The 72,089-nt window shown below is 39.6% G+C and overlaps 1 protein-coding gene across 2 annotated transcripts; it reads right to left on the bottom strand.

Moving 5' to 3' along the window:
• Window positions 1-25,541: 25,541 nt before the first annotated feature.
• IL12RB1 (interleukin 12 receptor subunit beta 1) lies at window positions 25,542-46,541 on the bottom strand. Of its 2 annotated transcripts, XM_051972371.1 has the most exons (13): window positions 45,984-46,541; window positions 44,956-45,095; window positions 43,120-43,153; window positions 42,024-42,143; window positions 41,684-41,766; window positions 40,772-40,994; window positions 39,275-39,451; window positions 33,181-33,318; window positions 31,800-31,952; window positions 30,860-30,994; window positions 29,535-29,634; window positions 29,368-29,449; window positions 25,542-26,410 (listed from the first exon to the last, which is right to left on the bottom strand). In XM_051972371.1, the coding sequence occupies exons 1-13, from the start codon at window positions 46,018-46,020 to the stop codon at window positions 25,976-25,978; spliced, it is 1,857 nt and encodes a 618-aa protein (XP_051828331.1). In that variant the 5' UTR covers window positions 46,021-46,541; the 3' UTR covers window positions 25,542-25,975. The 2 variants fall into 2 exon arrangements, with proteins under 2 accessions (XP_051828331.1, XP_051828332.1); XM_051972372.1 differs by lacking the exon at window positions 45,984-46,541 and having other exon boundaries at window positions 43,009-43,153; window positions 44,956-44,988.
• Window positions 46,542-72,089: the final 25,548 nt, after the last annotated feature.

Here is a 72,089-nt window from a genome sequence, read left to right as displayed (position 1 = left end):
TCAACTTTCCAACTGTAGGATCCTAGGCAAATCCCTTAATGGCATTCAGCCTCATTTTTCCCATCTGTAAAATGGAGATAATAATAACATCTCCCTCCCAAAATTCGATGAGATCAAATAAGATAATAAATAAATGTGAGCTATTATTAGTTGTTTCCATTTGACTTTGGCTAAGTCCCTTTCCTTGCCTGGGTCTCAATTTCCTTTACTGTAACAAGGGGATAATAGTCCCTGCCCTTCCTCTCTCGTAGGTCTGCAGTAAGATACAGTGAGATAAGGGAAATGAAAGCACTTGTAAAATTTTCAATACCGGCTAAACAAATATGAAGGGACATTATGATATAACCTCTGCTCGGCTCAGTTATTTTTTTCCTCAGCATTTTCCTGCCCTCACTAGGAGCCAGAGAAAAGCAGGAAGTGTGGACCCAACCTGGTTGGGGGTGGGGAAATAGCCATGTAGGTAAAAAAAGTTGTCTTGGGTCATTGGGATGGTGTAATAGGAGGGCACTGGAGGACAGTCCCTGGGCTTCACAGAAAAGATCCCTGGAGCCGGAGAGAGGCGGATGCATGAGAAACAGTCTGGTGGCCACAGATACTAAGATAGCTCCTGACCACAGATCCCTCTAGGGAATGGCCTGTGAGGAATCCAGAGAGGATTTAGTCTGACCCGTAGCTGGAAAGATCCTGAAGACCTGAAGGGTACAACTAGTGGGTATTAGAGGTTCCTTGAGACGGTAGAAACAGGACACAGACAGCTAAGATGAAGACCACCTTTTAGCTACATGATCTTGAGCAGCTCTTATAACTTCTCTGCCTCAGTTTCCTCATCTGTAAAATGAAGGGGTTAGACTCAATGACTTGTGAAGTCCCTGCCACCTTTTTTAAGTTCAAAATATTTGAGAGATGATAAACTCCCAAACTCCAGCTTCTGGGGTAAGAAGTCCCTATTCGACAAAAATTGTTGGGAAAAGTAGGAAATAATGTCAGAAACTTGGCATAGACCTACATCTCATACCCCATACCCACATAAAGTCAGAATGGGTATAAGATTTGGGCATAAAGGGTGGGCTGGGCAAAATTATTTACAGTCAGTGTCCTTGTTAAAGATCTCATTTCTAAAATATATCAAGAGCAGTGACGATCAGCAGGATGATTTCAGAGAGGCCTGAAGAGACTTACATGAACTGATGCTGAGTGAAGTGAGTAGAACTAGGAGATCATTGTACGCGGCAACAAGAAGATTACGTGATGATCAACTGATGGACGTGGCTCTTTTCAACAATGAGGTGATTCAAACCAATTCCAATAGTCTTGTGATGGAAAGAGCCATCCACATCCAGAGAGAGGATTGTAGGAACTGAGTGTGGATCACAACAGTGTATTTTCACTTTTTTTGTTGTTTGCTTACTTTTTGTTTTCTTTCTCATTTTTTTTTCTTTTTTGATCTTCCTTATGCAGCATGATAAATGTGGAAATGTGCATAGAGGAATTGTACATGTTTAACATATATTGGATTATTTGCCTCTGGGAGAGGGGATGGGAGAAAGGGAAGGAAAAAATTTTGGAACACAAGGATGATCCACTAGGAAAGGCTTGGTTCTTCTCAATGATTAGTGATCCATGGCAATCCCAATAGACTTTGGATAGAAAATTCCATCTGCATCCAAAGAGAACTACGGAGATTGAATGTAAATCAGCACATGCTATATTCACTTCTTTTTTCTGTTTTTTTTTTAAATCCCTCCCATGGTTTTCCCCTTTTGTTCTGATTTTTCTTTCCCTACATGCTTCATAAAGCAATATGTATTAAAAATAAACAGATAAATAAATTTTTAAATGTCTGAGGGGCAGTTCCCTATTCATGTCTTTAAAGATACCTCCTCAGATTGGGAAAGAAAGGGAGAATTGAGATTTCATGTCTTACTAGGAGGGGCAAAGGGGAGTTGCTGACCACTTAAGAGTTTCAAAACAAATGTTAGTTTTCCTTGTAGTAAAGATTACATTTAATCCACATGAGAATAAGTAATTCTTTCAGGTCATGGGAAATTGGAAAAGAGATTAGCTAAGAGTTTCAATGGAAAGAAGGCAAACACAAGTCAAATAAATTATGAACCATTGTTGGGGTCATATTCATTCCCATAGAACAAGTCATTTAGCATTTGTTGAGCACCTACTATGTGCTCAGCACTGTGTTAAGTGCTGGAGATACAAAAAAAAGCAAAAAAAATTAAAAAGTCAATCCTTTTTTATTTAACAATCTATTTTTTAATTACATCTTTTTAATTTTATTTTTAAAATAATATTGTAATGTTCTTCTCTAAAATATAATGTTCTCCGGGAGCAGGTTTCATAAGGAGCTTCTGGGAGCAGCCTTAGTTTCAGTTCAATGTAATAATCACCTCAAATGCAGCCAGGGATTAAAGTCCAGATCCTTTATTTTCTCCTTCAAAATAGCCTGGTTAGCTTTCTTTGAGACCTATCTCTCTCCTTGGTTTTGAGAGCTCTTGCCGCTAGTCCTTTGTCTCTGCCAGCTTCAGCTTCTAGCTCTCTCTGAATCCAAAGCCTCCAGCCAGTACAAAGGTGATATATGGAATGAATCTGTCTTGCCTCTTCTAGTAGGCTTGTCCTTCTGACTTGTGAATCTCCTGGACTGAATTCTGACTTGTGAATCTCCCAGAGTGCCTATCAATTCCAGTGACTTAGCACCTTGTAAGAATCATAACATCTCCCCCTTTCTTTTGATTTTGAATATAGGTGGTCATGATCTTCTCAAGGAGGTGAGAACCCCAAGAAAGAAGATGATCACTCCTTCCCTGACTGTTCAAAAAAGGAGTGAAAACACCATAAAAAGAAGGTGGTCACACCATCCCTGACTTCTCAGGAAGGGAGCTGAAAACACCAAAAGAAATGGGAAATCAAATCAGATTAGCGGGTTTCTGAAAGGGGCTCACTTGAAACAGGTATACATAAATCCATCAATATGGGAGGTATTACACATAATTACATAAATTACACAAGCACATAGCAATATAACACAGGCTAGAAGTAATGTAACAAATAACATGAATCAACATGAGGAATTATACATGTCCATAAGTCCTAGAAATAGTCCAAAAGAAATCTATTGTCCATTAGTTCATGTGCCAGGAATCCAATAATTCCTGCAATTTTTAAGTCCTGCAATAGTCTCATCTTGTGTTAGGGAATCCAGTGATTCCTGCTGGTTTTCAAGTCCTGCAACAGTCTTTATCAACAATTTTTCATCTTAAGGAATCCAATGATTCCTGCTAGTTTTCAAGTCCTGCAACAGTCTTATCTTGTGTTAGGAAATCCAATGATTCCTGCTGGTTTTCAAGTCCTGCAACAGTTTTATCTTGTGTTAGGAAATCCAATGATTCCTGCTGGTTTTCAAGTCCTGAAACAGTCTTTATCAACAATTTTTCATCTCAAGGAATCCAATGATTCCTGCTGGTTTCCAAGTCCTGCAACACTCTCATTATCAGCCATGTTCTATCAGTGTCAGATCTTCTCCTTTGTTTTGAAGTTTCTCTCTTTTTCTGTCTTTCTCCAGGTGCTTGTTGCCACCCATCTGTTTCCTTCTCCATCTGTAGGAATTCAAGCAAACCCTTTCTCCTAAACAGTTAACCTATCTGGTCCCTTCCATTCACCACTTTCTAGATCTCTCCTCATCATTTGGCAATTACATTGGAGCTGTTTGCACTGGACACTGCCCTGTTAGTTTAAAAAGCCTGTATTCTTCCCAATGGTAATCCTTTTCTGCCATTTGATTACTTTCAGGCTGATTGATCACATCAGAGTCCTGACTTTCTAAAGACTCTCTGGGTGTGAACTCAGCTGCCATCATTCCCCATCTGTCTTTTATATGATATCTGAAACCCAGTGGAAGCCCTTGTGGCATTTTGGACATGGGGTTTTAGGTCTTCTCTCACTCTGTCTTCTTACTCTATCTCCATATTTACACTGAGCTCTAAGATGTCCTGTTTTTGACACTGAAAACATTGATGATTTTTTTCTAGAAGTCCCTTGCCAAGAGGGACCCTGTCTTCCCATGTTCCTCATAGTCTGGGTATAATAAACATTTGTGCCCACTATGGCACAGCATCTTATGATCTCCTCTAAAGAAGTATCTTTGTCTACTCCCCATATAATTATTTTGCAAATCTCATTAGCATTTTCCGTAGCCAGATGTCTGGTCATTATTTCTGTAGCTGCATTTTCTCCAATGGTTCTTGTGACAGCTGTTTGCAAACATCCCACAAAATCTGCAAAAGGTTCATTGGGACCTTGCTCTATTTTTTGTGAAGGCTTCCCCTCGATCTTTTTGTCCGGGGAGGGAACCCCAAGCTTTTATTGCAGCCTTACAAATTTGCTTATACACTGTTGTGGGATAATTAATCTGTTCTGAATTCTCTCCATACTGATCTTAACCTGCTAGTTGGTCAAAAGTGACTTGTACATTAACTCCTGTTTGCCTATTGCATCTGGCTTGAATCCTACATAATTCATGATACCTTGAAAGCCACAAGTTTTGTCCAGGTTCTAAACATGTCCTTGCTATGGATTTCCAGTCACTTGGGGTTAGGATTTCATAAGACAAATTATCTAGTAACATCTTAACATAAGATGATGTAGCCCCATAAAGAGTGCAACCCTTTTTAAAATCTTTAATTTTTCCAAATCAAAAGGAGTATATCTTCTCCTTTTTTGACCTGAAGAGTCAAGCTCTTCAATCATAGGGTATGCATGTATTAAATCAGATACATCCTGTCCTTCATTTTTTGCCTTTAACCAGTGCTTTTTGTAATCTTGTCATAGGCTGCTTAATAGGTGGTTGTGTTTGTGTTTCTGCCTCTCCCCCTCCTCCTTCTCCCTCTACCCATGAAGGGTTAATTGAGAGAAGTAGGTCAGGGGATTGGGAATGATCTAATTTCTCCTGCTGTGAATTCTTATCTGATTCTTCACCCTTTTCACTTAGTTTAGTTGGCACTTCCCCTTCCTGCTCTTTCTTCTTTTTCCTTATTCTAACACTTACGTAATTTCTTAAAGCCAGTTATATTAAATTGTATGTATAAAGTATATTTTTGGAAATTGAGTTTGGATTGAAATTGTAGTGTTCACCTATTTGCTTTCCTACTAATTTCCACTCATCTGGATTCAATTCTTTTTCCTTAGAGAACCAAGGAGATATGTACTGTGCAGTTTCTAAAAGTTCAGTGATCTGCTCCCAAATTATAATCAAACCTTGGCTTTCCATAACCTTGACAATGCTCTCTATACATTTTTCTTGAAGAGAATCAGAAGGCTGTTTTCTAAACATCTGTCCCATTTTAGCTGAAATTCTACTTTAGCTCTTTAACAGTTTCCTTGTTGTACTCACCCTAATTTCTGGGTCGAGGAGACTTTTCCACTGAAATCAGGATCAGAGGCTTTTCACCTGAGTTCAGGATCATGTCTGTCCCTGTAGTATTCTCTTTTCTAAAATATGATGTTCTCTGGGAGCAAGTTTCTTGGAGAGCAGCCTTAGTTTCAGTTCAATGTAATAACCATCTCAAACGCAGCCAGGGATTAAAGTCCAGATCCTTTATTTTCTCTTTCAAAATAGCCTGGTTAGCTTTCTTCAAGGCCTATCTCTCTCCTTGGCTCTGAGAGCTCTTGCCACTAGTCCTTTGTCTCTGCCAGCTTCAGCCTCTAGCTCCCTCTGAATCCAAAGCCTCCAGCCAGTACAAAGGTGATATATGGAATGAATCTGTCTTGCCTTTTCTAGCGGGCTCCTCCTCTTGTGGGCTTGTCTTTCTGACTTGTGAATCTCCTGGACTGAATCCTGACTTGTGAATCTCCCGGGGTGCCTATCAAATTCCATTGACTTAGCACCTTGTAAGAATCATAACATAATATTTTATTTTTTCTTCCAGCTTTATATAAAGGCAATTTTTAACATCCTTTAAAAAAAATTCAAGTTCCAAATTTTTTCTTTTTCTCCCTCAAACTCCTCCTTCCCTGAAACAGTAAAAAGAGAGTCCATCTTTCCACAGGTCCTTAGGCTAATGGAGGAGACATCGGCAAACAACTCTGTAGGAACAAGATACAAATAGGGTAAATTAGAGATAATCAAGAGACCAAACTCAGGCTAAATCATCCATAGTGAAGACAGGACTTGACAACATATGCACAGAAGTCCTGAGACTAGAAAATTAGATTTAGCTGTCCAAAAATTTCTAGGTGGAAGAGTTCAAAGTCAGAGTTCATCCAGAGATTTTGTCCTGATTTTATTCCAGCCCCATCTGTTCCTATGAGTGGCAATGGCGATCTGGAGTCTGGGAGCACCTGAACCTTCACAAAGGAGGTTACTCTGAATGTGCTAGAGGGAGAGCTGAACCTTGTACCACATTCAGATGTTGTAATGGGAAGAAAAGGTCTCTTCATTCTCCCATCTCCCTATACTGCCTCCTATAGTTGCATATACATAAAATAGCAAAGTGGTGGCTGCCAATCAGAGAATGAGTAGATCATAGAGCCCAGACATTTGAACATAATGAATCAACTTGACAAATGTTTATTTTAAATACTGATTCCATACTAAGTACTGCGCAGGGGATTTTAAGATAAAATAAATGAAAGATATCAAGGACTTTATATTGTATCAGGAAGGACATGTCCATTGGGCAGCTAGGTGGATGCCATATTGCATAAAGCTCAGGGCCTGTGATCTGAATTCAAATTCAGCCTCAGACACTTACCAGCTCTGTGAACTTTAGCAAGTCACTTTACCCTGTCGGCTTCACTTTCCTCACGAACAGTCAGACATGACTGAAAAAAAAAAAAGACCAGACCCATTTATATATAATATGAAATAGTTGCAGAGTAAATAAATACAACATAATTTTAGTGATGAGTGAGACACGCAGCTGGAGGGATGAGGAAAAAGTTTCAATAGGAAGTGGTGCTTACCTGGAGAGAGTTAAGGATTTCAAGAAAAGATAAAGTCAGTACTGGGAAAGTCCTTAGAACAGACAGTGTTAGAATGGGGAAGGACCTTAGAACACAGAATGTCCTTAGAATCAATCAGGGTCCTTAGAACCCAGGATGTCAGAGCTGAGAGGGTTCTTAGAACCCAGGATGTCAGAGCTGAGAGGGTTCTTAGAACCCAGGAGGTCAGGGCTGGGAGGGCCCTTAGAAACCAGGATGTCAGAGCTGGGAGGGCCCTTAGAATCCAGGATGGCAGGACTGGGAGGGCCCTTAGAACCCAGGATGGCAGGACTGAGAGGGCCCTTAGAACCTGGGATGTCAGGGCTAGAAACCACTTTAATACATGGAATATGAAAGCAGGAGGGCCCTTTCTTAATTACAACAGTTGTACATCTGTCCCTTCCTGCTTTGTGAAATTATCCAGTTTCTGTATGAGACTGCCTGCCATCTAGGGGAGGAGGTGGAGGGAGGGAAGGGAAAAGTTGGAACAAAAGTGAGTACAAGGGATAATGTTGTAAAAAATTACACAGGCATATGTTCTGTCAATAAAAAGTTATAATAATAATAAAAAGAAATTATCCATGTTTCCCTTCTCAGGTTCTTCCTTCTGGTTTGACTTGGGGCCCAGGAAGGGCCATCTTCCTTAAGCCTCCCACTATGTGGGAGGATGCTTAATTAAAGTAACAGCCTAGGCCAGATCTTCATTATCCCAGACCCTTGGGGTGGGGTCCTTGTCTCACCCATTTCAGCCAAGCTCCCTTCTACCTAATGGTCTGTCTGAGAGTTCCTAAAGCCTGGGATACTGAGGGCAAGGACAAGGGCTGGGGGCTTTGGGGAAAGTCAGCTGTCAAGTCCGAAAGCCTATTAAAGGGTCAGTGAGGAGGAGGAGGCAGATGCTGGGTCCCTGTTCAGTCCTCTTCTTGCCAGTGACCCAGCTTCACCTTCTCTGTCCTCAGCCTTACCCTGTACTAACTAGAGGGATTAGCAGGACCTAGCTTTGTCCTCTGGGCTTGAGAAATCACATCTCTTCAGCAATGGCTTGGCAAGAGCGCGCTGTCTGCCTCCCATTTACCTCAGCCAGGGTAACATACTGTACAGTTCCGAAAGTCATGTTTTCTAGGCCCAGGTCCAACCACTCAGAATACTACTTGGTTGGATGCAGATGCTAAATCTTCATCACCTACCATGGGGGAGGCGGTGGGGGGATCTAGGAGAAACTGCCACCTAAGAGTTATATGACCTTGGGAAAAAAAATTTCTCTCTCAGAGCCTATCACCTCCTCTATAAAGTGGGAAAAATAACCTCAGCTGCTTCCTTTGCAGGATTTTTGTGAGTGTTATAGGAACTAATGGAAAGAAGAATGCTTTGTGAATAATTTTTTAAAAAGCATTGGGTGACTAGGTGGTGCAGTGAATAGAGCTGAGCCTGGAATGAGGAAGATCTGAATTCAAATTCAGCCTCAGACACTTATTAGTTGTATTATTCCTAAAAAAAAAAAAAAGTCACTTTATTTGCCTCAGTTGCCTCATCTGTAAAATGAGCTGGAAAAAGAAATAACTCCTCAAATATCTTTGCCAAGAAAATCCCCAATGGGGAAACAGCAAGTCAACAACAACAACAAATTTTGTAAACTACTTTTTAAATATCACTGTTACTGTCATAGTGAAGTAGTGAGGGCTTCCCTGAGAGCGAGGCAGGGGGTACTGGACAAATCAGGACACCTCTATCACCTTAACTGCCAACTTCCTTCAAATGCTGATGGAAACAGTTCAGGACCCTGAGCCCAAGAACCGCAGGAATAGCACTGACCAATAGTAGATCTCCAGACCTGCTTCCAGCCCAGCTCCTGCAGCCATCACTGGGGAGAAAATCATTGTAGAAGAGACTCACCTTTCTCAGTACCACTAGATACAATGATTGACCAAGCTCTACTACCAGCAGATAAGCACAGGAGGTCTAGGAGCTCTCCACCTGGCTCTTCCTGCTTCCAGCCAAACCACATCATATGGAGAAGGGGCCAGCTATCCCCAGTTGACCATTACAGAATAGACAAGCTGAAGTAATGAGGCCCCCTGAAGGACAGACAGGTGGCAGTCAGTGCCAGGTAGGTCAAACCACCACCCCCTTGGACCCTCGGCTGTCCTGCAGGAAGCAGCCCCTGTGGAGACACAGCCTGACTCTGCTCCTCCCGGGGCTGCAGCCACAGCTACCCAAGACCAGAAAGAGAGCGCTTATCAACAGTCATTGGCCTTTTCAGGTAGTTCAACATCAGAAACTGATGTTATTTTATCAGAGGAAAAGACATTATAGATGTGGCGCCCCTATCTACTTTGCTGCTGTAGTCTAAGGACCAAGGGACCTTTCCCTCAGACTTGCTGCTGAAAGCCCGCATGAATGTGAGCTCCTTGTGATGAATGGGGAATATGTTTAGAAGAATTGCACGTGTTTAACCTCTTGGATTGCTTGGGGAGAAGGAAGAAAGAGGGAAGGAGAAAAATTTGGAACACAAGGTTTTGCAGGGATGAATGTTGAAAATTATCTTTGCATGTGTTTGAAAAATAAAATACTGTTTAAAAAAAATAGAATGTGAGCTCCTTGAGGAAAAAGACCAGCTAACATTCTGATTTTTATTCTGGGTGCTTTGCACATAGCAAGCCCTTAATAGTGGACAGGCAAATAAATAAATCATTCCTTCATTTCATTCATTTGTAACAGAAACTCTATTTGCAATTTACAAATGGGTTCGTCTCTCTAAGATCCCAAGCAAGGATGTAGGTGCCTCATTTCTAGCTCTGCTTTTGACTTCCTTATACTATGACTTCCCTAAATCTCGGTTGTACTTTTAAGGAGTCCTCCCTTGGGATCAGCCCAGTAACTCTTTAAATCCCCACTCTGTTACTGTCTGAAGGATCTCGGACAAGTCTCTTCCCCACTAGGAATTTTACTCCTACAACTCCTGAGGGTGTTGAACCAAAAAATCTCTAAGGTCCTTTTCAGTTCTAATGGCTATGTTCTATAACCTCCAATTTCTGACAAGTTATGTTCTGAAGGCCCTGCAAGCTCTGATGGTTTATTGTTCTAAGTTCTTTCCCAGGTCTAAAGTTAATTTATTGTAAGAAGATACCCTGTGTTCTAAGGGCCCTTCAAGTTTTAACATTCTCTCTTCTGAAGCCCTTCCAGTTCTGACATTCCCTGTTTTAAGGGCCCTCCCAGCTCTGACATCCTGTGTTCTAAAGGCCCTCCCAGTTCTCACATTCCCTGTTCTCCCAGCTCCAATATTCTGTTGTGTGAGGACTCTCTCTTACTCCTGACATTTGTGATCCATGGACCTCTCCCAGCTATGACATCTCTCTTCTAAAATTCCTCCTAGCTTTGACCTTCTGTGTTTTAAGGGCCCTCTTATTCTTCATCCTAAGACTGAGGTGTTTAACCCGGGATCCACAGACTCCCCGGGGTTTGTAAGTAGATTTCACAGAACCTGTGAACATGGGTAGAAAAAAGTTATATCTTTATTTCAGTGTATTGTAAATTAGTTTCTTTTATAACTCTTGTCTTTTAAAACATTCTTCTGGGAAGAGCTCCACAGGCTTCATCAAAGTGACTGTCAAATGGGTCCAGGACACAGAGAAGGCCTAGAATCTCTGCTCTGGGGGCCCTCCTAACTCTGTCTGACATCCTACTTTCTAAATATGATAGTCCATCTCTTTAGTTCTGCCATTTAAGTTCTAAAGTCTCTCCCAGATTTGATTCTCTGTCCTAAGGTCTCTGTCAGCCCTTACATGCTATGCTAGAAAAGTCCCTTTTGGTTCTAACATTCTAACAAGCTCTGTTAAGCGTTCCCCCCAAGGAAAACAGAAAAACCTGGAAAGACTTATATAAACTGATGCTGAGTGAAATGAGCAGAACCAGGAGAACATTGTACATAATAACAGCAAGATTGTGCAAATGATCAATGTTGATAAGACTTTGCTCTTCTCAGCAATACAGTGATCTACAACAATTCCGAAAGACTCATGATGGAAAATGCTATTCACAACCAGAGAAAGAACTCTGAGTCTGAATGCAGATAGAAGCAAACTATTTTCACCTTTTTTCTTTCTCAGGGTTCTTCCCTTTTGTTCTGATTTTTCTTTTATAACATGACTAAGGTGGAAATTTTTAATATAATTGTACATATTTAATCTATATCAGATTGATTGCCATCTTGTGAACGAGTAAGGGGAGGGAAAGAAAAAAATAGAAATCCAAATCTTATAAAAGTAATGTTAAAAATTAACAAATACATTTTTTTAAAAGGAAATATAAATAAAAGGTCCCTCCAAGTCTCTGGAATATCAGACTTCAAAGAGACCCTGAGATTATCAGGGTCAGCCTTCTTATTTTCTGAAACTGAGACCTAGAAAAGGAGGATCTCCCCCAAAATCATAGAGAGTGTTGGCAGGGACTGTGATAAAGGGTGAGGGAAGGGGGGAGGTTATGAGGGAGAAAAAAAGCCTGTCTCCTGGCATGCCTTGGAGACCTTAAGAATTGGGGAGCTCAAGAACTCAACTTTACTAAAATTTCAAATATCACCCAGAAGCACAATAATGTTGGGGGGAGGGGGGCGCAAAACCGCAGCTTTGTAAAGCCACACCTGGACTCAGGTGGTCCCTGCAATGCTGGCCAACCTTGATTTCTTGGGCTTTTCCAAATTATTTTTCAGATTTGGCTGCATGCTCTCTCCCCAGCTCAGCCGATACTACGTCAGTAGAGGGAAAGAAAGAGTTTGCAGCTTTTCACTCAACATTTGAACCCTGGCTCAGCCCAGGTCACTCAAGCCGTCTGTCCAGATCACTTTACAATTCCCAGACTTGGTCCAAGAAGAGAACCGGTTCTGGCTCCCCACCTGAGCTGTGTTTGAGTGCCCTCTGCTGGCAGAACATCCTCAGAACCAGAAAGGTGACCAGGTGAGGAAAGGCGAAGGCTGGGCTGGCTAGGTCCAGAGGCTTCCCGCTTTGTAGATGCACTCCCGAGAAAACACGATAGGTGGGTGGTTTCTGGCAAATCCCTGGGACTTTGGAGCCTGGAAGGGCCTGCATTTTATACATGAGAAGGTAAGATTCAGAGTGGAGAAGGGATTTCTGCATGATGCTCCTTTGTGTACTTTAGGGTTCAACCAAAACATCCTTCTTATGGTTTCATACCTAAGAGTCCTTCTCTTACCTCCAGGCCTGGAATGCTCTCACTCCTTTCTGGGCTCCTGGAATCTGGGGTTGACTTCAAAACTCAGCTTCTTTATGAAGCCTTTCTTTTAAAAAATATTGCTTTATTCAACCAGCAGGATGATTTCAGAGAGACCTGGAGAGACTGACGTGAAGTGATGCTGAGTGAAATGAACAGAACCAAGAGAACATGGTACACGGCAACAAGATTATGTGATAATCAATTCTGATAGAGGAGGTGATTCAGACTAGTTCCAATGGTCTTGTGATGGAGAGAGCCATCTGCACCCAGAGAGAGGGTTGTGGGAACTGAGAGTGGATCACAACACAGCATTTTCACTTTTGTTGTTGTTTGTTTGAATTTGTCTTCTTTCTCATTTTTCTTCCTTTTTGATCTGATTTTTTGTTGTGCAGCAGGATAATTGTGCAAATACATATAAAAAATTGCACATGTAATAAGAATTGCCATCTATAATCTATGCATATGTTTTGAAAATAAAAAGCTTTAAAAATAGAAAAAATTAATTTTGTTTTATTTTTTCTAGTTATACATGTACTTTATATATATACATATATATATATTTATATATACATTTCCTTGTGAATCATGTTGGGAGAGAAAAAATCAGAACAAAAGGGAAAAACCATGAGAGAAAAAGAAAACAGAAGAAAAAGAAAAAAAGTTAACATAGCATGTGTTGAATGTGTTACATTCAGTATCCATAGTTCTCTCTCTGGATGTAGACAGCATTTTCTATCCAAAATTTATTGGGATTATCTTGAATCATTGAACTACTGAGAAGAACTAAGTCTTTCATAGTTGATCATCACAAATCTTACTGTTATTGTGTACACTGTGTTCTTGGTTCTGCTTGTTTCACTCATCATTAGTTCATGTAAATCTCTCCAGGCCTTTCTAAAACCATCTTGTTCATCATTTTGTATAGAACAATAATATTCCATTACCTTCATATTCCACAACTTGTTCAGCCATTCCCTAATTGAGGGGCATCTACTCATTTTTCAATTCTTTGCTACCACAAAAAGAGCTGCTACAAACATTTTTCACGTGTGGGTCCTTTTCCCTCCTTTATGATTTTCTTGGGAAACAGACTCAGAATGGTACTGCTGGGTCAAGGGGTATGTAAAGTTTTATAGCCCTTTGGGCATAGTTCCAGGTTGCTCTCCAGGTCTCAAATTTAAAATGCACAAGTTGTGAAGCAGATGTTTAGGATACATATGTGACAAAATCAGCTTATAACTCCTGATACTGAGGAGCTGGGAATTTCTCTTTTTCCTTGTAGAGTTCTCATTGCAGAGTTTCCAGGTTCTGCTCCTTTCACAGCCTTTAAAGAATCATACTCCTTGAATATAAGTCCTTCCTTGGATAATTGTCTCTTTGTATCTATGTCTGCCCATAGTATGTCTCTGTTTCTTTTCTGCCCCCGCCTTTTTTTTTTTTAATTTATGCTTATTTTATTGTCATGGAAGCATACATCAGGTCTTTTTCGGTATCTGGGTTGCTTAACCATATCACAAGGATCTGGGTCATCAGCTAAAAAGAAAAAAAAAACTTGTTAAGGAACATGAAAGTATTCTTTTAAAGAAACAGAAATGTGATTTATCAGAAACATTATAGAAGTAATTTTTTTAAAGAAAATAATCACCAAAGATCAATTTTTGTGCGTACAAAATTTGGAGTTCAATTGGTCCTATCACCAATCATGTATTAAAAATCTATGATTCCAAGACTTTGATTATATGCTGGTGGTAGGGTTTCTTATAGGGCTCTGGGATTTTTAAAAATTTAATTTAATTTTTTATTTATCTTTAACAAACATTGCTCTATGAATCATGTTGGGAGAGAAAAATCAAAACAAAAGGGAAAAACCTTGGGAGAAATTAAAAAAAAAAACAGAAAAAAGTGAATATAGCATGTGTTGATTTACATTCAATCTCCATGGTTCTTTTCCTGGTTGCAGATGGTATTTACTGTCCAAAGTCTATCAGGATTGCTTTGAATCACTGAACCACTAAGAACCAAGACTTTCATAGTTGTTCATCGCACATGCTTGCTGTTATTGGGTATCATGTACTTTTGGTTCTGCTTGTTTCATTCAGTTTCAATTCCTATAAATTTTTCCAGGTCTTTCTAAAATCAGCTTATTTATCACTTTTTACAAAACAATAATATTCTGTAACCTTCATATACCACAATTTGTTCAGTCATTTCCCAATTGATGGGCATCTACTCATTTTCCAATTCTTTGTTACCACAAAAATAGTTTCTGCTTCCCTTTAACTGCAGTTTCTCTTATTGATTGGAAACTCATTTGTAACTTACACTCTTAGAGGAACATGTACAACTAGGGAATTTGCCCTCTTCAGTAGTTACCCTTCAAAGTTACATGGCCAGTGAGGGAGAGGAAAGAGAAATTTATTTCACCCTTTTCTAGTAAGTGCTCTACAAGCAGGTCCTGGCTCACAAGTCTCAGAACTCTTCAAATACTTCTCCAGAAGGATGGGATATGTTCCTCTGAAAAAACCAGTGCTACTTATTATGATCATTGGAGGGGGGAGAAAGACACAAATTTCCTCCTCTTCCCCTGAAGGGGTCTCATTCTACCATAGATTCAAGTCTCTTATTACCTTGAACTCCTCTGGGTTTTGCTGTATAAAGAAGTCCAAGGGCACTTCATTCCCTTTTTGATTGAACCAGAGAGATGCTCCTACGTTATAAAGGAATCTATGTAAAAGTTTTACTTGTTCCACTTTAACACCTCACCAAGTGTTACTATATCAATTGAATTGATAGAGGAGGAGTGTGGGATGGAAAAAAATTATGTTTCCCCTTCTCAAATAAGAAATAAAGTAAATTTTCTGACCTTAACCAGAGGTATGCTCTTTGAGTGTTTAATAACGAGGGAAATGTGCACATAACACACTTAAGTGTGAACTGCATTGTGACCCTTCTCTCCATTACTTTATTAAGTTTAGACAATCAACAAAACAACGGATCAAATTCTGAATTGTAGTCTTTGTCTTTTTGCAATGTGTGACTGACTACACTAAAAAAAAGCTAATAGAAAGGTGGCTTCCTTCACCCATTCCCCTCCCCATCAATTTTTTTTTTTAATTTAATTCAGACAAGCATTAGACTGAAAGAATTCATTTGGTTAGTGATCTACTAGTCACGAGGGCTTGGTGAACATTGTAATGTGGGAGTGCTAGAGGCTGAATCCTCCAATCTTGTTCCATCTGATGGGATCAGAATAGCAATTCCTAGTTCAAAACACAAGGCCATAAAGCACGTGTGATGAATTCTCAAGGGTTTCTCCTTGCTTAAACGGTGCTCTTTATTTAAGAGAAGAGGTTGCAAACAAAATGAAAAAGGTAAAGTAGGCACTAGGAGTGGCAATATGTAATAGATTCAGGAGAGTAATAGATAAAAAGAGCATACTTGTAAAGAATATTTTTAAAAATAACACAATAGTGATTTGGTTATAAATCAATCAAGCTGAAGAAATCAAGGGGTGCCTTTTTATTTATCATAACTTTTTATTGATAAAACCCATGCCTGGGTAATTTTTTACAACATTATCCCTTAACTCACTTCCATTCCGATTTTTTCCTTCCCTCCCTCCACCCCCTGCCCTAGATGGCAGACAATCCTGTACATGTTAAATATGTCACAGTATATCCTAGATACAATATAGGTGTGCACAACCAAACAGTTCTCTTGTGCACAGGAAGAAAAATAACCTGGGAAGAAAAACAAAAATGCAAGTAGCCCACACTCATTTCCCAGTGTTTCTTCTGGGGGTGTAGCTGCTTCTGTCCATCATTGATCAATTGGAACTGAATTAAATTTTCTCTTTGTCGAAAATATCCACTTCCATCAGAATACATCCTCATATAGTATTGTTGTTGAAGTATATAATGATCTCCTGGTTCTGCTCATTTCACTTAGCATCAGTTCATGCAAGTCTCTCCAAGCCTCTCTGTATTCATCCTGCTGGTCTTTTCTTTTCTTTCTTTTCTTTTTTAAAATTTTAATAGCCTTTTATTTACAAGTTAAATGCATGGGTAATTTTTCAGCATTGACAATTGCCAAACCTCTTGTTCCAATTTTCCTCTCCTTCCCCCCACCCCCTCCCCAAGATGGCAGGATGACCAGTAGATGTTAAATATATTAAAGTATAAATTAGATACACAATAAGTAAACATGACCATATAGTTATTTTGCTGTGCAAAAGAATTGGATTTTGAAATAGTGTACAATTAGCCTGTGAAGGAAATCAAAAATACAGGCGGATAAAAATAGAGGGATTGGGAATTCTATGTAGTGGTTCTTAGTCATCTCCCAGAGTTCTTTCCCTGGGTGCAGCTGGTTCACTTCATTACTGCTCTATTGGAACTGATTTGGTTCATCTCATTGATGAAGAGGGCCACGTCCATCAGAATTGATCATCATATAGTATTGTTGTTGAAGTATATAATGATCTCCTGGCCCTGCTTGTTTCACTCAGCATCAGTTCATGTAAGTCTCTCCAGGCCTTTCTGAAATCATCCTGTTGGTTATTTCTTATAGAACAATAACATTACATAATATTCACATACCACAATTTATTCAGCCATTCTCCAATTGATGGGCATTTACTCAGTTTCCACTCCCTTGCCACTACAAACATTTTGGCACAGACAGATCCCTTTCCTTCTTCAGTATCTCTTTGGGATATAAGCCCAGTAATAACACTGCTGGATCAAAGGGTATACACAGCTTGATAACTCTTTTGCCCTTTTATTTTCGTGAAAATGGTTTCACGGACTCAAGTAATTACAACACAGTCGAGAATGAATGAGCAGTTTGCATTTCAGGGTGCACTGCTTTTAAGGTTTCAGAGAAGCAGAGGCAGGATCTGTGCAGGAACCAGGGAGGAGATTGGTGGCTTAGAGGGTGGGATCAAGGAGAAGCCAGGTGAAATCCACCTGACGGACCAGGTCCCAGACAAGTCTAAAGGTATGCTCATCAAGATCTCTAAGGAGGCTGGAGGCATGGATTGTAGGCTAATAAAGAGTTCCATCCTAACATCTCTCTATGCAAGATAGTCAAGACTTGGTTATGATTGATAATAGCCTGATGGGCTTCTTCCTGATAAGGAAGATTTTTTCAAAATCTTTTTTCAAAATCTACATCACATCACTTAGAAGAGGAGCCCATAGGGCAGCTGGGTAGTACAGTGGATAGAGCACCAGCCCTGAAGTCAGGAGGAGCTGAGTTCAAATCTGATCTCAGACACTTAACACTTCCTAGCTGTGTGACCCTGGGCAAGTCACTTAACCCCAATTGCCTCAGCTTAAAAAAAAAATAAGAGGAATCCATTCAAAATAAAAAAAATCCAAACTGAAATACCTAAACTAGATGATTGGAGTTTGTAATTTACAAGATAAACAGCTAAAATGTCTTTTCAGAGTTGGGTTTCTAGCAATTTACAAAGCAGTTCAACAAAGAAACTTCAATTTATTTTATTATTTTTAAATTGTTTTAGAAACTTCAATTTTTAGCCATCTCCATCACACACCAATATTCTCCTCTTCTGAACCCAGATCTATTAGGCCATTTCCTATCACTAACTCCAAGCATCACTTCCTCAGACTCCCCTGGCCATCACTCCCAAACATTCCTTTGTCTTCCCTTATTAGAATATAAAATAACTCCTTGAAAGTAAAGAATATCTTGAAGTTTCTTCTATTTGTATTCCCAGTGTTTACCACAGTACCTAATGCATATTAAGTGCTTGATAATTTTTTTTTTTATCATTCATTCATTTATTTATTCATCACAGCTGAAGACCAGCAGGTGGTAGCAGAGTAGCTACCTGGAGCAGCCGCTTACCAGTTTTCTTTCAGCAGAGAATATTTCTGCAAAAATGCTCAGCAGAGAATGACATGATGAGAATAACTTATCTGCAACAAACTGTCTCCAGTACATTTATTTCCTGCCTACATGTATGTCCCTATGTGTGTATGCGTTTGCTGAACATGCATGTTCCCTGAGTATGATCCCTCCCATTAATCTTGTTGGCTCTTTGTTCTCAGAGAGGACCATGAAATCAAGGAGATGGTGCAATGACTGGCAAGTGAATCGGATTTAAGTGAGGGAGGACTGTGCAAGGTCACTCGTCTCACTTTTTCCTCCAGAGAATCAAGGCAGTTGGTAGGAGAGCGAGTGGTCTGAACAGTGAGATGAGCATGGGGTGAAGTGGCTAACAGGATCATGGAGTTTTTTATTGATAGAGACTTGAGGGAGGGACATTTTAATAAATCCAACCAATAACCCAAAGGACATGGTTAAGTATATCCAGCATTTTTCTTACTCCAAGGTGGAGAAATCTGCCACCTCCCAAGGAAGCCCTTGGACTGAAGGAGATATCTGCAGCCCTCACACTGTTTGTGAGGAGTCTCCCAGCTCTGACACTGTGAACTCTGTTCCCAGTACCTCAGATTCTTCCAAATCAAAGAGCTCTAAACACAAGGGGCAGAACAAAACATGCCTTCTCTCCGCATCTTCCCCACCCCAAATGGGTGTAGGAGATGGATGGTTTCCTTCTGACCCATTTCAAAAATAGAAAAACCACAATTTCAGGCAGATTGATGAATCACACTCCCCCTCCCAGCTCCCCAGGAAAGGCTGTGTCGAAGGGGAATCCCCAGCCATTTCTCTGAAATGGGTTCAGATCAGCTGGGCCCCACGGGGTCATTCTGAAGAAATTTTTGCTGAACTTGTGGAAAATCTGTACTGGTTTGGTATAGATCTTGCCTAGAATACTGTTCTTTTGAAAGGGAGTAGATGTTAGGATTTGATAAACTGAAGTTTTTACCCTGGGAGTGAACATGGCTTCTGTTTTAAAGCATCTGGAAAGGGCCTCCGAACCAGAGCTGTAACTAGGATGGGACAAATAGGGCTCCCAGGGTACTGGATATATGATGGACTATTTCTTCCCCGTAGGAATCTGGAGACCCCCATTACTGTGACTATTAGTACTTCTTGTACTTTGTGTAACCATCATCTCTGTTCTCCAGGTCCTAGCTGTTTGGCACTCTTTCCCTGGGATCTACTTTCTCCTCTCGAATCCCTATGGAGATTCTTTGTAAGCTACCCCCAGACAATGAAGTGATGCAGTGGGATGGAGCACTGGGCCTTGAATAGGACCATGTCCCCGGTGGCAGCCCAATGTGAGAGCAGGCCCAGTGAGACGCAAGCTGATCCTGTAGAATGATCTTGTAGAGACAGGGGTATCCTGTACGGATGCCCACTGCCGTGTCCTGGAGCTTAAGGCTCCATCCAGGCTATTTTGACAACCTCAACCACCAGCTGACTTACTGATGTTCCCAACTGACACAGCACACTGGCTTTGGGTCCTTTCCCGTAGAAGGTCCCACCTTCCCATCTTCCCCCTTGTTAATGGTAAGTTCATGAGGCATTTTCCCCACTTGTTAAGCATTACAGTACAGCTTTTCTCCTTGACCCAGATGATTTGAGTCAGTGAATTCATTCCGGTTTACTCCCCACTTCGTGATTTATTGTACCCTGGAACTGAACACAGTGTTCCAGATGTGGCTGACCAGGGAAGTGCACGAGAGGTGCTGGTTGTTAAAAAGTCTTTTTCAGTCATGTGCAACCACCCCTCTGAGGGTTTTCTTGGCAAAGATACTGGAATGGTTGGCCATTTCCTTCTTCAGCTCCTTTTGCAGACGAGGAAACTGAAGTGACTTCTGAGCTTCCGAGACACCCAGGCAGAAAGTGTCTGAGGCTGGATTTTGAATTCAGGAAGATGAGTGTTCCTGACCCCAAAGACCAGAACTCTATCCATTGCACCACATAACTGCCCTTAAGAGAACAGTTGTCTTATTTCTGGAAATTAAACATCTCAGATCAGTTCAAGGTTATGTGAACTCTTTTGGCCAATACATCACAATGCTGACTCACTGAATTACTGTCTGTAAAAACCCCGTGATCTTCTGGGGGGAAAATTGTTATCCAAACACTGTTCTTACTTTTGAAGTTGATTTTTTGAACCTAATTATAAGACTTCTCTTCAATTTTATCTAATTAGAATCATCCCTAACCTGCAAGATTTCTTTGGTTTTTGACTGTCATCCAGTATGTTCCTGATGGGTGCCAGCTTTGTCTCATCTGCAAATTTGATAAAGGGCTTATTTATGTATCCCAGTCCCATGGCACCTCTGATAGATAGCCATGATGGACACGATTATTTTCATTTTATCCTGGAGAATCCGAATGACCTCTTCATTGTTACACAGCTTTAAAACAACAGAATTGGTAGGATCAGAGAACATGGATCATTAGGACTTAAAGAGAGCTTAAAACATTGGATTTCAAAACTAGGAAGGCCCTTAGAACCCAGGATGTCAAAGCTGTGAGGGCCCTTAGAGCATAGGATGTCAGGGATGGGAGGGCCCTTAGAACCCAGGATGTCAGAGCTGGGAAAACCCTTAGAACCCAGGATGTCGGAGCTGGGAAAATGCTTAGAACCCAGGATGTTGGAGCTGGGAGGGCCCTTAGAACACAAATGTCAGAGCTGGGAGGGCTCTTAGAACATAGGATATTCAGGAGTGAGAGGACCCCTAGAACTCAGAACATCAAGGTTGGACGGGCTTTCAGAATACAAAATGTTGGAGATGAAAGATATCTTAGGAACATAGACCTGCACTCCAATCCCACCTCGGATAATTACCACTTGTGTCAATATGGACACATCATCTAACCTCCTTCCTCAGGCCTCAAATTCCTATAATCTGAAGCACCTTTCCCCCTCTGCCTATGGTATTGAAGGGAAAAAAAGTGATATTTACTCTGCAATGTGGGTACAAATCTAACAAAAACAATTTTATTAATTGTTTTTATATAGATCCAAGAATTTTTCTAGAAGTGTCCTTCTCCTGCTCTCAGGTACCCGCCAAACCCAAGGGTTCTTAATGCTTTTTGTGTCCTGGATGTCTCCGCCAGTCAAGTTGTCTATGGGACCCCTTCTCAGAGTAGTTTTTAAATACCGAAAATAAAATACAGATTACAATGGAAACCAATTATAATAAAATGCAATTATCACAATGTTCCAAGTTCCAAGTTTATGAATTCCAGGTCTAACGCAAGACAATAGGAAATAATACAAATCAGGGTTAAAATAAAACTTAGCACTTTACTCAACAGTCCAAACAATGGTCATCTCATCTTAGAGACTCATTTTCCTAGCACCCTTCAATCTCTTTAAGGTCTTTTTTCTAGGAGGACATTTCTTCCAGACCTTCCTCCCCCACCTTGCTTTCTCACTCCCATCCCATTCCCCCTTTCTCCTTCCTCTCCTCAGGCTGCTTCCTTCTCCTCCCCCGACACCCTCCACAGTCACAGGTGACCAGTGGGACCTCCTCCTTCTGATCAATACCCTAATCCCCTCAGGGAGGAGGTTTCTACTCTCTGATTGATCAGTTGGAGTCTACTTTCCCTTGTCTAGTGATTTCTCTAGTTGGAGGAAAACTCCAGTCCTTTCTGGGTTGATCAGAAAAAGGGCGGCAGGATGCTGTTTCAGAGCAGAAGGGGAAAAAAAAATCTTTGTTTTTCAGGGTTTCTCTTGCAGATTAATCCAATGACTTCAGTAACTAGGATATATTTTTAAAGCTTTCTTAATCCTTCTTAAATCAGGATGGGTGGAACTGACTGGGGATTTAATGCTGCCATCCCTATAATGGCATTAGAAGTGAAAGGACCCGTGAAATCCAAATCATTATAATCACAGGGGCCCTGAGGGAAAGGATATCAGAGGAAAAGGGCACCATAAGCTAGATAATGTCAAAATTCGGAGGGCCTCCAAACAAAGGGCTGGAAGAGCCCTTTGCTGTTGTTGTCAGCAGTTTCAGCCTATCATACTCCTAGTGATCACACTTGGGATTTTCCTGGCAAAGATACCGGAGTCATTTGCCATCTCCTTCCCCAGCTCATTTTACAAGTGGGGAAACTGAGGCAATAACTTGTCTAGGATCACACAACCAGTTAGTGTCTGAAGCTAAATTTGAACTTAGGTCTTTTAACTTCAGACTTAGCTCTCTAAATAACCTGCAGTGGGCCCAGAAGAGCCCTGAGAACACAGAAAATGGAATATTAGAGCTAGAAAAGATCTGGGAATACGGAACTGGGAATGTTTGAGCAATCCCAGGCCAGGGTTTTCCCCTAGCTCACCCCTAAACTATAGGAAAGAAACACTTCCTGTTTAATTTGCCAAAATGTGTTCTCTGCCCTCCACTCCCAAGAGGGATCCCTTTGAGGGATATAAGGGGAATAAATAATTCAAGTCTCTTTTCAAGTGTGTCAGTCCTGGGAGCACATAAAGGAACTTAAAGAAGGTAAAACTAGAGCCAAGAATGTCCTTGTGGTTTACTCTAGGTTTTCCTCTGCTTATAAATGCCCAGGAGAGGGGATGCTTTTTTGGCTTAACTGCCTCCTGGCTGTCCTCCCAAATGCACATCTGGTTTGCAAAATCAACACCTGGCAGAGGGTCAAACCCAAGTGCCCAACAGTTCAACATCTGTGTGGGACTAGTAGAGCAAAGGGAGACGTAAAATAAGAGAAACATGGGATGGGAGGAACTTGACCATCTTCCGTTCTGTTTATTTGACTTTGCCCTCCTAAAGCACAAGGCCTTTTAAGAAAAAGCATCCTTGCTGGTTACCCTTCAGATTATAAGCATACACAGAGTCTGGATCAGCTACAGAGTGCCAGGACTGGAGTCAGGAGTCATCTTTTTATAATATGGAAATATGCACATATGTAATCTATAGGAATATGTTTGCCTATAGAGAGAAAGGAAGAAGTGAAAGAATGTTAAAAATTGTTTTTAGATGTAATTGAAAAAATATTTATATAGGTACCAGACACTGTGCTAAACACTTTATAATTATTATCTCATTTGATCCTCCCCCAAACCCACTTTACAGATGAGGAAACTGAGGAAAACAGAGATTAAAAGATTTACTCATAGCTAGTAAGTATCTGAAGTCAGATTTGAATTCAGGTCTTCCTGACTCCAGATCCCGCATTGTAGTCGGCTTTCCTGGTAATTACAACTGAGAGTAGGAATTGGAAAAGGAGGAGACCTCAATAGTCCTCCTCTGCTAAGTACCAAAGAGAGCATTTATTCTCTTGGCAAGAGTGATCACTTAAGAGGTACTGAGCTAGATCCAAGTTGAAATACAAAAAGATCACTTAATTCCTTTCAGAGGAGGTAGGTGATGCAGTAGCTTAGAGTCGGGAACATGTGAGTTCAAATACTGCCTCAGATACTTACTAGCTTTGTGGACTTGGGCAAGTTACTTTAACTCTTTCTGTCTCAGTTTCCTCATCTGTAAAATGAACTGGAGAAGGAAATAGCAAACCATTCTCCCTGTCTTTATCAAAAAATCTCCAAATAGGTCCCAAAGAATTGGATTTGGCTGAAATAACTAAAAAATAACAATTCTTTTCATCACTTCCTGGTGGCAAGTAGAGTTTAACTGCTAAAGTTACTGGGTAGAAGTATGTCAAACTACATTCCTCCCATAATCTCCATTCATGAGCGTCATCACTGTTTTTTCTGCTTACTCTTTTCTGATGCTAGGTAATGATAATGTGAAAATAATAATAACAATAATTAACATTTATATAGCATTTACTATGTGCCAGACACTGTGCTAAATGCTGTATAATTATTATCTCACTTGATCCCAGCTGAATACCCAGTCAATTGAGAGATCTACTAGAAGTCCCACCAGCAATCAGAGCTGACTGCAGGGCTGCCAGAGCCATTGTGGCCAACAATAAATGGAAGTGAAAAGACAGTTCCTTAAGAATAGCAGGAACTCCAGGGATCATGATGTCTTTTGTGGGATAGGGATTGAATGCTAGCTATGAATTCTAACCAAACCCCTCACATCCAAAACCTACAAGCAAGGGGAAACTCCATGAGGACTTCATAAAGGGAAAAAAAGGATATCCATTGCAGGAGCCATAAGGCAACCATAGATCTCTGATGTTCTTTATATATACATACATATATATATATATTTATATTTATATATCTATCTATATACATGCCAGCTTAATTTCGACTTTTAAGTTTGAACCTACTCTCCCCCATTGTGTTCCTAATTTGAGAAACACTGTTTTTTATAACTACTGTTCTTGTTACATCTTCTCAGTAAACACCTTTTCTAAAAGTTGATAGACTTCTGTTGCTTTATTGATATTAGGGACATACTGAATTGGGGTTCACCACTGACAGTACTAAACTGTACCCCAAACCCTCAGGGTTACTCTGATAAGAGAAAAGCAGCCAACCACCTTCCAAGTGGGATTTGGGGAAATAATCCCTAGAGGGTACTATATTTTATTACCTTAATTCAATAACTTTTGAGGATAGTCCAATCTGGTTATTTACAATACCTTTGCCATTCTGCACTCCCCATCCCTCATTTCCATCCCTATACATTTGAAATTCCAGTACTATACAGTGAAAGTATTCTAATCTAAAAAACTAGTGTCCTTTTGTGTCTTGAAAATCAGGAGAGAGGTAAGACTGTTAATAGGAAATAAGGGCAAACAAGGCAATTTTGATAAATTTATAAAATATATTGCTAAGATAATGACTTTTCATTTTAAATCTTTGTTGACTGAACTAAAATTGAAACTTGGGCCAAAAGTATGAAAAAGCAGGGATCCAGGTGGATCCCTGGAGGTACCTGTATATAATATATATATGATATAAATTATATAAATATATATTATAATTACACCTGTGTATAATAATAACCAGTCTTTTCTCTTTAAATGCTCTCAGAGGAAGGAAATATATCAATATAGATTGATATATAACTTTATACCTACCTTCAGCTTAACAACTCCCCACCTCTACCACCCTTACACAAAAAAGGAACCCACCTCTCTGCATTTAGAGGAAAAACATAGTTTGCCTCTGAGTCTATTCAGTGATACTGGTCATAATTAAGCATGTTCTTGGGTAGTTAGATGATGGATACAGTGCTGGACTGGAAGAGAGAAAAACTCATCTTCTTGGGTTCAAATTTGGCCTCAGACACTTACTAGTTGTTTGGCTCTGGGCAAGTCACTTAACCCCATTTGCCTCAGTTTCCTCATCTGTAAAATGAGCTGGAGAAGGAAATGAAAAATCACTCAGTATCTCTGCCAAGAAAACCCCAAATGGGATCACAAAGAGTTGTGGACATGACTGAAAAGACTGAACAACAATAGTCATGCTCCTATTGATAAAAAAAGTTAGACCGAAGTTTATTTTATTACACCATCTCTCATCTTTTATTTTGGTTTATACATCATCATTCATTTTTTTAATCCCATCAATTTTTTTTACCCCAAGGAAGAACAATTTGAGTAATCATAGAATTTCAGATATTATGGAATTATATATAATGGAACATAGCTATTATAGAAAAATCTTGGAATTTTAGATACATTAAGTGATTCCACAAATTTTACATTTTCTCTTCTATGCACCCTTTTAACTCAAATATTCTGTGGCCTAAGGACCCGCCCAATCTTGACATTTTGGGTTCTAAAGACCCTCCCGGCTCTGACACCATCATCTAAGTTCCCTCCAGATCTGATACTCTCTGTTTTAGGCTCCCTCCCAACCCTGACACTCTATGTACTATGGGCCTTTCTAAGTCTGGCATCCTAAGAAGTCATTGCCATTTTCTCAGGTTCATTCCTCATGTAACTTAAGATTCAAGTTTCCTGAAGCTTCAGATGGTCTTAGAACTGAAAGAAGAGAAAGTGTTAATGTCCTTGCAGGGACCTCTGCCTCTGGAGAGATGAAAGATGGTGCCTTTTTTTTTCTATCATCATCATCTTGACCACACAGCTGCCTAGTATCTTGTGGGACGTCCTCCCCAACGGTTTCCACATGATTCTGTCTTCTGTAGCCAGAAGGGAGCTCCAACTCCAGGGGGGGATCATTTTCTCCACCCATTTGTCGCTCTTTGATGTCTGGGATTCCCTTGGGGTCCTCAAGGTTCAGTAGTTTGACCTCAGAGCCCACTTCAGGCTCCACTTTGGGAGAGCTGACCTCAATAATCAATAATTGCTCCCTTAGGCCAACATCTTCCACTGTGTTTGAAGATCCTGTCCATGGCCTGACCTATGAAAAGAACAGGGAAAATAATAGGGAAGGTCATAAACTCAACCTTTGGTCTCTTCACCCAAGACACAAGTAAGCCAATCAAGAAAGACCAGCTCCAATCTTTTCACTTTTCTCCATCTGTCTCTAGAAACATTCTCTTTCAGAGAACTTTCTTGGATACAGGTGAGAGTTGGTATTAGGCTTGGTTAGCTCTAGAGTTCTCTAAGACAAAGCTTCTTAAATTTTTTCCACTCTCAATTCCTTTTCACCTGAGAAGTTTTTACATGACTCCAGATTATATAGATATATAAAATAGGCATACAAATCAAATATTTACTGATAATAAACTATAATTTCATGACTCCCCTAATTCAATGATGAAATCCCATATGGGGTTGTGAACCACAATTTAAGAAGCTTTATTCTAGATAATCTGGGAATCTCACTGATTGTCATTCTCCAGAATCAGAGGAGGAATTCAGATAATTATCATATGGATATGGAAGGATAGAAGAATTAACTATTGTTTGATATTAAACAAATTCCTTTCTATTTCTCCCAATTTGTAAATGGGGATTAAAAAATCTTTTTAAGATGTTTAATATTTTTATTTTCCCATTTACATGTTTTTATAATATTTGTTTTTAAAACTTTGAGTTTCAGATTTTCTCTCTTTCTCCCCAACCCCACCCCATTAAGAAAATACATGTGAAATTAAGCAAAATATTTCCATAAAAGTCATTGCAAAGGAAAACATAGATCCCCCCTACATAAAAAGAAAACCCCCAAATTTTTTTTGTTCTTTCTGTCTTTCTTTCTTTCTTTCTTTCTTTCTTTCTTTCTTTCTTTCTTTCTGTCTTCTCTTTCTTTCTTTCTTTCTTTCTTTCTTTCTTTCTTTCTTTCCTTCCTTCCTTCCTTCCTTCCTTCCTTCCTTCCTTCTTCCTTCCTTCCTTCTTTCTTTCTTTCTTTCTTTCTTTCTTTTTCTTTCTTTCTTTCTTTCTTTCTTTCTTTCTTTCTTTCTTTCTTTCTTTCTTTCTTTCTTTCTGTTTTAAAGAGTACCCTTCAATCTGAATTCAGAAACAATCAGTTCTTTCTTGGGGGATGGATGGCGTCTTTCATCATAAGTCCTCCAGAATAATCATAGCTCATTATAGAGTTGAGAATTGTAAATTCATTCACAGTTGATTGGGATAATAATTCTTACAGGCAGCTATTGGAGTCTAATCACATATCTGACCATGTTACCACCAACTCAGTAAACTCCAGTGGCTTCATATTGCCTCTAGGATCAATAATTAATGTATAATCTCCTTTGTTTGGTTTTTTAAAATCCTTCTGAACTTCAAGTCATCTGTGTGTTCACATGCTTCTGCACTTCTTTGCATATAAAGACTCTCCTAAAATTCTTAGAGCCTTTTAAAGTTTTAATAGCTTAAAGCTATAACCCATATTTTTCAGTGCACGTGTGCCTATATAACAAGTAAAAGGGCAGAATCAGAACTTGTAATTTTTAAAAAATTGATTTTATTTTTAAAAATTTAACGTAAAAATTTCAGTAAAATTGGATAATAAAATGATTTTTAAGCAATAAAATCAATCTTATCAACAATAGTATGAGACTGACAAGAAACTTGGAGGTACCCTATTGTGGAATTAGGACTTGTGATTTTATCAGGGAGGGAAACTCCCTTTCCTACTTCTTTAAGTTCTTAAACTTTTTTCACTCAAGAAACTTCCACATGACCCCATCTCAAATTTGAGCCACAGTGTTTTTTGGCAGCATTTGTGCATGGCGGTGCAAAGTGCGTGATACAATACAAGTTAGTGCTGCCAGAAACACCTCAGATTCATTATGCATTTGATTTTGAATTAATTTTTGGAATTTGCATTCAGAAATGTTTTATCGGTGCCAAATTTTTCGTGACCCCCCACATTCAGTTATGAGACCTCGTGTGGGGTCAAGACCTGCAATTTAAGACCCAGAATGTTAAGAGTGACTAATCACATAATCAGACTTGAAACTCCCTCAGTTTTCTGGGGGCTTTCTAGTCCCAGAACTGTGTTGTTTCTCAGGCAGGGAGAATGATGAGAAAAAAGTTGAGAGAGTAGGTGGGAGCCAGAAAGAAATTTTTTTTGTTTTTTGGGGGGATAAGGAAGCATTCAGGATTAAACGATTGCCCAGAATGTGTACAGTTAAATTTGAATTCATCTCCTCCTGACTCCACTATTTTACCACCTGGCTCTTCCTTGAAGGTCAAATGATAAAGGGCTTTTAATACCAGCCTGAGGAGTTGGAATCTGACCTTAGAAGATCTAAAGAGTCCTAATATTTTTTTTTATCAGAGGAATGACATGATTAGATCTGTACTTTAGGAAAATCACTTTTGAAGTTAAATGGAAGCTGGACTGGGATGGAGAGAGAAAGAGACAAAAGCCAGCAGGCTTTGGTAACAAAGTCCTGGTCACAGATGGAGAGGCCCCGGGCTGGAGCCATCACAGTGTCGGAGAGAAAAGGACATCTAGGAGAGCTGTTGCAGATGAAGGCTTGAACAGACTGGACCATTGATTGCATATGGGAGGGGAGGAAGAAAGCAGAGTTAAGTAACCTAACCTTGAAGTTAGGAACCTGGGTCAGAAATAGGGAGTTTGCCATTCCTGGCAAACTCATAAAGAACTCAGTCATCTGTGCCAGAAGACAAAGAATAATGGTAGAGTACTGTTGTTGTAATGGGGCAGCTAAGTAGTGTAGTAAAAAGTGCTAGAGTCCTTCCTCTTTCTGAGTTCAAATCTGACTTTAGATACTTCCTAGCTGTGTGACTCTGGGCAAATCATTTAGTCTTGTTTGCCTCAGTTTCCTCATCTGTAAAATAAGCTGGAGAAGAAATGACAAACCATTCTGCTAAAAAAAAAAAAAACTCCAAATAGGATCATGAAGGGTCAGACATGACCCAAAAACGATTGTAAAAAGAACTTACCAGCTTCATGTCCTCTGCAAGGAACTTAGTTGCACTGCTTATAGAGGGATTGGGTAGAGGTGGACACAGGAAGATTTTCACCCTGTGGGACCATGACAAGATTTCATTAATATTCACATTCTCGAGGAAATACAATGGTCAACAGAGCAAAAAGAATCTTGAGTTACCTCTTTAGGACAAAATATACAGGAACGGCCACGAGGACTATGGCTGCAAAAATTAACACGCACAGCAGGAGAAAGGGAAATTTGTGAGCCGGTTTTCGATCTAGGGAGAAACAGATTTCCGGTTTGGGAAATGATCTCAAGGGAATCCAAAGTAAATTAGAATCTAGGGTAAAAGAGACCTACTTGACTTGAACCTTAGAACAAGAAATACTAGAGAATGGGATTCTATTTCTGATCTGGCATTATCACAGGGTGTGGTTTTCATTTTTCATCTCTAAATTGAGGCATTTGGATTACATAAAGTCCTTTCCCCTACCAACATTCCGTGTTCTAAGGTCTTCTCCAGATCTGTTATTCTGCATTGTAAGGAGCCTCTCAGTTCTGGCATCCTATATACACAGAGCTCTGGACTTGGGGTAAGGAAGACCAGACTTCAAAGCTTTCTCCAGACATTTACTAATTATGACCTTGGCAATTCAGTTAACATCTCTCAAGCTTCCAAATGAAGTAATATTTTTGTTTGTTTTGTTTATTTTATTTTATTTTATTTTTTGCTGAGGCATTTGAGGTTAAGTGACTGGCCCAGGGTCACACAGCTAGGAAATGTTAAGTGTCTGAGATCATATTTGAACTCAGGTCCTCCTGATTTCAGGGCTGATGCTCTATCCACAAAATGAAATAATATTATGAAATATTTTCCAAATCTTAAAATACTATATAAATACTAGCTAATCTTAACTGTTTTCTAAAGTCTTGCTTAGCTCTGGTGTTTTATTTTGATAGAATAGACTATCCTCCATACTTGGAATGAATTCTTTCCCATTATACCCTTCCTTGTCTCCTAGTCCCCAGTCTATTGAAAATCCTTTTCTTCTTTTAAAACCCTTTAGAGGGATCCTTCAATTCAATTCAAATCTTTGTCTCTAAGACTTTGCTTTAGGAATAGATGAAAAAAAGGGGAGGGGGGTGCCATTGTGGAAAGCTCACTTAGAAGGCAGATGACCAGGTTTCTGGTTTCATCTTTGCTACTTGGGAACTTTGTGACTTTGGGAAAAGTTCCTTCCCCCAGCCCTAGTTTCCCCTGCTACAAAATGAGGATACCCTCCCCCTGCCCAACCTCAAAAGAAAAGTGGTTAATTCACTTTAAAATACCTGTAAATAGGAGCCAGTTGTATTAGGGAAATGGTGAGTCATTCATGAATACGTGTGTATATATTTGTATATTATTACAAGTACAAATGGATTAGAAAAGATGCTGTGAAGATGTTCTAGGGTCCTTTTATTTTCTAACAGAGGGATGCCTAATATGGAAAGAACAGGCTAACCTAATTTAAATCTCAGGGGCTCACTCCAGGCCCCAAAGGTGGTTGTTGTGATTCCTCGAATCTTAATGGTGTAGAAAGTATCCTCACTCAGATTGCCTATTGTGTACTCTAAGGCAGAAGCATTCACATCATAACCTGTTCAAAGACATAAGACAAAAATAAGTCCCCTGATGTATAATTTCAAGTCCCCCCCCCCCAGTCTTTCAGCATCTTGTCATAGTGTTCTTCACAGGTTAGTCTTTTGCTGGAAGGCTTATCAGGATGGCGGGAGAGACTGAAGGAAGCTAGGTAAGAAGCCAAGAGCAGGATAAAACTAAGATAGAAAAGCAAGGACCAGACCCCACCCCATGGTACAGCAAACCAAATAGAACTGAGAGGCAGGAGAGGGTCATGTATCCAGGAGTCAAGGAATATGGAAACAGCTAAAGTCAAGGTGAATCAGCAGGTAAGAGACCAGGTGAGCAGGCAAAGCGTAACAGATGCAAAGGTAACATGAGACAATAGAAAGAGAGGTGTTGAGTAAATTATAAAATAATCTATGTAAATGGTTATCTATAAACACAGAGAACATCAAAGCTGGGAGGGCCCTTAGAACCTGGGATGTCAGAGCTGGGAGGGCCCTTAGAACCTGGGATGTCAGAGCTGGGAGGGCCCTTAGAACCCAGGATGTCAGAGCTGGGAGGGCCCTTAGAACCTGGGATGTCAGAGCTGGGAGGGCCCTTAGAAGACAAAGTATCAGAGCTGGGAGGGAGCTTAAGACACAAAATGTCAAAAATTGGAGGGTCTTAGAATATGGAGTTTAATGAGATAATAACATGGAGAACGTGAACCTTCAGAATAGAATTTTTAGGGGATGGTAAAGACATGACAGGACAGGCCCCTGAGATACAGACCACAGAATGTACTGACAGGTAGGTGTTAAATGTAATTTCCAACTTACAGATACTTTTGTTGTTGGTTTCATCCCAGCAATAGATAACATATTTCTTCAATACTCCTGGGCACTTGCTGAGTGGGGAAGGATTCCATTCCAGGGTTACTTCATGGGCTATTATTCTTTTCACTTTGAAGTAACTGGGCCCAGCTTTCAAAACTGAAAATATTAGCAGAGGTGAGAAGGCAGCTTCTGAAACCCAGTTTTCAAGAGGAGAAAAGTATTCATTTTATTAGTAAAATAGGAAAGGACCCCAAGGGAGGTCGCGAGATGGGAAGATGAGAATGGCCACAGGGAGAGCATCCAAATGGAAAGATCATAGAGTTGGAGATGGGAGGGACCTTAAAGGCTATCTAATCCAATCCCACTCATTTTACAGATGAAAAAGTGAGACTTGTGTTACCCAGAGATAAAGTCTGAGAGGAGGCAGGTTTGCATTTCATTCATTCATTCATCCAGAACACATTCAAGAAGTAGCTACTGAGGGTTACAGGAATGGATGAGTCATCCTATACCTCAGCAAGCTTACAATCTGATACTATAGAATAAGTCATAAAGAAACATGCTGAACTATAATAAGATCTGGTGGGGGGAAGTGGATGAAGGACACAGGAGAGAGAGAGAGAGATATAAGATTGTGAAGGTGCTGAGTAGGGAAAAACCTTTCAAGAAAGGAGCTCTAGGAAAGGCTTCTTGGAAAAGGTTGCCTTTGATTTGGGTCAAAAGGGATGAGGTAGGGGAGAACACAGGCCTGCTTGACAAATCCATGGATACATAGACAAGTCCTTTCTCCTTTCTTAGCTTCAGCATCCCCTAAAACCGGGAGGTGGGACTAGGTCACAATTTCTTATCTGGAGATAATGAATGATTATCCTGAATGATTACATTCAGTTTTGCTGGGTAGTTGTTTTTTTTAATTGTAATCCAAGCTCCTTTGCATTCTGGAATATCATATCCCAAGCTCTCTGTTCCTTTAGTGTAGAAGCTGCTAAATCCTGTATAATCCCAAGTGTGGCTTCTCAATATTTGAATTGTTTCTTTCTGAGCACAGACTCACAAAGGATCCATGGATAAATTCCAGGTGGTCCATGAAATCGGATGAAGGAAAATTTAGAACATTATTTTCACCATCCTCTAAGAATCAGGATTTCATTGAATTATTTTTTAAAATGATTATGAGAAGGGATCTTCTTCAGACTGTCAGAGGGACTAATGTTACAAAGTTAAATGTACCTTGGCTAGTAAATCTCTAAGCAATCCTCTAAGTTTGACATTATAAATTGAAGTTCTGCTGCTTTGGTACCTGGTTCCAGAAATCTCCAAATCTTCTAGATCCATCTGGATCCCACAACTTAATTTCTCCTTTGGAAGGTAGGTATACACTTACCATCCCCACTGAAATGGTGCCCAGAGAAGACAGTGACCCAGGAATAAGGGTTGTGAGGTTTGTCTGAAGCATAAATATTAATCCGGTAACATTTTCCAAGGTCCATGATTCCAAAAGCTTTATTCCAGCTATATGTCACTGTTGGAGAAAAGAACAATATCAGAGCCAGGAGATATTTGTCAATCATTCAGAAAACACCACCTGTGAGCAGGGGCCTGGGCTGACCTCTGCATTGGTGCTGACCAAAGAAAATAAGATATAATTCCAGGAGGCAGGGCCAAGATGGTGGAATAAAAGCAGTAAAAAGTAAAAGCATCTGAGCTTTCCCACAAACCCCTCCAAATACCTTTAAATAATGACACTAAACAAATCTTAGAAGAGCAGAACCCATAAAAAAGATGGAGTGAAACAATTTTTCAGCCCAAGAATTAATAGAAGGTTGACAGGAAAAGTATATTGCACCAGTAAGAGTGGATCATAATACAGTGCAGGGTCAACTAGCATAGACCCTAGCAAACCTGAAACAGGCCCTGGGAATCACTGAATCAGCAGTGGCAATGGCTACTTCCAGAGCTCTCAGTCCACAAACTGTAAAGGGGTTAAACAACTGGACAAAAGAAGTACAGGGATCTATTTGTTGGGTTGAATAAGACCTCAACAAAAGATCAGGTCCTTGATAGATAAATGGACCATAGAAAGGGACACTGACAGAAGAGGACAGGAAGCCCAGAAGTGGGTCTTCAAAGGGCTATCAAACCCTTTGATCCAGCAGTGTCTCTACTGGGCCTGTATCCCAAAGAGATCATAAAAGAGGGAAAAGGATCCACATGTGCAAAAATGTTTATAGCAAACCTTTTTGAAGTGTCAAGAAACTGGAAACTGAGTGGATGCCCATCAGTTGGAGAATGGCTGAATAAGTTATAACATATGAATGTGATGGAATATTATTGTTCTGTAAGAAATGATCAGCAGGATGATTTCAGAGAGGTCTGGAGAAATTTACATGAACTGATGCTAAGTGAAGTGAACAGAACTAGGAGAACATTGTACACAGCATCAAGAAGATTATGTAATGATCAACTGTGATGGACTTGGCTGTTTTCAACATTGAGATGATTCAAGGCAATTCCAATACACTTGGGATGTAAAATACCATCTGCATCGAGAAAGAGATTTATGGGAACAGAATGTGGATCATATCATAGCATTTTCCCCTTTTTCATTGTTGTTTACTTGCTTTTTTCCCTTTCTCATTTTTTTTCTTTTTGATATTATGTTTCTTGTGCAGCATGATAAATGTGAAAATATGTTTAGAAGAATTGCACATATTTAAGCTATATTGGATTACTTGCTGTGTAGGGGAGGAGGGTGAGAGAAAGGGAGGGAGAAAAATTTGGGACACAAGGTTTTGCAAAAAAATATTGAAAACTAGCTTTGTGTATATTTGAAAATAAAAGGCTATTATCAAAATAAAAAAAATTAAGTGAGCCTCTGTTGAATTTAAGTAGGCTTTAAGTAGGCTTTTATCGCAGTTGAATTCCCACAATTACTGTATCCAATACAATCCAATTACTAATCCAATCCAAATCAATTCCCAAGATTATTTCTTTCCTATAAAAGTACCTACTAATCTCCTATTTCTTTGCTAACACCTTTTTGGAATTTAGCCCACCAGGCAATGGCATGATAATAAAATCTTTGCCCCTCGATTTAGAGATGATCCAAACCTACAAATTCTTTTGAGAACATTGCAACATTGGCCCAGGATCCCAGTATTTTTTGGGTTCAGTCCTTGCACCCCATTATATTTTCTAGCACTGAGGCAGGATCTTATTGCTTTGCTCAAACTCAAATCCTGAATGACAGTCCAAAGGTAAGGAGGAACACCAGAGTTTGTGACAGTGACAAAACAGGGACACATCACAGTTCCAGGGCAGAAAAGAGACCAGAGAACAGGCCAAGAGAGTAGCAGACCCTCTCCTTAGATCATAACACTTTGGAAGAAATGAAAAGTTACAAGTCCCTACAAGTATCTCTGAAAACAGCTGCAGAAACCCCCTGAAATTTGGGACAGTGCAAATTCCATTCTGAAGACAGATCTCTAGTGTAACAGTAAAGTAAGGCTAAGAAAATGAGCAAACTATAGGAAAAAATTCTGACCATACCCAGAGAAAGAATTTATTGTATCTGAATACAGATTGAAGCATACTTTTTTAAAACTTTTTTTTTCTTAAAGATTTTTTCAGGGGAGAGGAGATCTATGTTTTCTTTTGCAACATGACTTATGGAAATGTTTTTCATAACTTCACATGTGCCTTCTCAATAAAGAGATATAGGGAGAAAGGGAGAAAATCTGGAACTCATAGTTTTAAAGACAAATGTTTAAAAAATTTTACACATAACTAGGAAAACTAAAAATATTAAAACATGAAAAAAAAAAAAGAAATTATCGAGGAAAACTACCCTGATACTCTAGAACCAGAAAACAAAATTAAAAGAATCCACTGATCACCTACTGAAAGAGATCCCAAAATAAAAATTCCTAGGAATATTATAGCCAAATTCCAGAGTTCTTAGATCAAGGAGAAAATATTGCAAACAGCCAGAAAGGAACAATTTAAATATCATGGAGCCATAGTCAAGACAAGATTTAGCAACTTCTACATTAAGTGATGAGATGGCTTGGGATATATTTATATATATTCTGAAGAGCAAAGGAATTAGGATTACAATAAAAAATCATCTACCCAGTAAAAATTATTATAATCCTTCAGGATGAGAAATGGATATTTAATGAAATGGAGGACTTTCAAGCATTGTTTTTCAAAAGACCAGAGCTGAACAGAAAATTGACTTTCAAATACAAGACTCAAGAGAAGCATAAAAAGGTAAACAGGAAAGGGAAATCATAAGCTAATAGGATTATACTGTTTACATTTTTTATAGGAAGATTATATTTGTAACTCATAAGAACTTTCTCATTGTTAAGAGTAATTAGGAAAATACACACACACACACACACACACACACACATATATATATACACATACACACACACACACATACATACCATGACTGGATCTGTATGTAAAAAAAATTGTTTTAAAGAGGAAAAGGACCTATCTGTACAAAGTTATTTATACCTACTCTTTCCTGAGGGGCAAAGAATTGGAAATTGAGAGGATGCCCATCAGTTGGGGAATGGCTAAACAAATTGTGGTATGTGATTATGATGAATACTATGGTGCTATAAGAAATAATGAGCTTCTCTCAAAAAAGCCTGGAAAGATTTTCATGAACTGATGCAAAGTGAAATGTACAAAGTAACAGCAATATTATAAGATGATCAGCTTCAATGAATATCTTAGTTATTCTTAACTATACAATGATCCAAGATAACTCTGAAGGACGTATGAAAAATGTTATCCATTCCCAGAGAAATAATTGATAGTATCTGAAAAGAGACTGAAGAATACTTTTTTTACTTTCTTTATTTTTTTGAGGGTTGGTTTTTTGTTTTTGTTTTTGTTTTTGGTCTGTTTTCTTTCACAACATGACTATTATGGAAATGTTTTGCATGACTACACAAATATAACATATCAAATTGTTTATCTTCTCAATGGGGTGGAGGTGGAAAAGGAGGAAGGGAGAGAATTTGGAACTCAGTTTTGAGAACAAGTATTTAAAAACTGTTTCAAATATAACTGGAGAAAATAAAATTATAAATACATTTGTTTTTTTAAAGGTAAGGTCTCTGCCCTCAAGGAGTCTTTCAGGAGAAATAAGACATGGGCACAGAGAGCTAAAATATGGGGCAAAATGAAACACCAGCCATAGAAGAGAGCTAAAGCACAAGTATTCAGAGAAGAGAGACAAGCTCATCTCCACTGCCACCTCCTATCTGAATCCCTTTTGCATCCTCTCCCCTACAGTGAAATTAACTTGCATGTACTTTGTATGTGTTGTGTATTATGTGAGTGCTGCTTCCCCTGACAGAATATAAGCTCCATAAGGGGAAAAAAAAACTATTTTGGGTTTAAAAGTTTTTTTTCATCCCTAAGTCCCCAATGCCTAGCTGAGAATCTAATCCATTATATTTAACTAATGTTATTTAATTGATTGATTGGTGTAACTGGGAAAGACTTACAAGACACAGAACTTGAGTAGGACATTGAAAGGTAGGTGGAGTTCAGAAAGATCACTCAACAAGTATTATAAAGCAATTTCAAGGTCCCAGACGCTGTCCTAGGTGATAAAGGATAGTGAGCAGACTGGCCAACAAAAACTTTTGCAGACCAACCTCCTTCTGATGACAATAATTTTACATGTCCTTAGAATTACTAGAAAGTCAAATAAGATTCCAACACCCTGGTTGATTTCATAACTATTTTACAAATTTCTGCTGGAAACAGAAACAAGCCTGTCATTAATCTGAACTCTGGCCCAGCACAGGGCATTATCATTGGCCCAGAAATGGTGCATCCTTCATTTTTTTTTCCCAAAGCATAGATAATTCTGCAACATTAGTCCTTGCAAAACCTTGTGTTTCATTCCCCCTCTTCTGCCCATCTCTCCTAGGTGGTAAGTTGTCCAATATATGTTAAACATGGAAGAATTATATGTTAAATCCAACATATGCGTACATATTTATATAATTATCTTGCTGTACAAGAAAAATCACATCAAACCAGAAAAGAAAATGAAGACAATAATATGCAAGCAGACAACAACAAAAAGTGAGAATATTATGTTGTGAACCACACTCAGTTCCCACAGTCCTCTCTCATGCTACAGATGGCTCTTTTCATCACAAGACCATTGGAACTGGTCTGAATCATCTCATTGTTAAGAGAGCCACGTCCATCAGAATCGATCATCACATAATATTACTATTGCTGTGTACAATGATCTCCTGGTTCTGCTCACTTCACTTAGCATCAGTTTATGTAAACTCTCCAGGCCTCTCTGAAATCTTCCTGCTGATCGTTTCTTATAGAACAATAATATTCTATAATATCTATAGACCATCATTTATTCAGCCATTCTCCAATTGATGGGTATCTGCTCAGTTTCCAGCTTCTAGCCACTACAAACAGGGCTGCCACAAACATTTTTGCACATATGGGTCCCTTTTCCTCTTTATGATTTATTTGGGATGCAAGCCCAGTAGAAACACTGCTGAGTCAAAGGGTATGGTGCATCCTTCATCTTAAGAGAAGCAATCTGGTCCCAGTGGAGAGAGACCCTAATTCGGTCACTGATGTGCTGTGAGAAAGGTGAGTACTCAGTACTTACTGTGAGACTCAGTAACATTTAGCTGTAAAATGAGACCAACAATCCCTCCCTGCCTTTGTCCCCCACCCCCACACCCCAGGGTTCTAGTGAGCAGAAGAGAAAATGCTTGTTAACTGCCTGGGGCTATTCACGCAGGAGGGAGGATTATTGTTCCCAGTGCCAATTAGAGTCTCACACCCACTCTTTAAGGTCTCAAGTAGCATCAAGCAGGTGTTGCATGGGCCCTCTCCCTAGGGTGAGAATCAATGTTTACAGAACACTTTGGAGAGCTGGGAAAGCTAGGTGCAGAGTTATTACCTAGGTGCTAGGGATGGTGTGATCACAGGTGATTGGCCCTGACACCCTCAGGAGCTACATTTTTCACTGTTTGAGAAGAGAAATTGAACAGGCTAGCATCTTGCGTGAGATTCAACAATGCTTCTTCGGGCCTTAAGCGTTCTCATCTATAAAAGGAAGGTGGGGGTGGACTTGGATATATTTAAGGCCCTTCCTTCCCAGCTCTCTGAATCTGATTGTCAGACTGAGCTTTTCTAGACCCGACATCCTGTGCTCTAAGGGTTCTAGTATTTCTTCTTTCATAATATCTCTCTTGTGTGTCCCCCCTTCTACCCTGCAACTCTGCAATCATCTTAACACACTGACTGGACCCTCACTGCCTTACACCGGGATCATTGTAATAACCTGCTGGTTACTCTCTCTCCCCATTCCAATCCATCTTCCATTCAGCTATCAAACAAACAAACAACATTCTCTGAATATCTAGAAAGACAAAACCACAGCACCGGCCTTTGGGCCATACCTTTTTTATTATTTTTTGATTCCTGAAAGCTCTCCAGAGCACACTTGGCATCTGCCCAGTTGGCAAGGTGGGGGTACCATTCAATGCAGTAACGTCTGACCTTTCTTTCTAAGATGTCCCATTGCATTGTCATGTTCTCTTCTGAGGTGCTGATGTTCAGACACTCTGCAGAAAAATCTGGGGAAATATTAATAGACAGTCATACTCATTACAGCATCCTTGGTCATTCACAAGCTGTTTTATATCAGTTGCAAGGTGCTTTACAGCTTATGTGTCATTCCTCCATCCTTTCTCATCATTTCCTCATAGTAACCTTGGGAGGGAGTGGAGGAAGGAAAGGTAGGATAGTCAGGGGTTATTGGATGTTATCTCTATTTGATAGATGGGGAAACTGAGTCTCAAAGAAATTAAAGATTTGATTAGGATCATGTAGTTCTGAAGCAGCTGTGAGATTTATACCCAGAGTTCCTTCTACTAAGTCACAGCTCAGATGCAAGTTGATCATCAAGAGAGACATTGAAAGGAAGATGGAGGGAAACAATTCCCTTCTTTACGTTGACTCATTTGATTTGTTAGCTATACAGACTTTCAGTCAAATGATCTTGTAGGAAAGTTAGTGTCCAAGGGCATTTTAAACATTGTAGAAATGGAATAGGTCTTTAACGCACCCTAAACACATAACCTCATCTCTCTCTGTATCCTCTCACATAACCTCTGTGTCTGAGCACTGGCTGTCTAGAAGGCCTTTTTATCTCACCTGCAACTCTTGACATCTCTGGCTCAACTCAAGGTCTCCATCTGCAAGAGACACTTGGGACTTCCCCTCTGATGTTATCTTCCTTCTACTCTATATGTAGGTTTTATATATCTATTTTATTTATATGTGCTGTGATTGATCTGTGTTCCTTCCATATTTGATGTTCTATGTTCTAAAATTTTATTCTTCCCTGTTGTCTATGCAAAATTTCCTTCTAAATCTAACATGCAGTATTCCATATCTTACAATCAGCTTTATCATCCTGTGTCCTAAGGACCCTCTCAACTCTGACCTCCTGGGTTCTAAGGGCCCTTCCAGCCCTGACCTCCTGGTTTCTAAGGGCCCTTCCAGCCCTGACCTCCTGGTTTCTAAGGGCCCTTCCAGCCCTGACCTCCTGGGCTCTAAGGGCCCTCCCAACTCTGACCTCCTGGGTTCTAAGGGCCCTCCCAGCTCTGACCTCCTGGGTTCTAAGGGCCCTCCCAGTTCTGACCTCCTGGGTTCTAAGGGCCCTCCCAGCTCTGACCTCCTGGGCTCTAAGGGCCCTCCCAGCTCTGACCTCCTGGGTTCTAAGGGCCCTCCCAGCTCTGACCTCCTGGGTTCTAAGGGCCTCCCGGCTCTGACATCCTGTGTTCTAAGAGTCCCCCAGCTCTAACATTCCTTTTACTAGTTTTCAGTTTTTCTGCTCATATGCTCTATTCTACGTGGTCATTTCCAGGCACCTTCACCCCACTCCCACATACTCGAGTTGAGTTCAGCAGGGATACGGAATGTCCTGTTTAACTGTGGCCCAATGGTTCCCTGGGTTTGGATGATGGCATCATATTCTGCCCCAGAAATTTGGATCACTTTCTCCAGCTTCATCTTCTTCTTAGCCTTTGGTCTGCAGGAGCAGGAAACCATCCGAAGAACAAGGCTGAAATTCACTTTTTCTGAGCAGTTGAGAGGTTGCTTCACTTGCTTGGGCTGCTCGGGGGTGAAAGGGACAAGTTCAGAGGTGGGAACACTAGGCCATCTCACACACAGTCTATCCTCAGTGACTTCATTTAGAACCTTCTAAACCAAGAAGAGCAGGGGGCAGATAGATAGTGCAATGGATAGAGCACTGACCTGGAGGTAGGAAGCCCTCAATTCAAATTTGACCTCACACACTTAACAGTTACTGTGTGATCCTGGGTAAGTCACTTAACCCTAATTGCCTCTCAAAAAAACAAAACAAAAACAAAACCAAAACAAACAAAAAACAGAGAAAGAAAAGGAAGAGCATAGCTAAGAATCCTAAGAGAAAGTCAGCCCTCCCTTCCTTTTATGGGAATCTAAACATAGCTCAGAATATTGCTGTGATATTTAAATCCTGGATTTGCTCAATTTAACCATGATGATCCCTCTCATTCTTAGAGGACAAGGGATGAAGATTTCAAAGGGCTTTTCTGTCCATATTCTACTCATCCTTACAGCATCCCTGGGAAAAGAACCAAGCAGAGAGTATCACCTCCCTTTAATTTGTATCTAAACCACATCCCAACAGAAGGGACTTGTCCAAGTTTATAAGTGATCAATTTGAAGGAAGACCAAAACCCGGAGCTGCTGTCTCCCAGACCAGTGTTTTTCCCATTGAATGCAAGTGCAGCCCCCACCAACATTTACAAAAGTACCTCCCAGTCAAGGATGAGGTCCCTCTTTCCATCATTATTGAGTTTTCCCACTGTGTAATTCATCTCTGGAATTTTGAGAATTTCTGTAAAGAGGAATAAATTTTGCACATCAGATCATTTATCAGCATAAAGTCATAGAATGTTAGAAATAGAGGGCCCGTGGAGAGTGTTAGCATTGGAAGGGAACTTAGAACATGAGAATATCAAACCCTGGGAAGACCTTTAGAACGTGGAATGGAGGAACTGGAATGGAGGTTGGGACAGAGAATGGCAGTTGGAAAGGACTTAGAACTGTGACTGTTGGATGGACCTATCGAAGGAACGGGCGCCAATATCTCACCAGCAGGAATGCAAATGGACTTGCTCCAGTCACTCCACTGACCAGTCGGGGAAGCTTTTTTGTGGCGGCGGAGCTGAACTTCATAGGCAACAGGTCCTTCTAGCTGGAGAGCGCAGGTTTCTGAAGAAAGTCCAGATGCCATAGAGATGAGTTAGCTGGCTAGTGAGTAGGTTCCATAGGGACCTATCCAGTACCTTCCAGTCATCTCCCCAAGCTGGCCCTGCCCCAGTCAAGCCCATCTTCTCAATGGCTCACTTCTTTAGTTCTCCCTCAGACCAATCACTCTTTTTCTTTTTTAATTTATTATTATTATTATTTTTAGAACCCGGGATGTCAGAGCTAGGAGGGTCCTTAGAACCCAGGATGTCAGAGCTGGGAGGGCCCTTAGAACCCAGGAGGTCAGAGCTGGGAGGGCCCTTAGAACCCAGGATGTCAGAGCTGGGAGGGCCCTTAGAACCCAGGATGTCAGAACTGGGAGGGCCCTTAGAATCTAGGATGTCAGAGCTAGGAGGACTCTTAAAATAGGGCTTCTTAAATTTTTTCTTTTCATAACCTCTTTTCATTGAAAAATTTTTACTCAACCCTGGGTATATAAGCTATATAAAATAAGTATACAAATCAAACATTTACTAATAATGAATTATAATTTTATGACCTTTATATTCAGTTACAAGACCCTATATGGACTCTTAAATAACAGTCTAAAAAGCTGGGCCTTGGAACATAGGATTTCCTTAGGTCCTTAGCACACAGGATTTCAGAATTGGGAGGGCCCTTAGCACATAGATCTTGATAGGACCTTAAAATAGAGAATATTTGCAGATAACAGGGACTTCAAGGATCTAGTCCATCCTTCCCTTTCTACAGATGGTAAAATTGAGACCCAGGGAGGTTGAGGTTTCTTGGCTTGAGTCACACAGTAAATTAGTGGGAGAATTGGAACTAGAACTCCTTTCCCCTCAGTGAAAAGCCACTTCCAACATACTGTTCTGTATTGCCTCCTGTTGGACAAATGGGTGTTGATGGAGGAATTGCTAGGGAGAAGGGCTATATTTCCCCATTAGGGCCATGGAAGCCGTAGCTCCCATGTTCTCACCAACATCAGAGTTCGTCTGGCCGCCACAATCTCCCTGGAATGAGATAATATATATCATTAGCATTTTGCCAGAAAAAGTCACATAGACCACAAAAAGAGCAGGAAAAGAGGCATTTAGAGTTACAATAGAAACAATTTTTGACCTGGAAAGTAACATTCCCATAGAACTGACTTATCAAGAGGAGGTTTTTGTCATCAGGAACAACTCCCAGCATAGGTGTTCCCTTCACACATATCATAACCTAACAATGGTTTGCAAAAGAAGGCTTAGAGTCACCTGAGATAAAGATAAATGCCTGAAATCACCTGAATTCAAATCCGGCCTCAGACACTTACTGGGTGTATGATCCTGGTCTAGGCACTCAACCTGTTTGCTCTGTTTCCCCATTTATAAAATGAACCAGAGAAGGAAATGGCAAACCATTCCAATATCTTTGCCAAGAAAACCCCCAATGGGGTCCTGAAGAATTGAACACGGCTGAAGTAGCTGAATAACAGCAACGTAGTTCGTACAAAGCCAACAAATGTCGGAGACTGAATTTGGGCCCTGGGGCTTCTGATCTAAACCCAGTCATTTATAGCTTATATATGTACATCATATATAAATATATAACTTAATATATAATATGTATTATATATTAAGTTATATATTTATATATGATATATATGTGATATATGATATAATTGACTAGGTGATATATTATATATATGATATATAATATATCACCTAGTCAATTATAACATAATATAACATGTTGATTTATTACAATGTACTGATTGTGTCACTAAAACCAATGGGGAATAGCATCCTGCATTTGAGACAGAGGAGCTCAGTGTGTATCTTTTCTCAGCAATGAACCATTTCTGTTGACCTTGCTGTCCCTCTCTGAGAGAGTCTCAGTTAGTCTCTATGTAAAATTGAGGTGAGAAAGTTGGAAATAAATCCACAACTCCCAGTCTGTGAGCTGAAGCCCTCTAGGGGATTTATGGAGTTATTGCAAAGGCTGCCCAGGTTCATACCCGTCAGCTAAGGCAGCTCAGGCGGTATTTGGTGCCCACGAATTTGTTACGCAGTTTGACACAGAATAAAAAATAAGCAAATGTAGTTCCTAGGTCTCCAGGTCAAAAATGTAGACAAATGCTTTCTACATCTGGGTAGTCATAATTTCAAATACTGGAAGGAACGATTGTGATTAATAAAATAGAAATTCATTGGGATCTTATTGAATTGAGATTGTGTTAAACAAAACAAAACAAAACAAAACACTAAACAGCTCAGGAAGTGTCTCCTCAAGGAAGCCTTGCCTGATTCCTCCAGTTGTTGGAGCTAACCCTTTCCAGCCCCAGCAAAATTGCTTTTTATTATTTCTATACATATTTTGTTTTTACTTCTCTGTAGACAGTTTCCCCTATGCTACTGAGGGCAAGGACTATTTCATTTTTGCTTATTTTCCTCAAGAGTGTCAGAACTGAGGGTGCTCTTAGAACCCAGGAGGTCAGAGCTGGGAGGGTCCTTAGAACCCGGAATGTCAGGGCTGGGAGGGCCCTTAGAACCTGGGAGGTCAGAGCTGGGAGGGACCTCAGAAGCCATTTAATACAACCTCTTCTTTTTGCCAATAGGGAAAGTGAGACCTAGAGCAAGGCGGGTATAAGCCAAGGTTTCCCAGTGAGGCTGTGGCTGGCTATTCTCCTCATTCCCACGTCAGTCCCTTTCTTTTCCATTCTACCAGAAAGTACAAGATGGCTCCCCAGGGGCCTGATTAACCTTTGCGGTTTACAGTTCTCTCCCTATTAACTGATACTGGAGATCTTGCTCCTGAAGTGGGCCTGTTTTACCTGTTCCCACGTTCCATTCCACGTCCTGTATCGATATTCAGCTATGGCATTCTCTTGCTTTTCAGGCGTCTTCCATTCTATCATGAGACGGCCGTGGAATTTGGAAATAACCATGTCTCCACTGGGAGGGTCATACTTGACTGAAATCAAAATCAAATGGAATACTGTCTGACTTAATGGATCTAAATATTGCTTATACAATGAAAAGAAATGAAGAGAAGGGACAGTGATGAGAGAACATTTCCCCAAAAACCAGTGGAGCAATCTGCCCTTATCTCTGCCCACCACTTGTTCTCCAGCCACATTTCCCGTGTAGCATCTACCCAGCTTAGCCCACTCCTTATTGTTCCCTTATCCAACCCAAGTTCTTAGGTGACCAGACCCTGGAAACTCTCATTGACTACTACTTCAAGAGTCATTACATGGGATGCTTCCTATGGGAGATATCTCTCAGCTCCCTTCAAGGTCCCTTTGTATCCAGAACCCATCTTTCTATGACTTCTGCCTTCCAATCATGCCCTTGACTCAAGCTACAGCCCTGGACCTTGGATCTCCAAATGTCCCTTACCCTCAACCTCTTTCTCGTGGAAGGGGAACTATTGTATAATTCAGTAGGGATTGGACAAAGGAATTGTGGAATCATAGGATACATGTCCTGCAACGGGAGGGGAGGTGAATTTAGTCCGAGAGCTTCAGTTCAAAGTCAAGCTCTGCTATTTACTAGTCCTGACCACTTTGGATAAGTCCTTGCTTCTGGTTATTTGTTTTCAAGAGGAGGTGGTTTGTCTAGTTGAGCTCCGAGACCCCTTCCCTTCTAATGCTACTTAAAGTCCTTGATTCTCAGACTCAAAAGGACCTCAGAGATCATCTCATTTAATCTGTGCCTGAAGAAAGCATCTTCTGACTAGCACCTGGGAAAAATGACTATCCAGCTTCCTCTTGAAAATCTCCAGGGATGGAAAGGGACTCATCAAGGCAGACACAAATGCACAACTTGCAAAGAAAATGGAAATCCCACAGATACTTACAGGCCCTGCCGAGCACCACAGTGATTTTCGGGGACATTGTTATTCTATTTCCAACTCGAGATTCCACCCAGAATGTGACATTCTGTAGGATGGACACCTTAGCTTGGTCAGTAAACCTGACTCGGTTGGTAGTTCCTGCTTCAAAATAGCAACAATTCCCATTTCTAAGACTCAAGAGGAGAGAGAAGTTTTTGGTCACACAGCTGTAATCCCAATATGGTATTGAGACTTGAAGGACTCTGGAATTCCCAAAGCATCACCCATGCTCAATTACTCCATGGACATGGAACAGACTGCCTGGGAAGGCTATTTAAGACCACCTGAATGTACAGTCCATATGATGGATCTGACATAAGAGTTATGGATGCAATCAATCCACTAATAATATAGGGCTTATTTGAAGCACTCACTGAGGGTGTCACAATACAGAGAGACTGGAGCTGACTCTGGGCTCCCAGAGCTTAGAGCTGATTGTTAAATTTTTAGAGTGAACATTCAGACCTCCAAAATTATCCAACACTACAAATCATGGCTTGATTTATTGTTTTGTTTTTTTTATTTTTTCATTTAATTATATTTATTATAATATATTTATTATATGTTATATACTATATTATATATTATTATTTTACAATTTTTGATTTTATTGTTTTGCAAATTTAAGAAAGTAATAGAGAAAATGTTAATAATCGAGATTAAACATAATAGTGTGTGATGATTTTTATTTTACTTTATTTTTTAGAGAGTAAGTTGTTAAACATTCATTAAACATCACAAATACTGCAAATACATTCTAAATAAATCCTATAACAACCAACATTCCTCAGACAGGATCTACCTGCTTGATGAAGTGTATGAAGTGCTGAAGATCTTAGTTTGAATCATAACTGTCTCTTGGTAACCATATGACCTTGATCAAACTATTGTTGATAGTTTCCTCACAGAGAAGTTAAGCTAGATATATAGATATAGATCTTTTCATAATCTTTTTTCAGTTCCCATAATTTTTGATATTCAGGATTCAATACCCTTTGTTTATACCTCATTCAATATAAAAGGAAATAAATTTAGAGATGATCATGATAAAGCACATAAAAATAAAATAAGGAGATTAATTTTCCACAAAGAAATGTGAGAATGGAATAAAACTCTCTAAGAGCAGTTGAAAAATTCCACAATTTCATCAATCAGATGTTAATTTCAAAAAATTAAATTAAAATTGTCTCCATAGCTTCTTGAAAAGCTTTTCACACCCCAGGAGGTCTGTGTTTGCCAGGATGGGAACCCCCTCCCTGAGATTTATGATACTATGAACTATGATCTACATTCTAAAAGCCCTCCCAGCTCTGCTGTTGTTCCCATTCAGCTCTGACATCCTTTATTCTTGGTTCTGAGGTTCTTTTCAGCTCTAATTTTTCTACTTTTATATTTTATGTTCTATGTTCTGTGTTCCTCTAATTCTGAAATTCTAGGTTCTATATTATAAGGTCTCAGCTCTACAATCTAAATTAGGTCTTTAATGGCAGAAATTATTGTGTTCAGTCTTTTCCAGTTGTGTCTAATTCTTCGTAATCTCATTTGGGGTCTTCTTGGAAAATATATGAGAGTAGTTTGCCGTTTCCTTCTCTAGCTCATTTTACAGATGGGGAAATGGAGACAAATAAGGTAAAGTGACTTACCCAGAGTCACAGAGTTAGTAAGTGTCTTGGATCATAAAATAAGTAGTATGTAGGTTTTCAGCAACCCAGAAAACCATAGAACAGAAATGTCAGAGCTGGGAGGGCCCTTAGAACCCAGGAGGTCAGAGCTGAAAAGGCTTTTGGAATATAGATTGTCAAAGCTGGAAGGGCCCTTAGAACCCAGGATGTCAGATTTGGGAAGGCTCTTAGTCATCGTCTTGCTCAGTATTTTCAACTTGGGCCCTATGAACTCACAAGGAGTCTGTGGAGAAATTTCAGGGTTCTAACTTACGTAGAAAAAAATCATATTTTCACTAAGTTCTAATGCAATTGAGCATGTCCTTTAATTATATGTAGCCAACAAATATTAGTCCAAGAAGGGGTCCATAGGTTTTGCCAAGGACAAAAAAGATAAAGAATCTAAACCAAGCTACAGATTTTAATGACAGGGAAACATGGAAATGTTTTTTGAGATGGGTTTTGTGATGAAGGGGCTGAAGGGATGCTGACTAGAAAACTAGAACAGTTAAAATCCAACCTCTTACAGCTGCCTTTATGGTTTCTTAATCTGGGGTCCATCAACTTAAAAAAAAACTTGATAACTGTATTTGGATAAAATTGGTTTTCTTTGTGATATGATGTATTTGAAGACATCATTGCCCATTGAAGTAGGCATCTAATGGCTTGAGTTTAGGAGTTCTGAGCTTCAGTGGGACATGCTATGTCCTGAGCTAATACGACAAACCCTCAGGAATGAAGGAGCGGGGAGAAGAATAAGGGTCCGCTTAAGTAAGAAGAGATTAATTGGCCCAGGTCAAAAAGGAGGCAGTCCAAAGATTATACTCTATGGGTTGTTCAGGTAACCCCCACACTTCCAGAACGAACAGAGAGATGCAACATTACAAAACAAATTTAAAAACAATGACCAGAGGGTCCATGAAAGTTTCAGAAGCCCTACTTTGTTCAGCTAGGATCACCATGATTTGCGAAGGGTAATTCCTCAATGGTTCTCCCATTTTCTTTGCCATCGGCAAGCCTAGGTTGAGATGAACTCCTGAGCGTTTTACTTACCAGCATCGAAGGAAGTGGGTAACATTGGAGGGGTCACCATTGTATTGCCAAGAACACTCAAAGTCTTTGGGGAAGATCCTGTAACAAAGCAGTTTCCTTGGACCTTCCACTGAGCCTGAAAAAAACCATAAGAAATCTTTGTCCATTGACTATTGGCTAGGGAAGACCTTAAAACAAAGAATCTAGAAGGTCAGTCGGATCAACTAGCTGGGTTACTTTGCCATTTCCAAGCTCCCTAGAACACACTTTTTTTTTCACTTTGGAAAGAAAGAAACAAACAATTAAGTGTCTTCGATTTGCTAAGCACTTTATAAATATTATTATGTTTGATGATTTGTTAATTATAATTGGGGAGATAGGTACTATTATTATTCCCATTTTACAGTTGAAGAAACTGAGGCAGACTAAGATTACAGGGTCACACAGCCAGTAAATGTCTGATTCAGATCTTCTTCACTCTTGACCCAGCACATTTCTCCCTTGCACCACCTCGCCGCCCCTTAGAATTCTTCAATTCCTTTCTTCAAGGCTCTGTTCACTGCTGCCTCCTTCTCAAAGCCTTTCCTGGCTCCCTGGTTGCCTCTTTTCTCCCCAGAAAGCTTGGGTTTAAATTACTGAGTGCGAGCTTCTGAACCACTTACAGAAAGAAGTTGGGAATAGCCTAAGAATTTATACACTGAGCACCCTCTGTTGTTCACAGGGGATACTGCAATCATTTGGGAGGCTTCAGAGAGTTGAGGGGACTTGGTGGGCAGTTCAAGGAGTGTACCATCTGATGAGCAACTCAGGTACTATATTTCTTTGATGGATAATTAATACAGTGTCAGCTGTCATCTGTATGCTTAAGGAAAGCGGAACATGAATTGATTGGGACTGCTGCCCCCCGCAGAAAGAGCCCCCCGCACAGGGATGTGCTGGGGCTAGTTCAAATTGTCTCTCACAAATTGATTGTTAAATTTTCAGAGTGACATCTACCCCCTTAGAAACTGGCAGATGTTATAAATCAGGGCCTGATTTATTGTTTTGTTGGTTGTCTAAACTTAAGAAAACAATGGGAAAACATTAATAATGCAGAAGAGTATGTCCAGTGTAGACCACCCCACCTCCTCCACCCCACAGAACTGATTGTTAAACATTTACCAGTAAGTGCGCTCTTACCTAAGCATCACATGCGGGCAACCAGGTGTCATCCTAATACCTGAGCAACAGGAATATCATGAGGAGCACAGGAGATAATATCCATAAAGTGCTTTGTAAACATGAAGGTTTACATGAAAGTGCTTTTGTATAAACATGAAAACCTCAGCAGAAGTGTGTGGTTTCCTTATAAGATTGTGGACTTAGTTCCATCCCCTCCCCTACCTGAGTCTCTTTCCCAGAAGGGCAGCTCTTGGAAACAGCACTCCCCATTTCTGCATGCTCCGCCTGTGTTGGAAGAGACAAGAATTAAGAGTCATTTAGTGGTAGGGAAGGAATCCAGGGTCACTACATGGAAGGTTTGGGGGCTCCCTTCTAGGGAAGGGGAAGGGGGAGAGAGATCGGGATCATTATGAAGAAATGCATTATATTCTACAAAAGGATTCTCTGCTGAGATCCCAGGTGATTCATAGATTATCCCTTGTTTCTAATGCCCCAAGCTCTGCTCCCCAAATGTTGGGATCCCTATGTTGCCACCACAGATACTGACGTCCCCAAACTCAACCTCTTTTCCTTAATGAATATCTCATGTTTATATGGGCTCTTTGACACTTCATGTGCCTCATATATATCATCTCATTTGAATATCACAATATTCTTGCCATTTTTCACTTGAGAAAACAGACTAGAAGCGCTGAAGTGGGCAAAGTAGTGTAGAGGACGGGGCATTGGGCTTGGAGTCAGTAAGATGTGGATTCAAATTAAATTCAAATACTGACCATTCTAATCTTACTTGGAGATTTACTGGTTATGTCATGCTGGATAAGTGAGGAAATCTGTTTCCATTTCCTTATCTGTAAAATGAGGGAGGGGATTAAACTAAATAGCTTTTAAGTCCTTCAGCTCTAAATATATGAGTCTGTAACGTGCTAATGGTCTACAGTTAGTAAATATCCAAATTGGTCCTTCTATGTTGAGTATTTTTTTTTTTTGGCAAGATAATTGGGATTAAGTGTCGTGCCCAGAGTCATTCATCTACTAAGTGTCTGAGGCTGCATTTGAACTCAGGTCTTCCTGACTTCAGGGCCAGTGCTCTGTGCACTAGGACACCATTAGTCACCTACCAGGTTCAATATTTTTCCAAACCCCTTTAAGAGAGAATACCTGAATACTTATTTTGTATTTAATTTATACTTTAATATATTTAACATGTATTGGTCATCCTGCTATTTAAGGAAGGGGGTAGGGGGAAGGAGGGGAAGAGTTGGAGCAAAAGGTTTGGCAATTGTCGGGGCTGTAAAATTGCCCATGCATGTAAAAAAAGAAAAAAAAATTTAAATTTTTAAAAAATGTTTTAATTTTTAAAAAATTTAAAAAGAGAGAGAGAGAGAAAAAAAATACCTGAGAGGGAGGTAACAGGGAGAAATTTCTTGAATAGCAAAGTTAGATAGGACCATTGATCCAGAACTGAAAGGGAACTTCAGAGAACATTGAGTCCAACCTCTTAATTTTACAGAAAAGGAAACTGAGATCCAGGGAACTTAAAGATTCATGCAGACATTAAGTTTTATAGTCAAACTTATATTGCAAAAGATTATTTTGGTAGTGATGTGAAAGAAGGATTAGAAAACAAAAAGACTGAATACAGAGAAAGCTAAATGGGATTTCTTGCACTAGGAATCAGGAGAACCGACTTTTCATATATTAGCTATGTGATTGGCTATAAAGCCACTTTTCCTCTCTGGGCTTTGGTTTTCTTTTCTATAAAATGGTATGATATGGCATGATAATCTATATACTACCTACCTTACAGGGCCATAACCAGATGACCTTCCATGAGTTGCTATATATAAAGAACAGTAGAAATGCCAGCTCAATTATCATTAGTCCAAAGAGCACACTTTGAGAGCTAGTCAGGCATCGAATCCTTCCAAAGACATTCTTTTTCCAAAAAAATAGTAAAATTGGGAGAAGGGATGTTCTTTGTGCCGACTCCATAAGTCTCTTTTCCTGACTTTGTCTTTCTTTGCTTTCCGTCCCTATTTCTTTTTTTGTTCAATCCATCATCACTAGTCAGCTGCCTGTTGCGCATCTAAAAAAAAGGACTCATTCCTCTTCTTCCATCTCCACCAACCCTGACATACACGTGCACACACATTCACACACACATACACACACATCTCTTCTTCATACTTCCCTATTTTTTGATAAGCCAGCTAATTTCAGAAAAGTCAGGAAAGATGTATTATGAACTGATCCTGAGTGAAGTGAGCAGAACCAGGAGAACATTGTACACAGAAACAGCAAGATTATGTGATGATCAATTATGATAGTTAGCTCTTCTTATGGGTGTAGTGATCTAAGATAATTCCAATAGACTTAGGATAGAAAATGCCATCTGTCATCCAGACAGAGAACTATGGAGACTGAATATGGATCAAAGCATCCTATTTTCACCTTTTTGGTTTTTTTTCCCTTCTCATGGTTTTCTCCTTTTGTTCTGATTTTACTTTCCCAACATGACTAATAAAGAAATAAATTTAAAATTATTGTACATGTTTGTACAGATTACTAGCTGTCATAGGGAAGGGGCAGGTAAGAAAGGAGAGAAAAAAATTTGGAATGCAAAATCTTACAAAAATGACTGTTGAAAATTATCTTTACATGTAATTGGAAAAATACTATTAAATATTACTAAATGGAGGAAAAAAGACTCCAAGACTCATCCTCTTCCTTCTTTCCACAAAGAAACTGGGAAGTTGTTTGGATTCATGGAGTCTTCCTCACTCCATGAATCCAAACAACTTCCCAGTTTCTTTGTTTCTATACCTACAACGTTGTTCCCATCCATACTTTTCTCTCTGCTTATCCACTCACCCACCCCCTAGTTCTAGGGGCCACCATTACCTTTCATATGGACTATTCCTAAGTGCTTCCTAATTCTTCTTTCTCTATCCAGCCTCTCCCTCTTCCCACCCACCCCTGACAGTGCTGCCAAAATCATCTTCCTAAAACTCAGGCTCGACCAAAGCCGCACTCATTTCTTGTGTGATATTAGCCAGGGGTCTCACTTTCCTCATCTATAAAACAAGACCATTGCACTAGATGGCTTCTGAAAACTTTTCCAGCTATAGATCTACTATCACTGGGCTACTCAAAAATAATCTGTGGCTCCCTATTGTTGTTATGACAGCTACAAATGTCTCAACCTCCAGTCTAGCCCCTTCATTCTTATCTCGTGATCTTCATTGTCATTCACACTAGGTCCTAGCCCAAGAATTTACTTGGTGGGCCATTTCTCCCCTTGGAACTTTATACCAACTATTTGTCTGTATCCAAGGCTTGCCTTGTATTTGCTCCTTAATTCTGTCCTGAAGAATATTTATCTTCCTTTGAAGCACAGTTAAGGAGTGACCTCCTGCCTCAAACTTTTCCTCTTCCTTTGATTGTTGGTGATCTCTCACTCTTCCAACAATCTTGCATTTACTTCTCTTCTTCCTCATTGAATACCCCAAGTTGAGTTCAAGCTCTTGAAATAGTTTTTGTCTTTCCATCCCCCGCACCTGGCAAGGCATGTATGCCTATGATGCTTAATAAAGATTGGGCAAATTATTATTATTGCCATAACTAAGCTATTCTGAATTTCAGCAAGGATCTTCATTTCCAAGGAAAATGGCATCATTTCAGAAATAATCAATGATATACCTCCAGGGGCTTTACATGGTCATTGAAAGCAGTAAAATCCTTAGCATGGCATTCAAGACTCTCCATTATTCCATCTCCAACCTAATCTACCTTGCCAGCTTTATGAGCTATTTCATTTAGTGGGAAAAAAATTATTGAACTTGAGGTAAGGATGATTTGGGATTGAATCTATCTCTAATACTTAGTAGCTTTGTGACTTGAACCTCTGTTTTCCGAGCACAGGATTGTTAAGGTATATTAAGTGAGATGATTTTTATATGGGTAATGTTTTGCAAGCTTGAAGAGACTATAAACTTAGTAGCTCTTATTGTTACATAATGACCTTAAGTAGTATGAATGAGATTTTGGAGGGGAGAGAGTGACATAATTTCTCTTTTTAAGTTTTTAAAAGTTGAAATGTGGAAGAGGGGTGAGACTTGTTCTGCTTGGCTCCAGAGGGTGAACTAGAAACAACAAGTGGGAAGTACAAAGAAGTAGATTTTGGTTCATTACTGGAATGAAAAAACAATGAGGGTTGCTCAAGAATGGAATAAGATGACTCTCAAGAACTATGAGGTCTTCCAGTAGAGGGTGGGAATATTTATTTTATTTTATTTTTATTGGTGGGGGTGGGGGGAATATTGAAGAGATTAATTGGGGGGAGAAGCAATCTGGGTTAAATGACTTGCCCAGGGTCACACAGCTAGTGTTTGAGGCTGATTTGAACTTAAGTCCTTCTAACTCTAAAAGCCAATGCTCTGTGTACTATGGCACCACCTCACTATCCCTGAAGGAATACTAAGTTATCTAGGGATTAGGTTGGATGCTGTCCAAGTTCAGCTCTCTTCCAACTTTAAGATTCGAGGATACCAGATGAGTCCTCATGGCAGAGAAGAAGCTGGTTGTTCCCTGTAAATACAGGGGTCAGGATGGCTAGTTGTGAAATTGTGGGTAAACAGCTTAGCATCTCTGAACTTCAGCTTGATCAACTGTAAAACACGGTTAATAACAGCACCCCTACTACCTCCCAGAATGGAGCTGGAGAAAATCATGAGACTGTGTCAACTGGGTCCACTACAAGTTGTATGTCACATTCAACTTCAGCTGGACCCTCACTGCAGCAAAGCAATTCTTTGATATCTTCCTAGTTGATCTGCTACTTCATTTAACATAGCAGTTCTTCAAACTCTTTTAACCCTCTTCAAGCCTCCAAAGGTACTTCCTCCTAGTGTGAGGACCTTGTCTCATACTTTACCAAAAAATAGAGGTCATTTGCTGAAAACTTCCTTCTATCCTCTCCTCCTCATCTCACCTTCCTCAGTTGCTTTATGCTACTAGCTCTTCCTTCACCCCTTTCTCCCGTGAAAAGACAGACCTTCATTTTGCCAAAGGCAAAGCCCTCCACATGTACAAGTGACCCCATTGCATCCCAACTTCTCCAGCAGATTGCTCCTTCAGGCTTTCCCAACTTATCACTAATCTTCAATCTTTCTTTATTTACTGGCTCATGCCCTACTGTCTATGTGTCTCCCCTGAGCTCATAAAACCCTCATTTGCTCCTTCCATTCTCGTTAGTGTTCAACAACCAGACACAATCTACTTCCTCTCCTCTCATTCTCTTCTAAACTCTCTGAAGTCTGACTTCCCACCTCATGATTTAAGTCATACTGTGCTTTCCAAAGTTACCAACGATTTCTTAATTGCCAAATCAAATAGCCTTTTCTCGGTCCTCATGCCTCTTAAATTTCTCAGTGAGTTGCCCTTTTCTCCTAGATACTCACGCTTCTCCAGCCTTTCTTGGTTCTCTTCTTGTCTAACCCCTCCTTCAAAGTTTCCTTCCCTGAATCTTCATCCATGTCGTGCCCACCAACCCATGGATGGAATATTTTCCCATCTTTGCTGAATGGTCTTCCTACCACAAGTCTTCCCTCCATGAAGCTGCCAATGCAGAAATCGTATCCCCACTACCACCACCATTCTCACTGTGGAAACTCCAGTGTGCTACGGGAGCCACCTGCTAGAAGCTGTTGGGTATTATGGGAGCCACCTGCTAGTGGCTGCTGGGGATCTAATTCTGATCAGCAGAATGTGAGAGGATGATAACGATACAAGGAGGCTGAAAGGCAGTTGCATTCTCTGACTCTTTTCTCTTCCCTCCGATTTATTTCATTCCCAATTCACAAGCAACAACTGCATCAATAAAGGCTAATTTTCAATTCTTTCAAGTGTGTTATGATTCACAGCTATAGGGGCTTTCAGAGAACCTCCCAGCCCCTTAATGGTACAGTCCCCTTTAACCCTTTACAGGCTTTCTGAGTTTCACACTGAGGTGTGGTCCTTAATACCAGAGGGTCCCTATGATCTCCAGCATCAGATATGGACTCTTCAGTTTGGTTTTTTAAAGACCTTTATATCGTGACTCCTTTATGACTGGTTGTCTCATTTTGCCACATAAAGAAGATGAGATTTGGGAAGATCACCAATGCGGACGGATGGATTAAAGAAGGATTTTTTGGGAAGACCTGTAGGCAGTAGGGAAGGAGCCTGTGAATAAGGAAAGATTGAAGATTAGTGATAGAGTGAGCATGACTGAAAGGGCAATCTACTGGGGAAGATGAGATGGAATGAGATCCCTTGTGTATGCAAAGGGCTTTGTTTTTGGCAAGGAGAAGGGCTATTTTTTTATGGGAGAAATGGGTGAAGGAAGAGATAGTAGCAGAAAGTATTTGAGGGAGGTGAGAAAAGGAGCAGAAGAGAAAAGCTCTCAGAGCTTGGTGTTCTTCATTCAGCACTCCAGCCGCTAACTCCAGATGTGAGCACTGGCTGATTCTGTGATTAAAATATCATCCCTCCTCACCTCTGCTTCCTGCCTTAACCCATTTCCTTCAAGACTCAGATCAAATATCACTTTCTGTGAGAAGCTTTTCCTGTTCCCTTTTGTTGCTGATGTTTTCTCTCTCAGACTTTTGTTGTTTAGTCCTTTCGATCATGGCCAACTCTTTGTGCCCCCATTTGGTGGGTTGGGTTTTTTTTTTTGGCAGAAATATTAGCGTGATGTGCCCTTTCGTTCTCCATCTCATTTTATCAATGAAAAAGCTGAGGTAAACAGAATAAAGTGACTTGCCCAGGGTGACACAGCTAGTAAGTATCTGAGTCCAGATTCAACTAATGAAGATGAGTATTCCTGACTTCAGGCTCAGCACTCTCTCCACTCCACTCTGTTGTGTGATTTAGGGTCACACAACAGTCCAGTTGTTCTCTCTCTGAAATTACCCCCTGTTTATATACTGTCCTCTACCCTGAAACTTATAACCATTTATCTTGTACATACATATCTTTTTGCATGATTAGATTATTATCATTAGATCATTAGAAGATGAGCCCCTTATAGACAGAGACTGCCCTTTGCCTTTCCTTGTATTCCAGTGCTTTGCACAATGCCTGGTACATAGTAGGAGCTTAATAAATGCTTATTGACTAACCTGACAAGATAGTTGTGAGAAAAGTATTTTGTGAATCTTCAGATGCAATGAACGCACGTTAAGCACCTACTGTGTGCAGAATGCTGTGGTAGGTCCTGATGTCCAACTTAAACAAAACAGATTTCTGAAGGAAATAACATCCAGGCTATCCGGCTTTCTATAAGGCACAGGTGAGGAGGTAGTGCCTTCTAATTATGGGAGACTAGCTGTGCAAAGGTGTGGAGGTGGGAGATATAATTTGTGTATGGGAAACAGCCACGTGGACCAGTTTGACTCAAGCCTCAAGTCTGGAAAGGGAAGTAGTAGCCACATTGCAAAGGAGTTACCAGGCCATACTGGAAATAGTGCCTTCCCCAGCCCAGGATGATGGGTTCCCAAGCTCCAGTTCCATGATCCCTGATCTCTCCCCTAAGGGATCTCCTCAGTTCCTCCATTTGTCCATAAGGTCAGGCATCCTGAGCCCTGTATTTCTCTGGGTATTTGCAGCGCACCCTGAGAACCCTCACATTCACATCCTGTTTCCTCTTTGCGACCGACTTTCCTTGACCTCCTATAAGAGCCCCCTCCCCCAACGCCACCACAAAGCACCAGGACCCTAAGACATGGGTGGAGGCTGAGCAAAGTGTGACCGGAAATCTCGATTGTGAGCCGGTCTCTTCCTGGTCCTTCCTTCTCTCATCTCCCTAAGAAGCATGGGTCACACTGAGGAATCAATCTGTACCCCAGATGTCTCTGGTGCAGACCCCAGCCCCAGGAAGAGCCACCCCAAAGGATGCTCTGCTTCCTTCTTTCCTTTGCAGAGGCGGCATGCAATGCTGCAGAGTATTAGACTCAATTGACAGCCACTTCCCACATTTTACAGTGAATAAACTGAGGACCATAGAGATTTAAATGATTTATTTAGGGTCACACAGCTAGTGTCTAAAACAGGATCTAGTATCCTATCTATTATAATACTCCACACATTTTCTCAAAAGGCCAATCTGTCAGGAATGGGATGCACAATCTGGGGTACTAGGAGAGGAAATGACTTGCCAGGGTCTCACAGCAAGTAAAAGTCTAGATTTGAACTCAAGGCTTTTAACTCCAAATCAAATGCTATGGTCACTGTAGAGCATCTCCTCCATTGTAGAATCCACTTGCCCAGAAGCTTCAAATGTGCCCTTCAGAAAAACCTTTTTTCCTGGATAGGGCAGGATTGAAAAATCCTTAGTCCCCTTTCCTCTCATTTTTCCAGACTCCACAGAAACCTTCCTCTTAGACTAGAATTGACGGGGTCACTGCTTTCTTTATACTTGCTATATACTATATCAGATTGCTTGCTGTCTTGAGAAGGGAGGGAGGAAGAAAAATTTGGAACACAAAAATTTTACAAAAATGAATGTTGAAAAGTATCTTTACATGTATTTGGAAAAATAAAATATTCTTGAAAAAAAAGTTGCTATAATCCTGAGAAATTTCAGTCTCAGCAAGAGCCCATCCAGAAATCTGAGCTTTGCCATTGATGAACTACATAACCATGGACAGTCCCCTCTCCTGGCCTCAGTTTCTCCATCTATAAAATGAAAAAGTTGAACTCTATGGTCTCTAAAATCCCTTTCCACTCTCAAAATACTTCTCTAAATATAGATTTAAATAAGCAAAGCCATTTCCCAAGTTTAGGTTCTTGGTCCTAACATTCAAGGTCCTCTATAGGCTGCGCCCAGATTATCTTTCCATCCATATCACCTTGTTCTCCTATATTAAGAGGTATTATAGGATACATCAGAGTAGGAGTTGGGAAGGCATAATAAATGCCCAGATTCCTCAAACTCAGTAGCTGTATGGCCAGTTTCCTCAACAGAGGGAATCAGACTGTTTTATGGCCCAAAGTTCTTCCCATCTCAGTCAATGAATCTATTGTTGTATGCTTGATACAAGCTGGAGAAGTCACCCCTGCTCTCAAACATAAGAGCAATTTTCCCTTCTAGCCCTTTGCTCATGCAGTTCCCTCTGCCTGGAATGACTTCTCTCCATTTTCACTTTTGTTTGTTGACACCTTCCTCCTCTTTTTTCCAAGTCTATCTCCTCTGTGATGTTTTCTGGAATATGAAGAAAGAGAGAGAGAGAGAGAGAGAGAGAGAGAGAGAGAGAGAGAGAGAGAGAGAGACAGAAAGAGAGAGAGACAGAAAGAGAGAGAGAGAGAGAGAGAAAGAAAGAAAGAAAGAGAGAAAGAAAGAAAAAGAGAAAGGAAGAGAAAGAGAGAAAGGAAGAGAAAGAGAGAAAGGAAGAGAAAGAGAGAAAGGAAGAGAAAGAAAGAAAAGATGGAAGAAAGAAAATTTTTTTTTAAAGAGAGAGAAAAGAAAGAAAAATGAAATCCTTGTGACAATAGTAACCCTCCCAAGCTTTTGGGAAAAGCAGCATCCTATCTTTTGTCTTTTCAGAAGCAGGGAAAACTATACACTGTAAGAATTACTCTTTCCCTTCGGTTGAACTTACCTGTTTGAGCCAAGACAGCAAGAAGCAGAAGCAGCAGCCAAGGCATCCTATCCCCGTGGGGCCTGAAGCAGAGTGAGTTCTGTCTGGCAGCCAGCCCGAGAAGAACCCCCAGGCTCCAGAAGCAGCTTTGAAGGTCAGCTGCACTTCTGCAGAAATGACTGGGAACTGGAGGGGCTCAACCCAGATGCATGTTGTAACTGTGTGAGAGAAAACAAGTGAGAAAAGTGACGTCAAATATCCCTCCCTTTTTTAGTCAAAGTAAAACTGAAAGAAACCATGACAAAATAGCAGGCCCCATTGCCCCCCACCCCCACCTCATTCAGGATAGAGCCACAGGCCCTGGTAAGGTGAGTGATCGGAGAACTGGGGGCCAGGGTAACTCCGGCAGGCCTATTGACCACTAAGTCACCAGCCTGGTGAAATCACTGAGAGGGAGCCCATCAAGAAAAACATTAATTAAGTACCTACTATGTGTTATTGTGGCATCTTTCTTTGATTTGATATCTTTCTTTTTTTCTTTCATCCTTTCCTTTTTTATTTTATTTTCTTTCTTCCATCCTTCCTCCCTTTTTAAAAATAATAATAGCTTTTTATTTTTCAAAAAACATGCAAAGTTAGTTTTCAACATTACCCTTGCAAAAACCTTTTTCTTTCCTCTTTTCTCTTTCTTTTATTCTTGCTTCTTCTCTTTTCTTTATTTCTCCCATCCTTCTTTAATTTTTCTCTCTTTCTTTCCTTTTTTCTTCCATCCTTCCTTTCTTTTTTCATTCATCTATCCTTCCTTCTTTTTTCCTTTTTTCATAATAGCTTTTTATTTTTCAAAATACATGCAGATAGTTTTCACTATCTTTCATTCACCCTTGCAAAACCATTTTTTTCCGTCCTTCCTTCCTTTCTTTCTTTCTTTTTCTTTCTTTCTTTTTCTCTTTCTTTCTTTCTTTTTCTTTCTTTCTCTCTTTCTTTCATCTTTTTTCCATTCAACTTTCTTTCTTCCATCCTTCCTTCCTTTTTTATTTTTCCTCTCCTTTTTTTCTCTTTTCTTTTTTCCATCCATCCTTCTCTTTCATTCATCCATTCCTTTCTCTCTTTCTCTCTCTATCTCTGTCTCTGCCTCTCTCCTATAGATGAGGGGGAAGGTGGGAGGGATTAAAAAAAGGTTTAATAACTGAAAAAAATGAGTTATAAATACAAAATAATGATTGAAGGTGACTGCTGTGAAAATATAACACCCAAGCTTGATTCTGGGAAAGAGATGTGATAAAGTACCTCCCAGGCTCCTTGCTGCTACTTTGCTGGAGGAGCACAGATATATATTTATAGTTTTTCGATGAGTTGGCCAGTTTTGCAAAACTGGTTTTTTTTATTATTACTAAAACTTTTTATTTTCAAAACATATGCATGGATAATTTTTCAACATTGATTTTTACATAGCCTTGTGTTCCAAATTTTCCCCTCCTTCCCCTTACCCTCTCCCCTAGATGGCAAGTAATCCAATATATGTTAAACATGTTAAAATATATGTTAAATCTAATGTGTAAACATATTTATACAATTCTCTTGCTGCACAAGAAAGATCAGATCAAAAAGGAAAGAAAACAAAATGAAAACCAACAACGACAAAAAGAGTGAGAATACTGTGTTGTGATCCGCACTCAGTTCCCACAGTCCTCTCTCTGATTGCAGAAGACTGTCTTCATGATCACGATATCATTGAAACTGACCACAATCATCTCATTGTTGAAAAGAGCCATGTCCATTAGACTTGATCTTTGTATAATCTTCTTGATGGCGTGTACAATGATCTGGTTCTGCTCATTTCACTTAGCATCAGTTCATATAAGTCTCTTTAGGTCCCTCTGAAATCATCCTGCTGGTCTAAACTGTTTTTTTCCCCTTCCGAGAGGCATTGAAAAGTGGGTATGACACAGAGCCTGGAGTCAGAATAGTCCTGAATTCAAATCCTGCCTCAGATAGCTCCTAGCTGTGTGATCCTGAATAAGTCTCTTTACCTCGGTTTGTCTTAGTTTCTTCACCTGTAAAATGGGGATTATAACAGCACTTATTCCTTAGGGTTTTTGTGAGGCTCAAATGAAATAATAATTGTGAAGTGCTTAGCACAGTAGCTGGCACATAATAGGTACTGAATAAATATTTCTCCCCTCTTCTCTATTCTATTCTTCATTCTAAGTAATTGCTGGGGGGTGCAGGAGGGAGGATGGAAAAATTCCTGGGAAAAATAGATAATGTAAGAACAAAAGATAGAAATAAAGATGTATTGAAAAAAATAAAAGAGCTGACAGTAAAGGTCTAGAAAAACAAATCATGAAATGTTTCTCCCTCATCATGGCAAAGAGGTGGTAAACCACAAAGATAGAATACTATATCCTATTTTGTCAAATGTTGTTACTGCGTATGATGTTTTTGCTTAATTTTAAAAAATTGGTGGTGCTGTCAAAATGGAGGATTCAATTACAGTAATAGACAAAAGCCATCAATAATATATGTATATGTATGTGTGGATGTATTTTTTTAAATTAAATCACATTTGATGATTATTATTAATAATTACAATTTGTGATTGCCATAATAATTCTGAATGACATAGCTATATGGCTGTGTTGAGAAAGAGCACAGAATACATGCCTACTTTCATGGGCAGTGCCCCAGTCCCCTAATTAACCCTATTAGAGCTACAAAGAATAATAATAGCTAAAATACATGTGGTTTCTATATCATCTCATTTGTTAATCATCACAAAATCCCTGGGAGCTAGATGCTGTGGTTTTTCTCCATTTTAGAAAATGAAGAAACAGGCTCGGTTTCCTTGCCCAGGGTCATTCAGCAAACAAAATAAACATGGCATTCCAGGACCTTTAAAAAAAATCTAGACTTTACTAAATGAAGATCGGCCCCAAAGGAGCTCATGAGTAAGGAATGACATCAAAGACATTATCCAGGAAATGTATGGCCCAGAAAACTGATGGGCTGGTGATGGGGCAAAGCAAAGGGGGAGCAGGGAGACAGCCTGGTACAGGCCCAACATCATGTTAAGAGATCCAGGAGAAGAAGGATGCCAGAACACCGGGAAGCTTGTCTAGCAAAGAATCTGAAGAGGACAAAGAATGGAAAGATGTTGCTCCCGTACTGTTGGAGGGTCTGCTGACACTGGTGGGATCGTAGCCTCAGGGAACAATGACATTGAGGTGACATGATGAGAGTTTATGTTTCAATCATGTCTTGAGGCTTACAAAATATTGTCCTCCCAGGAAGCTTGGAAGGTGGGGTCCATCCTACAGATGAGAAAAATGAGGAGCAGAGAGTGCAAGGGATTTGTCCTGAGTCATTTCATTTATTCATTTACCTTCTTTGTGGTCAACCTGAAATTAAAAATAAAGTCTTCTGATTCTGATCATCAGAGTTCTTTATATTATGTTCTGAGACAACTCCAGCTGTGACATTCTGGTTCTAATGGCCTTCCCAGCCCTGACCTCCTGAGTTCTAAGGGCCCTACCAGCTCTGACCTCCTGGGTTCTAAGGGCCCTCCCAGCTCTGACCTCCTGAGTTCTAAGGGTCCTTCCAGCTCTGACATCCTGAGTTCTAAGGGCCCTCCCAGCCCTGACATCCTAGGTTCTAAGGGCCCTCCCAGCTCTGACCTTCTGGGTTCTAAGGACCCTCCCAGCCCTGACATCCTGTGTTCTAAGGGCCCTCCCAGCTCTGACTTCCTGGGTTCTAAGGGCCCTCCCAGCTCTGACTTCCTGGGTTCTAAGGGCCCTCCCAGCCCTGACCTCCTGGGTTCTATGGGCTCTCCCAGCTCTGACATCCTAGGTTCTAAGGGCCCTCCCAGCCCTGACCTCCTGGGTTCTATGGGCTCTCCCAGCTCTGACATTCTGAGTTCTAAAGGCCCTCCCAGCTCTGACCTCCTGGGTTCTATGGGCTCTCCCAACCCTGACATCCTGTGTTCTAAGGGCCCTCCCAGCTCTGATCTCCTGGGTTCTAAGGGCCCTTCTAGCCCTGACCTCTTGGGTTCTAAGGGCCCTCCCAGCTCTGACATCCTAGGTTCTAAGGGCCCTCCCAGCCCTGACCTCCTGGGTTCTATGGGCTCTCCCAGCTCTGACATCCTGAGTTCTAAAGGCCCTCCCAGCTCTGACCTCCTGGGTTCTATGGGCTCTCCCAGCTCTGACATCCAATTTTCTCTGATGGTAAATGGATAGAACATTGAGACTATTGAGACGGAGTCAGGAAAACTCTGAGTTCAAATCCAGACTCAAGTACTTGTAGTAACAATGTAATCCTGGGCTAGTCAGTGCACCTCACTTTGCCTCAGCTTCTTCAACTGTAAAATGAAACTTTCAATAGCACCTACCTCTCAAAGTTATTGTGAAAATCAAATATTTGTAAATCAATCAATTAATCCATAAACATTAAGAGCCTACTATATGCACTGTGCTAAGCTCTGGGTATTCAAAAAAAAAAAAAAAAAAAAAAGGAAAAGACAGCCCCTATCCTCAATGAGTTTATCATCTAGCAAAAGAGATCATAAGCAAACAAATATAAACAAGGTAAACCATATACAGGATAAATTGGAAATAATTAACAGAGGGAAGGCACTAGAATGACATAAATGAAGGGATTTTAGTTGGAATTTTAACAAAGCCAGGGAGGTCAGTTGGCAGAGTGAAGGAGGCAGAGTGTTCAAGGCATGAAGACAGCCAGAGAAAAAGACCAGAATGATCCAAGACAATTCCAATAAACTTGAAATGGGAAATGGCATCTGCTTCCAGTGAGAGAACTATGGAGATTAAATGTGGACTAAAGCATCGTATTTCTTTGTTTCTTTGTTTTCTTTCTCATATTTTTCCTTTTGGCCTGATTTTTCTTGCACAACATGACAAATATGGAAATATATTTAAAAGAATTGCACATATTTAACCTATATCAGATTGCTTACTGTTATGGGGAGAAAGGAAGTAAGGGAAGGAGCAAGAAAAATTTAGAACACAAAGTCTTACAAAAATGAATGTTAAAAACTATCTTTATATGTATTTCAGAAAAAAAAACATTAAAAATTAAGGGAAAAAAAGAAAATGCACAAAGCTAATAGATGGAATATACCTGGATGGAAGAGTAGTATGAGGTGTAAGAAAACTGGAAAGGAACAAGGGTGTGAAAGGTTTTGAATAGCAAATAGTCCTGGAGGCCACAGGAGTTTATTGAACAGGGGAATGATATAATCAGACCTGCACTTTAGGAAAATTACTTTAGTGGCACCGACTGGCACATAGTAGACGTTTAATAAATATTTCTTGCTCTCCCCCTTCCAGCACCTTCTCCATTGTGATATTTTTCATCTTAAGATCCTTGCTAGTTCTAAGCTTCTAGGTTTTAAGACTCCTTCCTTCAGGGCAAGATAGAGGTCAACTTCCTAGCCATCCCCACAAACCCACTCTAGCCAAAGCCCGAATTTTCATTGGAAGAATAATAATCAGGAAATGCAAATGAGAAATTACAGTGACTCCAAAAATCAATCAAAATCCCACCATTAGAACAGATACCTGACAAACTAGCAACAATGGAGGCAAACAAGTGGGCAGCATCCCAGTGAGACCAAAGACTGGGGGAGCTTTTTTGCCTCTATTCTGGTGGCAGCAAGAACAGAGACTTTCCACCCCCCAAAAAAAGTCCCAAGGAGGTCAGAAAGTCCCCCGGTGGAGACTTTGGAGGCCCAGGGAGTAGCAGCCATCAGTGTGTATCAGTAAGTGCTCATAATGGGAAAACCCAGTTACCCAGATACTCCAAGCTCAACAGCATCAGGTCCTGAAATGTCACAAAGGGTTCTAGAGAGGGTGAGATGAATCTCAAAGAACTCTAGTCGGTCCCTTGCCCCCATCCAAAAGTCTACAAAGGAGTATGAGTGGGTCAGGGTTAGACCAAGCAAGGCAAAGCCTCTTCACCCAAAAGTGCAGCCAGGAGCAGAATCTGATGAATAAATGAAGCCCCAATATAGGAACTGAAGAAATGGATAAACCAAGAAGACATTGACCAATGTGAAAAAATGATTCCTCAACAGATTTTCCCCAAAAAGCTTAATTCCATAATGACTATAAAAAGTGACTCAGGGGAAAAATCGATTTTCTAAAATAACCACAAAAATATCTAGAATAAATGAAGCAACTAAAACAGAATGAAGTAAGCAGAAACAAGAAAACAATGTACATAATGACTGCAATAATGAAATGGAAAGAAAAACAATCACAAATTTAATCAAAAGCATATGTTGTGAGTTACAGAGAAAAAACCTGGCTTCAAAGAAGAGTTATAAGAAGACACCCCCAACCTACTTGTGTGAGGTTCACAAGTGTTGAACTCCGCATATATTTTCAGATTTTTGTCTATGTATTGATCAGTTTGATTTTTTTTCACTTCTTCTGTTTTTTTTTTCTTTGACAAAATATTTGTTATATGGCTGGTTCTCTAAGAAAGAGAAGAAGAAGGATATTAGGGAAGATTTTGGAGATGTAGCAACAAAATATATATCAATAAAAATTCATTTTGAAGAAAAGAATTAATGAAGCAAGAGAATTAAAAAGAAAGAAAGAAAGAGGGAGGGAAGGAGGGAGGAAGAAAGGAAGGAAGGAAATTCCTGGTAGAAAGAATTGGAAGGAGAAAGTGGTAAACCTTACCCAAGAAATGGATTCCCTAAAAACAATAGACCAAATAAATATCAATGACTCCATGATATAGCAGAAAATAATAGAACAAAATAAAAAATTGAAAGGAAAAAAAAAACAAGAAAATGCAAGAGGCTTAGTATAAGAAACAACTGACCTGAAAAATAGGTCAAAGAGATATAATTTTTTAATTAGGAGACTCCCTGAAAATCATGATAAGAAACAAACAAACCTGAAAACTGCATTTCAGAAAAATCATAAATGCTAACATCTAGAACCAGAGAATAAAGTGAAAATTGAAAAAATCCACCAATTATCTTTTTTTCCCCTGAGGTAATTGGGGTTAAGAGTTTTGCCCAGGGTCACAAAGCTAGGCAGTGTTTTAAGTCTGAGCTCAGATTTGAGCTCAGGTCCTCTGGACTTCAGGGCTGGTGCCCTATCTAGCTACCCCTTAACAATTATTTTTTAAGGAAACTCAGAAGGAAAACTGCCAGGAATGTCATAATCAAAATCTAGAACTCTCAGATCAAACAAAATCATCCAGAAAAAAAAAACATTTTAGGTACCAAAAAACTACAGTAAGGATCATACAAGACCTAGAAGCTTGTACACCAAACCAGGAATTGATAAATTACAGCTCAAAGGCCAAATGGTTAATCATCTGTTTTTGTATGTTCAATGAATGGTTTTTGCATTTTAAAATATGTTTTGAAGTGTTAAATCACCCACTTAAAAACATTTAAACCCTTTAAATAAGGACTTACATAATAATTATTAATAATTTATATAACATAAGCATATAACAAACAATTTAAACACTTTAAATAATTTAAATGTTTTTAAACACTTTACATAAATATTTATTTAAATAAGTATTTAAACACATCTTAAAGTATAAAAGTATTCTTAGCTCATAAACCATACAAAAATAGGTGAGGCTGGATTTGATTTTTAGGAAATAATTTGCAATTTCTTTTGGGTCTTCTTGACTCCAAGTTTGTCACTCTGTCCACTGTACCACCTAGCTGCCTGAATAATTTGTTTAGTCATTTCCTAACTTATTGCCTCTCCACTTGAAATCTAGTTTAAGAAGGATTCTTCATCTTTTTCCCCAATTCCTGATTATTTCCTTATTGAATCTGATACATTTCTACACCAAAGTATTTATGTATGTATTTGTATTTGTTTCATCTCAATAATGAGTTTCATTGGATACTCACTCTCCCCTTATTACTACCTTTGGATCCCCTTTTTTACACTCACTTCAGTGATGAGAAATAGCCAAATTCTACCTACTTCTTCTCATTTCTATAATAGTATATCCCTTTCATTTTGGTCCTTTTCAAAAAGGAAGGAAAACAACCATACCATATTTGTTTATCCACCTTCTCTTTCTTTTCTTAAATGCCTCAAAACAAAACCAGACCATCTAGGCCCTCCCTTTCTGTTTAACTCCTCACAACACTTTGAGGACCCCTGTTTCTAATCCATCTTCATGGGATCAAATCTGGCCTCAGACACTTACTAGCTATCACTTAACTCTGTTTTCCTCAGTTTCCCCATCTGTAAAATGAGCTGGAGAAATAAATGACAAACCACTCTGGTATCTTTGCCAAGAAAACCCCAAAGAGTCAGACACAAGTGAACTACAGGATAGAAACATACTATGAACTTGTGCAAAGTGAAGGGAACAGAAATGAGAGAACAATTTGCATAAAGAAACATAGTGAAAAAAGATATCTTTCAAAGACTTCCAGACTCTAACAATGTAATGACCAACCAGAAAACCTATGATGATGCTTGTTATCCCTCTTTGCACAGAGAGAATGATGAACATAAGACAGAGAGACACACCTTTTGACTGATATGGATGTGTTTTGCTTGACTACAATGTTTATTTCAAGATAATTTTTTCTTTCTCTTGATTTTTTAAATTAGAAGGGCAAGGATTGGGGCAGATAGAAATGATAATAATGAGCTGAAAAAATGAAGGTCATTTAAATATTTTTAAATGCAGAAGAGACAAGAATGTAGCACAGATAGGCAGGATAGTTATGAAAATATTGTGTAGAATTTATTCTAAACTTCTTTCACCATATGATAATATGGAAATAAGTCAATATGATCGTACATGTATAACTCATATCAGATTGTTTGCTGTCCTGGGAGGGGAAATAAGTGAATATGATTGTACATGTATAACTCATATCAGATTGTTTGCTGTCCCAGGGAGGGGAGAAGGTAGGAAGAAAGAAAGATTTGGAACTCAACATCTTAAAAAATGAATGTTGAATGACATTTATGGAAATGTTTTGTATAACTTCATGTGTGCCTTCTCTATGAAATGTGGGGTGGGAAGGGAGGAGGGGAGATTAGATTCTCTAATCTGGAATTCAACATTTTAAAAACAAACGTAAAAAAAATTGTTTCACATGTAACTGGAAAAACAAAATAAATATATATAAATGAATGTTGAAAACTAATTTTACATGAAAAAATAAGATATTAAGTAAAAAAACAAAAAAATTTAAAAGAATTTATCATAAAATTATTTTTAAAAGCAAATGGTAAGAATTTGAGCTTCATGATTTCACATACAATCCTCTATCGTACTTTGCTATGTACTTGGAATTGTTTTTGGTGTTTAAGTTCATAATAATAACAATAATAATATCTAGCACTTATATCTCACTTTAAGGTTTGCATAATGCTTAAATGTTATCTCATTTGATCTCACAAAGACACTGGGAAGAAGATGCCATTATGATCCCTATTTAACCAATAAGAAAAAACTGGCAGACAGAGGTTAAATGGCTTGCCTAGAATCACACAGCTAATAGTAAAAATAATAGGTAGCATGTATGTATCTCTTACTATGTGTCAGGCACTGTGCTAAGCACTTTAAAATTATCACCTTTAGTTCTCATAATGACCCTAGAAGCCATGTGTTATTTTGCTCCCCATTCTACAGGTGAAGAAACTGAGACAGTGACTTGTCCAGTCTAACAAAGCTAGTAAGTGTTTGAGATTAAATTGAATTCAGGTCCCCCTGACTGCAGGTCTAATACTCTATCTACTATGTCACATAATTACCGGGAGACAAAAAAAAGGGGATATAATTTTTTAAATAATACTTTTTTTTTAATTTTCAAAATACATGCAAAGATGATTTTCATCATTCACCCTTGCAAAACCTTATTTTTTGAATTTTTCTCCCTCCCTTTCCCTACCCCTTCCCCTAAACATCAAGTAATCCAATGTATGTTATGTACTATTCTTCTATAATGTTTCTATATTTATCATGCTGCAAAAGAAAAATCAGATCAAAAAAGATAAAAATGAGAAAGAAAACAAAAAGCAAGCAAACAACAACAAAAAGGTGAAAATATTATGTTGTGATCCATTTCCAGTCCCCACAGTCCTCTCTCTAGACATAGATGGCTCTCTTCATCTCAAGACCATTGGTACTGGTCTAAATCATCTCATTGTTAAAAAAAAAAAAAAAAGAGTCACATCCATCAGAATTGATCATCATATAATATTGTTGTTGCTGTTCACAATATTCTCCTGGTTCTCATTTCACTCAGCATCAGTTCCTGTAAGTCTCTCCAAGCCTCTGCTGGTCATTTCTTACAGAACAATAATATTCCATCACATTCATACACCACAACTTATTCAGCCATTCTCCAACTGATGGGCATCCACTCAGTTTCCAGTTCCTTACCATTACAAAAAGAGCTGCTGCAAATATTTTTGTACATGTGGGTCCTTTTCCCTTTTTTATGACATCTTTGGGATACAGACCCAAAGGAGACACTGCTGGATTAAAGGGCATGCACAGTTTGATAGCCCTCTGGATATTGCTCTCCAGAATGGTTGGATCAGTTCACAGTTCTCCCAACAATGCATCAGTGTTCCAGTTTTCCCGCATCCCCTCCAACATTCATCATTATTTTTTCCTGTCATCTTAGCCAATCTGAAAGGTGTGTAGTGGTACTTCAGAGTTGTTTTAATATGCATTTCTCTGATCAATAGTGATTTAGAGCACCTTTTCATATGATTTTTTATTTTGATTTCTTCATCTGAAAATTGTCTGTTAATATCCTTTGACCATTTTTCAATTGAAGAATGACTTGTATTAAAATGATGGAATTTTTATAATTACAATTTTAAATTTCTTCCAGCTCTCATCTTGTGTTCTGAGAGTCCTGGTTTTAACATCCTCTATTCTAAGGACTTTCCCTCCCAGCTCTGACTTTCTGTGTTCTAAGGTACTTCTGAGTTCCGACATTTCTGTGTCCTACCACTGGTCACCAGGAGAGGGCTGTCTGCTCAGCTCACTGAGCACGAAGGTGACTGAGACTGATTCTTGGCTGATGCTCATTGTTTAGCATCAGTAATTTGGTGCAAACCAGAGATTCCCAACCTTTTTCTAGTACAAGAACCCTTTTTTCTCCTCCATGCCCCAGTTCAGCAAATATTTATAAAGTACTTGCTTTGTGCAGAGCCCCCAAATAAGTACAAAGCTGAATAAGAAGATACCCCTCTCTTCAAGAACTTGGACTTCATCAGTCATAAGAAAAATTAGGATTCCTTTATTCCCCAAGAGTCCCACTATAGTCCTGCACACCCAGAAACCAACAGGATCTTCTCTTCTCCATAGTGGATCCGAAGGCTGATGGACCTTGCCTTAAACCCTGTTGCGGTACTCGAGGAACTATCTGCATTGAATGCTTGGATGAATCCTATAGTATGTGTGTTGTATTCCAGTTTGATTGTGAGTTTGTGGAGTGCAAGGATTGTCTTGTCTTTCTATTTATGTTTCATGTACTTAGCACAAAAAGAGCTTATTCTGAGACATATATTTTTCAATCCAATGACCCTGGCCTCCTGGCTGTTCTATGAAAAGATATTCATCCCTTGTCTCTGTACATTTTCTCTGGCTGTCCCCCATCCTAGAACACTCTCCCTCCATTTCAACTACAAAACACCCTGGCTTCCTTTCAGATCCTAGCTAAAATCCCATCTCCTATAGGAAGCCTTTCCCAATCCCTCTTAACCCCAGTGCCTCTCCTCTGTTAATTATTTCTTTTTTATCCCATATATACCTTGTTTGTACAGATTTGTTTGCTCATAATCTCTTCTATTAGATTATAAACTCTTTGAGGACAGGGATTGTCTTTTGCTTCTTTTTGTATTCCTAGTGAAGGAAAATAGGAGATGCTTAATAAATGTTTATTGATGCACTAAAAGTAGAACTTAATGAATGCTTTTCTCCATTTCATTCTATCCACAGACCTGATAACAAAGGCATATATATATATACACACACACACATATATATACACATATATATACATATATACACACACATATATATACATATTATATATAGTGCTTAAAAGGGTATACAATTTTACTTATATTAACTCATTTGATTTCCAGTTTCAAGCACATAATACAATTGCTATTTTTTTTTGCATGTGAAATTGCAAATTTATTGTGTACAACTTGCTGTTCCTTTTAAATATATAATAAATTTATCATGTAAATTTCTTTTTATACCTTTTTTATTATTATATCTTTATTTACTAAACATATGCATAGGTAATTTTTTCAACATTGATCCTTGCAAAACCTTTTGTTCCAAATTTTCTCCTCCTTTCCCCCACTCCCTCCTCTAGATGGCAGGTAGTCCCACCCATGGTAAATATGTTAAATCCAATATATGTATGTATATTTACACGGTTATCTTGCTGTACAAGAAAAATCAGATCTAGAAAGAAAAAAAAAACTGAGAAGGAAAACAAAAATGCAAACAAACAATAACAAAAAGATTGAAAATGTTATGTTGTGTTCCACACTCTGTTCCCATGGGTTCTCTCTCTAAGTGTAGATGGCTCTCTT

This window comes from Antechinus flavipes, chromosome 1 (genome assembly GCF_016432865.1).
Source record: "Antechinus flavipes isolate AdamAnt ecotype Samford, QLD, Australia chromosome 1, AdamAnt_v2, whole genome shotgun sequence".
Classification (NCBI taxonomy): domain Eukaryota; kingdom Metazoa; phylum Chordata; class Mammalia; order Dasyuromorphia; family Dasyuridae; genus Antechinus; species Antechinus flavipes.
This window is presented reverse-complemented; position numbering and strand designations above follow the sequence as displayed.

Coding starts and splice junctions, on each gene's coding strand:
- IL12RB1 (XM_051972371.1), bottom strand. CDS start 46,020: ATGTCCCCGAAAATCACTGTGGTGCTCGGCAGGGCCT. Junction 41,767..42,023: donor GTCCATTTGCATTCCTGCTG/GTGAGATATTGG, acceptor TCCTCTTTACAG/AAATTCTCAAAATTCCAGAG. Junction 39,452..40,771: donor CCCTGCTGAACTCAACTCGA/GTATGTGGGAGT, acceptor ATATTTCCCCAG/ATTTTTCTGCAGAGTGTCTG.